Source organism: Pocillopora damicornis, chromosome 7 (assembly GCF_964200805.1).
Source record: "Pocillopora damicornis chromosome 7, jaPocDami1.2, whole genome shotgun sequence".
NCBI lineage: Eukaryota > Metazoa > Cnidaria > Anthozoa > Scleractinia > Pocilloporidae > Pocillopora > Pocillopora damicornis.
In genome coordinates, this window is record NC_142676.1 from 22,013,915 (window position 1) to 22,080,130 (window position 66,216).

General features: G+C 40.3%; 6 protein-coding genes and 4 pseudogenes across 9 annotated transcripts in view; 6 read left to right on the forward strand and 4 right to left on the reverse strand.

Moving 5' to 3' along the window:
- Window positions 1-210: 210 nt before the first annotated feature.
- On the forward strand, window positions 211-11,765 carry LOC113686215 (acetyl-coenzyme A synthetase 2-like, mitochondrial). 2 transcript variants are annotated; one of them, XM_027203812.2, is made up of 14 exons: window positions 211-1,008; window positions 2,517-2,613; window positions 3,038-3,184; window positions 3,701-3,753; window positions 4,131-4,306; window positions 4,797-4,949; window positions 5,360-5,645; window positions 6,138-6,230; window positions 6,529-6,641; window positions 7,983-8,109; window positions 8,678-8,805; window positions 9,007-9,070; window positions 9,454-9,575; window positions 10,310-11,765. In XM_027203812.2, exons 1-14 carry the CDS (start codon window positions 717-719, stop codon window positions 10,490-10,492), a joined length of 2,034 nt encoding a protein of 677 aa, XP_027059613.2. In that variant the 5' UTR covers window positions 211-716; the 3' UTR covers window positions 10,493-11,765. The 2 variants fall into 2 exon arrangements, with proteins under 2 accessions (XP_027059613.2, XP_089067477.1); XM_089211351.1 differs by lacking the exon at window positions 211-1,008 and adding an exon at window positions 1,747-1,905.
- A 134-nt stretch (window positions 11,766-11,899) lies between these two features.
- Window positions 11,900-18,766, reverse strand: LOC113686213 (mediator of RNA polymerase II transcription subunit 6). The gene is made up of 8 exons (XM_089211365.1): window positions 18,633-18,766; window positions 17,512-17,812; window positions 16,197-16,288; window positions 15,547-15,629; window positions 14,876-14,915; window positions 13,447-13,524; window positions 12,968-13,120; window positions 11,900-12,531 (listed from the first exon to the last, which is right to left on the reverse strand). The coding sequence occupies exons 2-8, from the start codon at window positions 17,688-17,690 to the stop codon at window positions 12,308-12,310; spliced, it is 849 nt and encodes a 282-aa protein (XP_089067491.1). The 5' UTR covers window positions 17,691-17,812; window positions 18,633-18,766; the 3' UTR covers window positions 11,900-12,307.
- An 87-nt stretch (window positions 18,767-18,853) lies between these two features.
- Window positions 18,854-28,561, forward strand: LOC113686212 (uncharacterized). 2 transcript variants are annotated; one of them, XM_027203806.2, is made up of 3 exons: window positions 18,854-19,200; window positions 22,155-22,322; window positions 23,659-28,561. In XM_027203806.2, exons 2-3 carry the CDS (start codon window positions 22,232-22,234, stop codon window positions 28,050-28,052), a joined length of 4,485 nt encoding a protein of 1,494 aa, XP_027059607.2. In that variant the 5' UTR covers window positions 18,854-19,200; window positions 22,155-22,231; the 3' UTR covers window positions 28,053-28,561. The 2 variants fall into 2 exon arrangements, with proteins under 2 accessions (XP_027059607.2, XP_027059608.2); XM_027203807.2 differs by having other exon boundaries at window positions 18,860-19,200; window positions 22,158-22,322.
- A 629-nt stretch (window positions 28,562-29,190) lies between these two features.
- Window positions 29,191-34,496, forward strand: LOC113686208 (uncharacterized). The gene is made up of 2 exons (XM_089211334.1): window positions 29,191-29,329; window positions 30,546-34,496. The coding sequence occupies exons 1-2, from the start codon at window positions 29,269-29,271 to the stop codon at window positions 34,421-34,423; spliced, it is 3,939 nt and encodes a 1,312-aa protein (XP_089067460.1). The 5' UTR covers window positions 29,191-29,268; the 3' UTR covers window positions 34,424-34,496.
- A 2,191-nt stretch (window positions 34,497-36,687) lies between these two features.
- LOC149043132 (uncharacterized) lies at window positions 36,688-39,192 on the reverse strand (annotated as a pseudogene).
- A 756-nt stretch (window positions 39,193-39,948) lies between these two features.
- LOC149043133 (uncharacterized) lies at window positions 39,949-45,623 on the forward strand (annotated as a pseudogene). The gene is made up of 2 exons (XR_016188153.1): window positions 39,949-40,060; window positions 41,657-45,623. The product of XR_016188153.1 is annotated as an uncharacterized LOC149043133 (transcript).
- A 5,717-nt stretch (window positions 45,624-51,340) lies between these two features.
- LOC149043134 (uncharacterized) lies at window positions 51,341-53,506 on the reverse strand (annotated as a pseudogene).
- A 147-nt stretch (window positions 53,507-53,653) lies between these two features.
- On the reverse strand, window positions 53,654-54,304 carry LOC149043135 (uncharacterized; annotated as a pseudogene).
- Window positions 54,305-54,598: 294 nt separating this feature from the next.
- Window positions 54,599-60,339, forward strand: LOC149043136 (uncharacterized). Its single transcript, XM_089211333.1, has 2 exons — window positions 54,599-54,739; window positions 56,318-60,339. The coding sequence occupies exons 1-2, from the start codon at window positions 54,673-54,675 to the stop codon at window positions 60,187-60,189; spliced, it is 3,939 nt and encodes a 1,312-aa protein (XP_089067459.1). The 5' UTR covers window positions 54,599-54,672; the 3' UTR covers window positions 60,190-60,339.
- Window positions 60,340-64,083: 3,744 nt separating this feature from the next.
- LOC113676632 (beclin 1-associated autophagy-related key regulator) overlaps window positions 64,084-66,216 on the forward strand; it is a 10,749-nt gene continuing 8,616 nt past the window's right edge. The window contains exons 1-4 of the mRNA XM_027193307.2: window positions 64,084-64,301; window positions 64,452-64,514; window positions 64,627-64,669; window positions 66,020-66,101. Coding sequence (XP_027049108.2) covers window positions 64,138-64,301; window positions 64,452-64,514; window positions 64,627-64,669; window positions 66,020-66,101 — 352 coding nt within the window. The 5' untranslated portion in view covers window positions 64,084-64,137. The remainder of the gene's footprint in view (window positions 64,302-64,451; window positions 64,515-64,626; window positions 64,670-66,019; window positions 66,102-66,216) is intronic.

Genomic DNA, 66,216 nt, shown 5'->3' on the forward strand with positions numbered 1-66,216 from the left:
AAGTATGGAATGGCGGAACGGCGGAATGACGGAATAACCTAAAACGCAGAATGCCTTGTTGTAAGAAACAAAAGTCTCACAAAAATGGAATTGCAATAAAACAAGAAAATTGTTTATAATCAAAAGTAAAAATTTAAAGAAGCATAACTCAATTACTATTGGAGCCTATAGGATAAGGGAACAGGGGGCTTTTGGGCTAGCGCTTTTTAATAATTAATTTATTGGTTGAAAGTCCATTAGTCACTACATTCTTCAATCATCTCTCTCTTGTATAACGCTGTGTTCATAAATATATGGAATATGACAGGATTTCTTTTTTGCATGAGAATACAAATCGTCATTAAGACTACCTTTTGGCGTCATTATAAAAGTGCAGAAAAGTCAAATGTGGATCAAACTGCAATAAAAATTAGGCGAAGTCGACTAATAAGTATACAAGCTGCACAAAATTGAGCGAACCTCTTTGATTTAAACTCTAAAATGTATTCATCACATGTAAAGCATGTAATAATGTTCATGTCTGGTTCAATCACGTCGCTAAACTGTTTGTAAATCGCAAATGGTGTTACTGAAATAGTCCGCCATATTGGAATTAGCCGACAATTTCCGATAATCATCCGACTCGGAAAGTCATCACTAGTGCTGCTCGGGCGTACCTCTAACAGATGTCACGCGCTAAACGCCTGAGTAACCATTCACTATTCTGCAAGTTCTAAATGATGGCGGGGTTTTCCGTCACACGAAAGCTAATCCCCTCAAGAATACCCTCTATCTTGTGCCGTCGAGTGTCTTCTTTCTTCACAGAGGACTACACTCCACCTCAGCTCGATCATGTCACTTCTGATTGGGAAAAACTTTATAAGCAGAGTATCAAAGATCCCGAAACTTTCTGGGGACGGCTTGGTGCGACGCGGTTAGATTGGATGAAACCTTTCGATTCAGTTATGGACGTAGATTTGCAAAAGGGCCAGCATAAATGGTTTTTAGGTGGCAAACTCAATGTTTCAGGTACAGAGATAGTTGATAATTTTTACCTTTCTTAATCGTACGCTAGATTCTTGGAGCGAGAGTATTGGGTGAGAAATGTCTGGGATCAGGTCCTATTAATATTTCCTTAGGGTGGAGAGGGTAATTGGGCGGTTACTTTCTAGTTAATGTTAACTTAAGTTAGATCATTCTTGTTCATAGAGACTAACATAAATAAGAGGTAGCGTAAGGGTGCATTCCTGGTTAGGGCTTTTATTCTTCTTTTTTTTTGTAAAATTAGCTATTAATTCCTTAATTCCCACAATTGACAAGTGAGTTATCATCTCCTCACTATACCCATATATATAACCAAAGATTCAACAAGAACAAACAATCTTGTCAGCCATGGCCTATTAGTTCGAAGGACAGATAGGGTTATCTCAAGGATGAATTGTTATCCAACAGACAAATGCTAGTAAAACATACTGCACTATCCACTGAGCAGATATTTATCCAGTGGATAGCATTATCCACTTTTGAACAGCTGATGCTAGGGGTCTTATTTGTTCATAATACCAAAATCTCCTCACTTATATGGAAATGTGTAGCAGTTAGGAGGGAAAATTACTGGTGAACTCTAGGAGGTTAGAGGATGAATTTGATTAAAAAAAGGATCCATTTGCAAAACAGAGCAGGGTTTGTGTGGAGTCAGTATGTTTGGTTTCTCACATAACAAATTGGATATTAAAGGGCAGAATTTTGTCCTGTATCTATTGGCAGCACTTCTCTGTTGGATTTTGATGCTTCTTCTGATATTTTTTGTTGGATTCCTCTACATTACTGGCATGAGGTTGTAAGAAGAAGGTTACTTTTGTCTCATATAACTGTCACCCTGGAGATTAAGAATACAACTCCAAAGCCTTGTGCAGTGGCCTGATGGTGAGTGCACTTGACTTAGTGTTGAGAGGTGTGGGCTTGAGACTTAACCAGGTACTGCATTGTGTTCTTGGGCAAAACTTGTTACTTTCACAGTGCCTCTCTTAACCCAGGAAGGTAAATGGAATCTGGTGCATCATCAGGGAAGCCTGATAAATGCTTGGGGTAACCCTACCTACCTACTACAAAGCTTAAAATCTTGGTTAATATTTTTTATTATTACACTTAATTTTAGTGCGAGCTTAGTTAAACTCAAGCTGTTGCTGGCTAGGATTTATATCAACCAGCAGAAGCTGGTGAGAATTTACAGTACCTCTGCTAGGGTCACTATTTATTATATCCCTGTGTCATTTCATATCATAAATGCTTGCAAAGTTTTTCATGTGCTTGCTTGCATACTCTGCCAAATCAAAGCAAGACTAATATTCATTTTCACTCTCATGAAGGGCTAATGCTTGAAACGTCAGCTTCGAAACTCCTAACTGTGGCCAATATACATTATTAACTTACTTGATAATACCAAATTACCTTGTTATACTCTCCCCCTGACACAGCACCACACACAGTTTCTTTAGAAACTTACCCCCTTTATTATTTTGAATTGTGTTTTTTAGTAAACTGTGTTGACAGACACATGGAGGAAGATCCTGATCGCTGTGCCTTGATATGGGAGAAAGATGAACCAGGGGATGTGGAAAGGATCTCCTACAGGTATTCTCCCTACTCTCTGCCTTAAAATTACAATTACAATCTGCCTTGTTAGTGTGGAGAATTTGGTATTGGACCAGCTGATAATCCCCTTTATTGATATTTTTCTTTATTCTCATTACTTGTCTCCTTGTTACTGTATTGATATTGTTAGGAGAAATTCGGTCTTGGTTGCTTGTGGGAGTTAAAGAGTTATTGTAAATTAGCCACACTGTTTTTTTGACTTGTATCTTGAAATGTTCTCAAAAAGAAATAAGCAAGAAATCAAGCAGTATCTTTCCATGGATATTTTTCTGTGCATGTGGTTACTGTATTCACCAATGAAAAAAATTGACCTCCACAGATATTTAATTGGCTGCATTTTAGCTTTTTTAAAAACACTTATTCACCTCTGATTTGTTGAACAATTGTTCTAATAAATTTTCAGAGAGTTGTATGAAATGGTCAACAAGATGGCAAATGTTTTCAAGAGCCATGGAATCAAAAAAGGAGATGTTGTATGTATCTACATGCCAGTCAGTCCATTAGCTGTTGCTGCCATGTTGGCTTGTGCAAGAATTGGTGCACCTCACAGGTAAAGACTTACTAAGGGACACTTATCTCCCTTCTTTGAAGCATGACAGGTAAAAGAAAATTTTAAACCAGAAGGGCAACCCTTTTATCTGTTGGATTTTTAAGAATTCCAAGCAATTTTAGGCAGTAATAGGGTAACTATAGCTGCAGTAATATTCATTTTTTTGCTTACTGCCTGACATCATGAAACAGATCTACTTGAAATAGGTAGAGACCTTTTATGAAGTCTTAACATGGGTTTAATGTCTTAGTGTGACAAAAGTTATAAATTAGTTATAAATTAGTGAAAATGTCTGGTTTCTGTGTTTACCTGTCTCAGACCTTCAGTTTGTTAAACAAAGTACAGTAGTGCTAGAGGATGGTGTGATAGCAGTAGTGAGGCAAAAAAAGGATTCAGGTTAAAAAAAAATAGAAATTAGACCAGCCCAACCGACAGGAAAGGAAGTGACAAAGCATATGGCTGCCTGTCTTTGGCCTGTCCTAATGCAAAGCTAATTTATGCTTTTTTTAATTGCAGTGTCGTATTTGCTGGGTTCAGCTCAGAAGCTTTAGCCAGCAGAATAAATGATGGTAAGTTGAATATCTGTGTTCTCTTTTTTAAGCCAAGTATAATCACAATTAGTGGGCAAAAACATTGCCCTACTCAACTTTGTTAGGGGTGTCCATTTTTTTTTTTTTTTAAATCACTATTTGGTCAATTTCATTTACCTGGGACATGTGCAGTTTGCTAAATTTTCCTTTGAATTCTTATTAGGTTGTTGTGATATTTTTATTTTCCCTTAGTAGCTAATGTGGCTACTTCTGTTAGTTTTGGTGTTGAAATATGTTGTATTGCAATGGCATTTGACTCGTACAAGTAATTCTAGTTAACTAGGCAATCAAGATATGACTCTCATGGAAGGTATGTTGTTTTGGGAAGTGTAATTTTTATGTATTTTGTTGCATAGCAAAGGCTGAAACTGTGATCACAGCAGATCAAGTAGTGCGAGGTGGAAAGGTTGGTGAGCTAAAACAGACGGTTGACAAGGCTGTGGCTGCCAGTCCATGTGTAAAGCGAGTGTTTGTTGCCAGCCGTACTGGAGCAAATGTTCCTATGGGAAAACTGGACATTCCTCTTGAGAAGGTAACTTTCCTATTTAATATTTTGCTGGGACTGTAATTTTATCAAGGTAAGTTTAGTTAATTCCTCAATCTCAGATTGCTTCTCAAATGGATATGGCTTGACCTGCAAATGACGTAGGTCAAATTTCTGGTTAATATAGCTGTAGATGGATTTTTTTCTCCTTTCTGATAGATTTAATGATGGTGAATACACTGTATGAGGCAGAGTAAACAAGAAATGAGACCCTAAGCTTGAATTTGACCATTTGCATTAATGAGTGTTCTTTTTTAGCTCAGTTGATAGAGCTCCTGGCCACAACATCTTCATTTTGGCTGTTTCCCTAAATACTGTAGCAACAAAATTTCCAACCTCCTCCCCCATGCTCTTTGAAAAAAAAAATAAATAAATAAAACTATTGTACGATACCTCCAACCTTGTTTGTGCTGCTTATTAAAACTGCTTCTGTTAACAGTAATCTCAAATAGTAACTGTTGTTACCTTGTTCATGTAGGAAATGAGTAAACAGTCGACAGAGTGTGAACCTGAGGAAATGGATAGTGAAGACATTTTGTTCTTATTGTACACATCTGGTAGCACAGGACAGCCAAAGGGTGTGGTCCATACACAGGCTGGGTACCTTCTCTATGCTAAATTAACACACAAGGTAAGATTTTCCAGTTGATGTTCATGATATACATCCCTTTTTGTAAATTATAAACTTCTATCCTAAAGAGTCTTTTGAGTTGCAATTTTTTGGATTGTGTGGATTGTCTGCTTTCCTACATGTCACAGCAAGTGAGTTCTTTAAAAAGGTTAAAATTACAACTAAAGAGAGTTTATTCAAGGAGCCTTATCCTTAGTTGCTGTTTTGCTGAGTTCAGTTTTGGCTGAATGTGATTTAGAGCCATATTGATGTTGCAGATATTTTTCCTTAAGCTATGGAGCATAGAATGAAACCAATTTCTAAATTAAACCCGACATGCAGCATGTGGCATCATTATTACACTATCACTCCAAGGTCATGCTGAAGCCATTATGCTAGTTGAATTTAGGCTTTTACAATGTTTTTTCTAGTATGTATTTGATTACCACCCTGGTGACATTTTTGGCTGTGTGGCTGATATTGGTTGGATCACAGGGCACACATATGTTGTATATGGCCCATTATCTAATGGGGCCACCACGGTTCTGTTTGAGAGCACCCCTACTTATCCAGACCCGGGACGCTATTGGGAAATGGTGGAGAGACTGCGGGTGAATCAGTTCTACGGCGCACCGACTGCAATAAGATTGTTACTGAAATCAAGCAATTCTTATGTCACAAAGTATGACAGATCGTCTTTGAAACTTCTGGGAACAGGTTAGTTATCTTAGCATCACTAACTGGGCTAAATTCTCGGGCACAATGAAATTTCTTAATAGTTGAGGTAGTTGGACGTGTAAATTCGAGCTCCGCAACTTGGGATTGGATCCTAAAATTCATAGGTGTGTGGCCATAAGAGCGGAACTTGGCAACGGTGCACGATTACCTATGCGGACAGCAGCTCTTAACAAAAAAATTGTTGAAAAACAATTTAAAAAGTTGCTTCTTTCAGGCGTTAAGTCAGCGAATAAACAGCGGGAACAAGATGCTTGCGGAGCGACGCCTAACAAAGCGAGGGAAAGGGGAACGATTTTTTCCAAGCAATATGAATGTGAATCGTTAAGGTCTCTTGAATCTATAGTAACATATATTTCCTGTCATTAATTAATCTTAAAATTTGAGCAACGAGTCACACCTAACACGGTGAGGAGCACCTCTTTTCTTTTGTCTTGGTTTGATCAAGTGAATTTTTTTCATTGAAAAACACAGTTGGTGAGCCAATCAATGCGGAGGCTTGGTACTGGTATCACGATGTTGTTGGGGAGAAGCGATGTGCCATCGTGGACACGTGGTGGCAGACAGGTGAGAATACACTTCATTAAGTTTACCGTGTTCTTCACTTATTTCAATTAATTGTGATCAGATTCACGTGCGAGAATTAAGAACCTACTAAAGTTATCTCTGCTCGCAGCTCAGTTGGAAGTAGCCCCTCAACTACAGTAGTATCTGGGAAGTATGTGTTTCCAGAAGGGCAATCTCTTTCTATGGCCGAGGCTTTTTATGCATAGACGAACGATAAGAAATAACTAAGAAGCTAGTTAATGCGTAATTATCAGGTAAACCATTTTTGACACGTCTTGTTTTGTTTTTTGTCTTGCAGAGACCGGTGGTATTCTCCTATCTCCCAGACCTGCACCAGATGATTCACCCCTCAAACCGGAATTTCCCACCAGACCTTTCTTTGGAGTGGAACCTGTCCTACTGGATGAGAAGGTATTGGAAGTAAATCGTCGATAGATTAGTCTGCGAAATTAGGCTACGAGTATTCCCTCCTTTTCGGCAAAGTCCGTCGTGTGAGTTAGGAAAAAAAGAATCAGCGAATTAACTTAGAGTGGTTACTACATGAATGAAAGTGATCCTCGCAGTGATGTGCACTACTTAGGCAGTAGTGAAAATAAGGCCTGAAAAAAATTTCAGGCCTGTACGGGATTTGAACCCATGACCTCTGCGATACCGGTGCAGCGCTCTACCAACTGAGCTAACAAGCCAACTGGGAGCTGGTCATGATAGTGGTTCTAAATAAACCCGTGAAGTGATGAATATGCGGTTAAGAATATATGAAAGTCATATGTTTGAACTGCGGATAAAGACATGAATGAAAGTGATCCTCGCAGTGATGTGCACTACTTAGGCAGTAGTGAAAATAAGGCCTGAAAAAATTTTCAGGCCTGTACGGGATTTGAACCCATGACCTCTGCGTTACCGGTGCAGCGCTCTACCAACTGAGCTAACAAGCCAACTGGGAGCTGGTCATGATAGTGGTTCTAAATAAACCCGTGAAGTGATGAATATGCGGTTAAGAATATATGAAAGTCAGTTTGAACTGCGGATAAAGACATGAATGAAAGTGATCCTCGCAGTGATGTGCACTACTTAGGCAGTAGTGAAAATAAGGCCTGAAAAAAATTTCAGGCCTGTACGGGATTTGAACCCATGACCTCTGCGATACCGGTGCAGCGCTCTACCAACTGAGCTAACAAGCCAACTGGGAGCTGGTCATGATAGTGGTTACTACGCCGCGCAGAACTCTGAGCCTCACTCCTAGAGTTCCGCGCAGCTCACTACTATCAATTTTTTTCTCTGATTTTTTATCTTCGCCAGAAAGGAGGGACTACTCATAGTCTCTCTGCAAAGTATATATTGTCTCTCGACACTTAAAACCTTTTGCACACAATGCAACCTAACCCTCACCCTAACCTTGGGTGCCTCTATCCTAGAAGACCTCTCACCGCCGTCTGTGTAGCCTACAAGCTTACTCTCGTGTTTAGGTTTTGCTTTACGGCCCATTTTCCTGGCATAGCCGCCTATTACATCATCAGCAGTCGCTTATGGAAAACATTATTTAAACTCCTGTCTAATCCAATCTCCGTTAATGTTAGAAACGGCTCTGGGGTAGAATAACATCATATCAAACGATGGATTGGGAGTTTCTTATACAGCAGTGAAAACTGAACGAATAAGGGATTCAGTCTTTGCTATTTCCTGTCATTGCCATCCCTGTCCTTGCTATTCTCTTAAAATTTCAATTCAATGTCTGTTCAATGACTGTCACAGGGTCGAGAGCTGACTGGAAACGACGTGAAAGGCGCCTTGTGTATACGTACATCGATTCCCAGTATGTCTCGCACCATATATGGTCATCATCAGCGGTTTCTAGACACCTATTACAATCCTTTCAAAGGTATGCTCTTTGTAATGTAAATACTGATATCAAAAAAGTATTATGTAGTTAAGTAAGGAAACGAAATCTGGTTGTTATGCTTTACTGCAGTGTTCAGATCGAACAGCTTATTCGGTTATTAAAATACGCTTATCTAATTTTCGAGCGTTTTGCATCGGCTGTTTCCGGCCCACGTCTAAGACCTGGCAGTCCATTTTCCCGCCTTACTCACCGTTCGCATGTTTTCCCGCGCTGCATACCGGTTGCAGTAACTACGTCACGGTCTGTTTCTCTTCAGAAACTTTGCTTCATTTTCAATTTACTCGTGGGTGATCTTTGTTAATCTTCTTCAGCCTCCGCCATCCTTGATCCTTTTTGGATTTTCATTGCATCTTTGCCCTTATCTGCTAAACTTAACTAAGTTTTTTAAGCCTCTTTCAATTTTAAGGTAGTTTTCATGTTTGCCTTAGAAGACACAGAGGTATAGACAGATGAAGACAAACATTTTAGGCTCGAATTTTGATTGGCCTTTGGTTTCGCTGACGGTCAGTGCAATACCTTGTTGGTCACCAATTTTACCTGTTTTCAGGATTTTACTTTACCGGTGACGGTGCTTTACGAGACAAGGACGGAGACTACAGAATTACGGGAAGGATGGATGACGTCATCAACGTCAGTGGCAAGCGCCTGGGAACAGCAGAAATCGAAGACGCCATGGTAAGCAATGATTGTTTTAAAATTGTGAGATTTGATCGATTCCAATGTTAAACCACAAAAGTCATTTCTCTAGATTTCTTATTTGATGAAAATCATCTCTGTTTAGCGCGACATTAGTCACTGCCTAAAATCTGCCTTCTTTATGCATGTTATGTTTACTATTTCTCATTACCAAATTAGTTTGATTCACTTTTTCTCCAGGATTATCACAAATCAGTCGCTGAAACTGCTGTCGTTGGATTTCCACATCCTGTGAAAGGAGAAGGTCGGTTTCTTAGTATCTCAGTGTGACATTCTTTAGAAATAGTAAACTGACCAAGGTTTTACTTTCAATTTAAGAGAATGTTAAGGTTTCAAGTTCCTACAAATGTAATGGACTGGTTGAATTTTTTTTTCCTTCACCCAGGAGAAGTCGACCTAATTCTAGTCGCATCATGTGACAGAAACTTGGGAAGGGGGGGGAGGGGGTGGGGGGGGGGAAGATCTCAATGGAAATCATAGGCCACTCAATTTCAAAGAATTAACCTCTTTCTCGGCGAACTGTTCCCGGGCAAGCTATTTATATCACCTTGTTTAGATCACTTCATTTATATCACCTTGGCTTGTTAAGAGACAAACAGCTGTATATTTGGTTGGTGTTTTTGCTAGGTATTTATGCGTATGCAACACTAAAGGATGACGCCACAATTTCCGCGGAAGATTTAAGAAAAGAACTGAAAGCCATCGTCCGAGAGAAGATAGGTTCCTTTGCTGTCCCAGAAGTCATTCAGGTAATTCTTCTCTGATTTTAATTTGTGTTTGAGACGCGACTCTTCGTCTCTGAAATTTAGAACGTGGGGGATTTATTAGTGCCGGTTGCGCCTTGAACCCTCAACATCTTTTACCTTTTTTTTAGGGGGGGAGGGGGTACCGCTTAATTTTTTTCGTGCTTAGCACACTAATTAAGAAAGTGTGTAAGTAACCGAATTTGACGAGGGTCTGATTCAGAACGCTTGGATTAGTTTAAGTGCTTTTCCACCCGTGGAAAGGGTTACGAGTTTCCGTCCTTGGCATCGTTAACGAATTTTCCATGCTTGGACTCGTTACCCATTTCACTGCTTTGTGACGCCGGTTGCGGCTTTTTTTTTTTTTTTTTCCTTTTTTCACCTTCATTAATTCTCTGGTTGGCACCTGTTCTAATCTTCATGATTTCCCGCCACTGACACTTGTTGTATATTTCCCCGCACCTGACTCCGATTGTAATTGCCGATTGGGTTTCTTAGCGAGCTGTTATGATTCTTGGAATTCGTTACGTACAAAGCATATCGGAAACGTCGGTACTCTATTTGGCGTCTTGCAGTTTGGAAATTTGAAAGGATTCAAAGGATAGTCTGTTGTCAAAACTTTCACTTCCGATTTTCTTACCGAGCTATTGTTTACCATTTCAATCTGATATTCCGGAGGGTGGCCTGGAAACTAACATCTATTACCTCTCTTTAATCGAACCCGGTTTTCTTTTCCTTAGGTTGTGTCTGGTCTTCCAAAGACCCGGTCTGGAAAGATAATGCGTCGTATTTTGAGGAAGGTAGCCCAGAATAAACCCGATGAACTGGGCGACGTTTCCACCTTAGCGGATCCTTCAGTTGTGGAGGAAATTGTTCAGCAACACACCAAGCATATGCTGGAGGTGCGAGCGAAACACGGTTGAGGTGTACCACTTGCTGGTGTGAAGGGACGGAAATGGCAAAGTCTTCTATAACCACCATCATCTTACCATCATCTTACTCTTACCTCGCCTTGCAAATTCTCAGAACTAGTTTTCAACAGAATATATAGTAGTGAGAAAGGAGAGTTAACTGATTGATAATAGGAGTGAACGAGTTCGGAGTAGGCCGTAGTACTTTGTAAGAGTTGACTATTTTTGAAAACGTGGCTTTGCTTGATTCTCAAAGGGTGTCACGCTCTCTGGAGTTGCACTCGGCCAAGGAAAAATTACCTTCAACTTGAGGAATAGTAGAACATTCGTAATTTACAGAAAATATTCCCAAAATGTGAATTGAAAGATTTGAAAAGGATTGAGGATGATTGATTTAAGATGAACAATAGGATGAATAATCATTCTTTTTCGTTTCTTTCAAAGCGACATTGTTTAGTAAATTTTAATGTAAAAAAATGAATTATCCGAATCCGTGGTTAAAAAATATTGTAGAGAAAACAAACAAAAAAGTACTAATACTTGAGGATACTCTCCACACGAAAATTGTCAGAACCGACGCGAGAGGCGCGTAAAGAGTTAACTGTTTTTCCCGCTTCTATTTTTTTGAACGCCATTCACGATTTTAGTCAGCACTGATGTTTGCTGAGATTACCAGACCAAGCTTTCATAATGTTTACTTTTTCCTCTTACTTCAATCTTACGCTCTGGTCTGCTTTTTCTGTGAACATTACTAGCTATATGTAGGCACCTTAGGAAATTAAAAATAATGAAAAATAAGTATAAACTAGAAAAAAAATTACCATCACGTACATTAAGAGCTACAAATTCACTGCGAATGGAAAAAATCTCCGACTTTGAACTTTTCTTCTTAATACTGGCTTTAGGGAAGGAAGTGAATTATTAGAGCCTAGTCCTCGCTGTTGGTGTTGGCGTAGCTCTTAACTTCCCTTTGGTCATAATCCATGGTACTTTCCTTCTGTTAACTTATATTTTTTTTTTGTCATCTGAGTTAGAGTATAAATAGGGACTGTGCGATTATGGGAATGCAGGACCAGTGTAGTAACACTACTGTGAAACACTTTTCGTTTTGTAGTGAGTGCTTCTGTAGTTTGTGAGCTCCAACTAGTACAATATATTTTTGTGCATATTGAATTAAGGAAATATACTGAAAGTATGATGAAAACATTAATCAGAAAGTAATTTTGTAGTAACAGCATTCCAGCTAAGAACGCCAATGTTAATTAAAAAACAACAACAACAACAACAACAGCACCTGTGAAATTTATACAGGACAATAAAGAATATTTGCAAAGATGCCGGAGGGGGGAGGGGCGGGGGTAGTGTGTGGGGTGTCACTATGGACTGATCCAGGTTAAAGCAAGAGAGGATCAACTGCGATCTGTTTCTGGATTCAATTTATTTTATCAACATTTATACATAACTAATTCCTAGCAGATGCGACACAACCCATTGGTATTTGGTTGCTTTTGTCTCTATTACTCCTTGTTGTGGACAAGTGCGGTTGTCCTGTTTTAGACAATGGGACCCTCTTTGGTGAAATGTGATTCCACTGCAGGGTTATCATCCCACGCTTGCGCCCAGGCCACTCTCCCAATATTCCACCTGTTTACTCCTGTGTTTAGTGTTTGCCCGAGAACGAGCCTGTCAGGTTAAGAAGGGACTGTGCTCATGGAACAACTTGCTTTCTTTTGGAGTCTGCCAGATTTTCTTTAATGTTTTCAAGATAAGTCTGCAGTTTCTTGTATCTTTTAGTAATATTCCTACTTTTCAAGTTCTCAAGTTGGTTTAAATTTTCTTTTTCTTGCCTGGGGGTGGTTTTGTGGAGGAATCAGTACTCGCTGTTCTCTTGATGGCCTGATGCGAGTTAAGAGAACCACGTGACACGTTGGTGCCTAAGCCCCCGGTCACAGTAGCACCATTTGGAAGCGGTTCTGCAGATGCTGAAGAATCTGCCTCTTTCGATTCACTGTCGTCATTAGAATTTTTGTCTCCGTTCTTCTTGACTTGGCCTGGATGAAAACAAAACAACAAATAAAAAGGTTCAAATGATATTTTCCCTTTGAAGATATCTCTTGTCGTAGTTAGCTTCACTGGAATTATTCTAAATGCAAAGCGTCTTGAAGGAAAGTAGTTTGAGTATGTAGCTTTCTACCTACACATCCCATAAGATTTAATGCCATTTTGAATTTTTGAGCCAATTTCACTGGATACCTCTGTTCTGGTATCATCAAGAGCGCTTTTCGATTGTGTCATGAGACTCCAACAGCAATAGCCAATCAAAGCAAAGGTAGGTAAATTATGGGAACTCAAAAAACACGTGACCGGCCTCAAGTTACGCAAATGGTTTCAGCTTTGCATCTGATTGGTTGAAAGGGTGAAAGAAAGAAAGGTCACATCAAATCATTTGCGTCAGCGTGTAAGCCTTAATAATTGCGTTTTGATTACCTGTGGAAGTCTGGCCTTGAAGAAACTGTGGTGGAAACTTTCTTGAAAGTTCCCCAAGCAACATGTGAACACCTTCCCGTTGAAACTGTGAACTAGGCTCTTTATCGGGAGCCCTCGCCGTCTTATTCTTGTTACTTTGGTTCCGTTTAGAAGCTACAGTAAAAAAAACAAAAAAACAGAGTAAACAAGTATTGTACAACAAGGAAGTTAGCTAATAATTTAAGCCAAGGGATACAAAGAGCAATTTTCAATTGAAAGGCAAACGTAATCTACGATTGCTTTGGTCACTCGCTTTTTCCCGCGCTTTTGAGCAAATGTCAATGAGGTGTGGAAAGTAATCTGGGATGGCATTGTTTTGCTTATTTTGCACTGTGATTGGTCCGATGCAAAACTTAAACCAAACAACGTCATTTTCTGAGTATAAACTCGTCACTTCTTATCAGAGATAATTTTTTTAGCTTGGTACTTGAAAGGCTCACCTGTCAAATGTTTCTGTTGCTTATCTTTAAACTCCCACCAGTAACCTTTCGATGGATGATACCTGGAGTACGATGACGCTGTTTATAACCAAAAAAATTTTGAACTCAGTCACTCTAAACACTTTCTTTGAACCAGCCAACACTTAATGATAACAACAAGAGCTACATCTTGTGCAAGTCTCAAACAAGCATGTTGTTTAATGCTTGCAATGGTTTAACTCAAGTTTCACCTCTCACTCCTCATACCCACTTCCCACCCCTCAATGCCCACTACCCACCCCTCAATGCCCACTACCCACCCCTCAATACCCACTACCCACCCCTCAATACCCACTACCCACCCCTCAATACCCACTACCCACCCCTCAATACCCACTACCCACCCCTCAATACCCACTACCCACCCCTCAATACCCACTACCCACCCCTCAATACCCACTACCCACCCCTCAATGCCCACTGCCCACCCCTCAATGCCCACTGCCCACCCCTCAATGCCCACTGCCCACCCCTCAATACCCACTGCCCACCCCTCAATGCCCACTGCCCACCCCTCAATGCCCACTACCCACCCCTCAATGCCCACTACCCACCCCTCAATGCCCACTACCCACCCCTCAATGCCCACTACCCACCCCTCAATACCCACTACCCACCCCTCAATGCCCACTACCCACCCCTCAATGCCCACTACCCACCCCTCAATACCCACTACCCACCCCTCAATACCCACTACCCACCCCTCAATGCCCACTACCCACCCCTCAATACCCACTACCCACCCCTCAATACCCACTACCCACCCCTCAATGCCCACTACCCACCCCTCAATGCCCACTACCCACCCCTCAATACCCACTACCCACCCCTCAATGCCCACTACCCACCCCTCAATACCCACTACCCACCCCTCAATACCCACTACCCACCCCTCAATACCCACCACCCACCCCTCAATACCCACCACCCACCCCTCAATACCCACTACCCACCCCTCAATACCCACTACCCACCCCTCAATACCCACTACCCACCCCTCAATACCCACTACCCACCCCTCAATACCCACTGCCCACCCCTCAATTCCCACTTCCCACCCCTAAAATTCCCATCCTCTCCCCTCAAATCCAACTCCCCACCCCTGAATTCCAAGTCCCCTTCCAACAATTGCCACTCCCACACCTTTAATTCTCAATTAAACCCCTCGTATCATTTCATTCCTTGCCCAGAACTCACTCCTCAAATACTGACCCCTTCCCTTTTCCATCAGCCCTGATCCCTTACATCATTGAATTGCTATTTACCTTGGACATTGCTAACTGTTAATAAAGCTGTATAAGGCAAAATAAATGACACATTGACTGTCTCTATTGACTAAGAGTCAGAAAATTCCATGTATTCTTGAATTTTTTACTCATACAACATTCACCTTCATCAAAAGCTGCTTGTATGTGGTGCAAGGTAGACAGCTGGGGAAGCATAAAACAACACTTTCAGACTGATGATTTTGCTTGGTATAAAAGCTTAAAGGCTTCAGTCAAGGCTAAAATGTGAGGAAATGGGGGGTAAAATCCCCCCCCCCTGTTCCAAGACACCCTACTCCCAAAACCATCTAAAATCAAAAACAAATGATGGTTTGTAGTTTGTATTTACAAATTGCATGTGTTTCTAGAGCTGTTGGCCAAGAATATTTCTGATATGTGAGGAGGTAAAACAAAGTAAGAACAGAACTTAATTTTCAGCCAACAGAATAAAGAATTTCTCCACACAATATCAAGCAAACAAGTGATAAGAATAAAAATAGTGAAAATTACAAATAAGGGATAATTAGTTGATCCAATACCAAATTCTTCAAACTTACATGATATAATTTGACTATAGCAGACTGTAAGGCAAATAACTAATGAAATCTTGGGAGTAAAAAGTTTTAGCAAAGAGAAAGCCTATAAAAAGTCAACAATGGCCTAATAGCTTTATAGCTTTACTCAATGTTTATTGACATTTCTTCGAGAGAAAAACATTTTCCACTCTTAGGAGGATGATATTATAAGAAAGAAAAAAGGCTTCATCAGTTAACAAGTCTAATCACTTTTTACTAACCAGTCTGGAATTTATGACTGAGCAAAGATCGGGTGCTTGGTAAACCACTCCTGCCAACATGTAGTAATCTGCAAGTGGAGTAACTGCAAACAGGCAATCAAAGAAAGGGTTAAATAACTATGAGTACTACTTCCACCAGGGTGGGATTCTGTTCCAGTACAGGTCAACACTCCCTTCACTGGTACCCATTTATACTCCTGAGCACCTCCAGAGAGGCACTGTGAGAGAACAGTGTCCATTGCACCCAAACCTCTCAACAACTACACCTTACTTGAACACTATAATTTTGGTTACTTTTATGATAAATGGCAATCGTCACACCGCAACACATGGTTAGCCTTTCATTCCCAAGATCTAATTGTGAATTCTCTCCCAAAGCCACTAAACATTTCCTTAGACAATTATTCGCCGAAAGCCAGATAAATATCGCTGAATAATCCCTAAGACAAGGTCAAGGGGATTAACCGACCTTCTCTCTCCATTTCACATGGGAACACAAACCATTTTGAAGGGAGAATCTAGCAGTGAATCAGAATTTTTAGCAGTTTTATATTTCATCATGCATGTGATAATCAGTCTACCACTAAATTGTATACATGACCAGTATATTGAAAAAGAGATCCTAACCAGTGTATTACAAATTAAGATACCTTGAGTTGGGGAAATTCTGTGTTGTTTTCTAATGACATATAGGATTGGATCTTGAACATGAAGAACTACGTATTCAATTCCTGTCATGGTACTTTAAGAAAACAAAAGTAAATTAATTTAATAACGACAATTTGACTAAGCATGCGCAAATCCACAAAGCATTCACAGTTAATACATGATTTTTAAAAGCAGTAGGATAACAGCCACAATGAACCCCACTGACAACAAGTTTAGTAAATTGGGCTAGTTCACTTCCCATGATCCCACCTCAGCACTCAGTATGTGAGTAACTATGCATGTACCCCTCCCTTAACCCTTTCACTCTCTGATCAAATATTTAATTCTCCTTATTGTCAACCACACAATTCTTATAATGTTAGTTTAGAGAATTTAGTATTGAATCAACTAATTAACCCCAAATTGATATTTTTATTTATTCTCATCACTTATCTGGTTGATATTGCATTGATATTGTAAGGAGAAACTCTGTCTTAATCACTCATGGAAGTAAAAGGGTTAACACAACAACAGTCAACTGTTGATAGGTTTGGGCTGATGTTGGGGTAGGGGAGGGGTAGGCGTGATATTGCTCACATACTGGCATTGATATTGCACTTCTTCATTTGATTTATCTTACTATTCTCATAAAATCATAATAAGAGGCAAGCTAAGAATGCAAGTATTGAATTATTGTTCTGTCAAAGAATGCAATATTTTAAAAATCATATCAGAAATTTTTAACCAAGAACATTCCAACCCAACAACCAGGGTGAACTTTGCCAGATCACACCAAGTTCATCTCAGTATGTGAACTTAATTATCCCACATCATCAGCCCTAGGTTCACTTCCTTAAAAATTTCCTCTGAAAAGTAAGCTGCTGCGGGTTGAGTATGTCCAGGCGACGTTCACACCTTACATAGTGAAATAAATTAAAAAAATATGCCTTTCTTGCATCAACAAAGAAAGAATTATCTAAATTTACACGTACATTTACGGGCCACGTGAAAGTAGAATATTACATCGCAAAGGTCGGCAGACGTAATAAAAACTGAATCTCCATTTTACAGTTTAACCATTGAAAATTGTCGTCTCTCATTCTGATAAAAATCTACGAACCTTTAATTTCAAGAATGGTACATTTGAATCCAAAAGTAGGAGGTAATTCTAAAAAGACTGCTTTTGGTAGACTGATGCTGAGGATTCGTTAGTTTATCGAAACGTCAGACATTTCCGTCAATAGCGACTCTTTTCAGATCTACCCTCCGATATGATCACACCTCTTACTTTACACGAGAAATTACTTCCATACTTACGACAAGGTTGACGGGTCGAGTCGCTGCATTTTAACGACTTCATTATTGCATGTGCGATCATAAAAGGGGTTCGTTCTTTGTGAAAAATATTCCAAAACATTATCAGGATTGAGAACCGGAATCCACGCACTATCATGCCACGAAAGACCTAATTGAGTTTCCGATGGTTCGGCCGCCATCTTGTTATTCTTCTCAAGAGAGAGGATTGGGTGCTTGTACGCTTCACTCCTTACATGACATACCAACAGCGCCACACGCCGCACCGCTTTCCGTCATGAAGAAACAAAAAGACTGAAGCAAACTAAAATAAATAAACACAGTGGCTTTATTTTATCATTTTATTCACCCATTTGCTTTCCTGTATCCCGTGCATCTCGTATATAACGTAGCGCCCATGGAACCTAGAGACAAAAAAAAACCTTGAACTACTCTTAGGGTTGAATAAGACCAGAGTAACTGTACTGTCTCAAGTGGAAGGCCAATAAGGAGTAAATGAAATGAATAACTCCTTCAAGAGTCACTTTTTGAGCAATTTTTACGAGGAACAATATTATAATTAACTCAGTACAGAGTGCAAATGGAGACTGAAACCCTTCCAAAAGGTTGATTTTTTTGAAAATGTCTTTTGTCTTATAAATTGCCCTTGGGTATTGGCCCTTACAGATTGTGCTAGCTTATTTTTTGGAATTATTTGTAAAAGCCAGCATGATCTTAGCACTTTTTATTAAAAGTAGCACTGCTAGCCTAATCAGCATATTTTAGTTTTTGAAGGGAACATAAGCACAGCCATGAATTGCTTGGTCTCAAAGATTGATCCATGGTTCAGTCTATTTTCACAGGCCACAAAATAACAGTGGTTAGTTCTGTTTTAGCAGAATAAATGTGTAACTTACGATAAAGAATCGAAAATATGGTTATGTTATTAGCAATGAATACAACATTTGGATTGCTTTGTGTTTCTTTTCTTTCTTTTCTATTAGCACAATCTCTAAGGATCTACTTGGGTGTTGGAGGCTTTTGGTTGTGTCACAATGGAATTTGCCTGATCCCCCATAATGCTCCGTAGTATTCAAATGATTCCTCCCCTCCCCCCCATTGGCAGTCAAAATATTTTAGTTCACCTTTAAACTTTTCTGGATACGACTGTTCTCCCTGAAAACCAGGTGATCCTCCAAACGCGCAACTCAAAAATAATGCGGGAAAGAAGGTAATGATGATACCGCGCTGCTCAGAACTTTGGGAGTTTCGCGCTGTGCGCTTACATGGTTTTTTTTTTTTTTTTTTTTACTCGCCAAATAAGGACAAAATACTCGTAGGCTAATTGTTATTCACCTTACTAGCTACGTCCACAACTTATCTCGGTCACGCTACGCCTTGCCATTCCCGCAGACGTCAGCTTTTATCGTAATATATAGTGGGTAAAAACCTCTCAAGCGATATAAGAAACAGGTTCCTCGCAGCGAAATTACAACCATAATTACATTCGGACTTAGCGCTGACACATCATTTATATGTTTCCTCGGTAGCGACGACTGGGTTATTGAATTCAGACTCGTTTCGTTTAAGCTCAAGCTGTGCCGGATAATAAAATTACTGAAAGAGAAAACTGATGACAGTCTAACAACACAACAACAACTTGAGTTGGAGCTACTAAAACTGTTGTCGGAGACGGAGAGAGCGAGTTAAACGGTGAGATGTATTTTGAAATATTGACGTCGGTCTTGCAGCATCTTGTCGAACCATGAGTGTTCACTTATGAAACTACCTAGGGCTCACATCATGAGCTGTAACATCGTAGAGTAATACCTTATGTAAGTAGGTATTTACGTAGCCGCTTTCTGTCTCAAAGTTTTTCATTACTTTTTGGCAGGGAAGTGCGAAGTAAGCTTTCGTATTTACTTTCGGTTTCGGTTCTCTTGTTTCGTCGCAGTTCAAATTTCGTTCTATATTCAGGTGTGCAAAGTTCTGTATATGTTGTTTGCAGTTCTGAAATTTACATCGAATTTTGTGTGATTCATATCAACCGTTACGACTGTTGACCGGAGTACGTTATTATGTTATGTCGGTCAGATCTGTAAGATAAGTAAAACGATGTTTGGTGCTCCTACATAATCTTAAAATTTAACCTAATGGTTAGTGAAGTACTTCAAGGCATTTTTATGTAATTTTGTCATGATACATTCTTGCCCAAGCTGGAAGGTTGCCGATGATCCCAGCTTGCGTGCGGTCATGATAAAACGCAGACTGCAGATCTAGACTGTGCAGACTGTGAAATTTTTTGTTGTTTTGTTTGTTTTTTTTTTTAATGTGATTTTAAACGCGATTACTCTTTTGACAACGTTGGAACTGTTTCCAATTTTTGGATACCGCATGACGAAATTTTACGAGGTCATTTGGAGCAACCTGATTTCCGCCGAATTCTATCGCAATGCATGCACAGTATGTGTGAAATGAAAAATAAAGGGACAATTTCCGAGGGACCAGCAGATGGGACTCGAGGTTTCAGTATATTTTTATTTTACCAAAAATTGAAAATGTAGAACAAAATTTGTCACTTTTGGTTTGCATTTACCGCTGTTTAGAGCTTAGAGTCTGACGGAATAATTTGGTACGGTTGAAAGGTCGACGTCGGCTACGATAAATTCCCATCAGATGGAAAATGAACAGCAAAATTTAAGTCCCCTCTTCCTTAGTTTCTCTTTAGTTCTTAAGTGTATTATTTAATCAACAAACGAGGCAAAATGCTATTCCTAGATTAAGATTGTTCACAGTATTTGAAGTTTGCATTTGATACACATCAGTGACTCTTTCACACTTGCAGATGTTGTGTGTCTTTATAATTTGTAAATATGTATACCAGACCATATTGTGAGCGGTCAGTGTAAAACACTCGCTGGGGGTGAAAGCAGACTGAAGACCGTAGACCAGGGGTAAAGTGCAGACTCGATTCTAAAAGAATCAACCGTTTATAACCGGTTGAAAAAGAATATTAAAAACTTACATATCGATCCTGCAACGCCGATGGCACGCACAACTAAAAACTGAAAAAACTAAGTGAAATCGTAGCCTAATTGTAGTGCACAGTCACTTAATTACAAAGGGCAAAATCGTAGCCCAACTGTAACGCACAGTCATGCAATTACACTGTTAGTCGATTCTGCTCAGCCAATGAAAGAATTAAATTCAACAGTCTTGTGTCTTACTTGTAACTGGTAGTTGCCGATGTGTGATGAAAGTCTATCGCTACTACTTTTAAGGCCGAACAAAGTATACATGAGCTACATGTTTCTTTAATGTTGCTCAGTAGAACTGTTTTTTCCTCAACAAGGGATATGTATTTAGTTGGCTGTGATCAACATATTCAAACACTTACGTTTCTAACCGTTTTACCTTAAAACAATATGTCAACGCCAAAACCATCTGAGGAAATAGAGTTCGAAACACCACTCGCCATGACGATTGTTGTCAGCTTCTCACGACTTACGCGGCCTAAAGCCCAGCTCACTCTTGAAGTTTTTCCGGGGAAGCGGGTTGTTTTAGAACTGAGTCTGCATTTTACCCCTGGTCTGCAGTCTTCAGTCTGTATTTAACCCACAGTCTGCATTTTACTCCCGGTCCGACCGGACTGCAGACCGCGGACTACAGACGGTCTGTAGTCCGCGGTCTGCAGTCCGCAGTCTTCGTTTTACACTGACCGCTTTAGATAGGCCTTTAAAGTTGAATTTCATTAAACCTTCGCCAAAAAGACAGAAAGTACGCTATTTCAACAGTTCACCATGAAGACTTAGTCGTAACTTGATATGACAAGAAATTTACATTTTCAAAAGGATAAAAGACCGTCTGCTGGCATAAATAATTTTTAAGTGGGAATGCTTCGCGTTATTCTTGTTTGATTCTTGGAGACCCATCTGCAGTGGAAAATAATCAAGCGAGGGTAGAAGCGATTTCGATAGAACGGGAAGTTTACCTGACGGATGAGAGCTAAAGAAAATAAATTTTTGCGTCCACCTGCCTGAATGCTAATTTCCTCTGACGCGATTATTTTGACTGAACATTCCTGACAGTTGTCAATGGCAACGAAACTCTCTTTGTGATAAAACTGACATGTTGTTTTATTACTTGCAATATTTACTGAAAGGATGGTTTGCCGTTGTAAAAAATTAATTTTATAGTAAAGTGTTGTACGCCATCGAATTGACGCATTTTAATGGAACAGAACGATATTTGGCGAATTTTTTTGCTCTTACTGATTGCCTTGCCTTATAGGGTCTTTGAATTTTCACACAATTAATATTTAGCCTTCTTGGAAAGAGAGGGGATTCCCAGAAAGAAAAAAGATTTCTCGGAAATAACTGTCAAGGCTAATTTTAATTATTTCTTTCTGACACAAGGACCTCTATTTTCAGTTTCTTGGAAAATTGTTTCCAAATAAGTAGAATCTGAAATTCAAGTTCACGTTAGTTTTACAAAATAAAAATTCAGAAAGTTTCCAAGTCGCGAGGGTTTTGTCGAATTTCGCTAATGTCAAGAGGCGAAGAGACCAGTCTTTTACAAATTTCCAGGTACCAGTAGTTTAAATTCTGTTAGATTTATTTCATTTTCCTGCACAAGAGAACCAACAGATATACCCTTTCGTTTTCCAGCAGATAACTTCATAAAAGACGGCGTCACATGAAATTTTCCCATTCAGCAAAGGACGGCATTTTGGATCCTGACTGAAATGTGGCTAAGTCTGTCGGCTTCGTCCATGGCGTTCATTCCGCTGTTATCTTGTTTATTTCAACTCTTTGTCCTTCCTAGCATCTGTGCAGGTTAGTTGAAGTTTCCTCGATTTTAAGGGAACAAATAAGATAAGTTTTTGGTTTTTGGTTTTTTTGGTGTCTGGAACTTGGAAGAACATAGTTATTTATCAGATATACCGTATTTACATTTTTTCGAATTTTTTGAAATCTCTGATCAATCGCGTTTTAAAATAAAAGAAGCGTTCAAGGTGTTATATTTGGGTAATTTCGTTGAGAAACCGAGCGTGGAGAGAACTTATGGCGGGTATTTCGAAAACCCCTGCTTAAATTATATAACTGGGGGAAGGGGGGCTTCATGTATGACCCGAGAGGCCTAAAATCATTCTATGATTATCTGTTAAGGTGTCGACGAACAATTTTTTAAAACGAGTCATTTATCTATGAAAATATTACAGCGATTGTAAACAACCTTTTAGACACAATAGAAACAGTCCTCGATCAGATATTGGCAATCGGCCCTTGAGAAAAAAAACATTTCAGGAGATACGACAAAAACACATCTGTGCTCCTCATTAAAATAAATTATCTAAGTTTCTATAGTAAATAAATACACCCTATTTGATGGTTCAACATATAATTCACTTTTTACTTGGAATTCTATTTTAAATGCATTTTGTTTGGGAAATGTATTTATAAAATTTTTGTGAATTTTTAAATCTGTACAAATACATACAAAATCGGTATACATATATAAAAGCTCGTCAGTAAATGCGACCACATTACAGCATCAAGCAATAATGGAAAGTTTCAAATCTTCATTCCGCTTGAGTAATTTATTCCAGAAACCGCAAACCTCCTCATTTGGAAAGCCCGCTCTCTGGCTTTCTCAACTAAAGTTCTTTCTTTGTCAAGATTCTTCAAAATTTCCGAGAATTGTCCGGTTCTTCCCTGGAATTTAAAACTTAAGGGGGTGGAGGAGGCGAAAATTCAAATTCGTGCTTTGATAGATACGAATGAATATAAGCACAGGTGAAAACCTCAATCAAAATAAATTGATCATTCAACCAATTTATAATATGTTTTCACGGTCGAAAATGAAATGAGTCATTCGACCAAATAAAATAAAGAAACTTGGCATTTTTCACGAGTGTGGGTTAAGTGTTTACCATCTTCTTTTATTTGAAGGACTGAGATCGAAATTTGCCATCTTTCATATCCAATCATGACACATAAAGATAAACTTGCTTTTCGCTTCTTTTACTGTGAAATGGCTTATAGTGAACCGACCACGTGACGAAGTGGCTGAATACTTTTGTATACTTTGCAATTGCATTACAACGAAAACATCCCTCAAAATAGTTAATGTCTCCTAGCCATGGATACTAAACAGTTGTTAAACTTTCAGATACCCAAGGCCAAGCATCCAGAAATATCTATGTCTCGCTTTCAGGACGAGATACAGAAAACTGCGGCTCTATCGATGAACCTTGTCAGTCAATATCGCAAGCATTCTCCCTCATAGCCCCGGGCGGATTTATACACCTGAATGGGACAGGAACCGATGAAAAACCATTTAACTGTACCAATCGGATGGCGCGTAATTATCTTCCGGGACTTTATCTCAAAAGGAGTGTAACAATGAAAGGTTTTCAATCCACCCCACATGTGTCGTGCGCGGAAGGAATCCACTTTGAAGGTGAACCTACGGAGAATCGCTCGAAATTCAAAATGATGGTGACTTTGTCTGGAATTGTATTCAAGGGAACTCCTATAAATTTTCAAGACTGTGGTCGAATTCATCTCATAAACTGTTCTCATCGAGAATCTAAAACCGCTGTTAGTGTTCGTGCACTAAACGCCTCTAGCGTCACTTTCGATATCCAGGGTCCTTCTCTATTTACAAACAATTATAATTGTGTGGAAATCTTATTGCACAATTCCAGCGTTCTCTATGCGAGTATCAGCCAAACAAAATTTATAGCAAACGGCATTGATGGACAACAATTAGCGACGGGTATAATTTCCATGACGAAAGTTGCAGGGAAAAGCGCAAGTCTGTCAGCAGCTGTTAAACTTTCATGCTTCAAAATCAGCTGTGTTGGTAACTGGGTTCCATTTGTTGTTTTGGACCTTGGAGCAGCAGTGACCAAGGAGACATACAGCCACATTGAACTGGTGGACAACAACTTGAAAACGCCCTTTAGTAAGAAGAGCAGACGCTTTAAAGATAGCATGTATATATCTCGAACAAGGAAAGTCGACGTAACGTTCACACACGTACACTGTGCTAACAACAAGAACGACCAAGCTCTAAGATGTATAAAGATTTATTCAGACGAGGCAAAAGTTTCCATAGATAATTCCGCTTTTGTCGGGCAAAATGCGAGCAAAGGCAATGGTGGTGCTATCTCCCTTGAATCAAAAAAGCATGCATCTTTAGTTGTGACTAATACCGTGTTTAAAAGAAACAAAGCTAACGCCGGTGGAGCTGTTTACCTCAACGTTGATCGCCGTGCGACATTGGGAAACATAAGGCTGAGTTTTACCAATGTTAACTTCACTGATTGCGTTGCTACCACGGACGGTTCTGCTATTCTGATCGGGAAAACGCACAAGCCGCAGTCAAAACCATTGACATACGCTTTCTATGCCTCACTTAAAAAAGTCAATGTGGAAAACTGCGTCAGTCATAAACTGAAGTATCGATTTGGAAGCTTTTGCCTCACGCTCCATAGCGGACTGATCATTTTGGACGAGTTCAATTGGACCAACACACGACAAAATGCGGAGAGTGCTGTTTACATCGGAACAACGGGAGGCAACACGAATGTAACGATCGTTCGATCTTCATTTGTTGGTGGAAAATCCAATCAGAGTGCTTTTGTTGGGGTCCAGATATTTGGAAAACAGAGAGGAATCGTCACGGTCAAAGATACTACCATGACTAACAATACGGAAGGCGCTCTAGATATCACGCCTAAATGCAAAATCAGACTTGAAAACGTCACAGTAGCCTCGTGTAAGTACGGACTGCAGTTGTCCAAAAGATGGCTGAGTCAGGAAACAGATCCATTCCGTGTCAACATTTCCATCGCCAGTTGCAGATTCAAGCATAATGTCTACGACTTATCATTAAATATTAGCAATCCGCGATCAGTTTTTTTAAAAGTTATTGACTCGATCATGACAGGTCGGCCAAATCACGGTGATAAAAAAGGCTACGCAATTGGCCTCTTTGTTCCACCTTTGAAGAACACGAATTCCTCCAGCGTTGCTGCCATTGAACTAGACAGAATAACTTTTCACTCTCGGCCGTCCAGTATCTTTGTGCTATATTTTAAGGGAAATAAAACGCTAACAATACGTCGAACAGTATTTCGATACTGCACTGCTCTTAGTAGACAGCACTTGAACTTTGGCAAAAACACTTACATCTACGAGACATCAACAGGAGCTGTCTCGATCCTCTCCATTCCTGATAAACCCTGGAAACTAGGATGCGTGCAACAAGACGATATTAACAACACCCACCCTCTGTGGCGATACGAAAGCCAAGTGTCCATCGAAGATACATTATTCCAAGAGAATGCTGGATTTTTCGCAGGCGCTGTGTATATCAGTAACGGAAACACAACATTTAGAAACTGTTCTTTTCAAAATAATTTTTCGATTCGGAAAAGAGGGCAGGTGTATTCTGCCTATGGAACAGGCAGAGTAGAATTCAAACATTGTTCTTTCTCAAGCAGACAGAACAATAAAGTTATCGACAACAACAACTTAAAAAATGCTGCGTTCTTCTATTCCGAAAGTGAAGGGCCTATTGTCTTTCGAAACACGACAATGATCTCGACTATTCCAGAAAGGAAGTCGCACTATGTTCTTGAAATCTTTAGCGGAGGTTATGTGGACATCGATTACAATACAACAATACAGTGCAGCAAGGGGAGTATGCTGACATTTGAAAATGCGTCACACTTTGCTTACACAGAGAAGAGGAAACGATTCTGCAGAGTCAACGTTACAGTTATTAGGTATGCCTGTAAACTGTGTTCCTCCGGTTACTACAGTCTTGAAACCGGGAAGGCAAACGGTTTTTCTGTGAATACCTCGTTTGAGTGCCACCCTTGTCCGTTAGGCGCAACTTGCATGAGAAATGATATCAACATCGCAGCCAAAGCAAACTTCTGGGGATACGAAATGAGAAACTCACATCCTTCACCATCGTTGAAGTTTATTCCATGTCCTAACAACTATTGTCAATCCCCTAGCAGGAAATCCGCTGACTATAACAGTTGCCGTGGAAACAGGACTGGATATCTCTGTGGCAAATGCGCTTCGGGATATACAGAGTCGCTATTTACCACGAGCTGTCGTAAAATGAGTCAATGCAGTGACTATTTCCTATGGTTGGTGGTCATTCTGTTCTCGGCTGGAATGGCACTATATCTACTGACTAAGCCACCATTCTTGCAATTCTTAAGTTTGCGGCAGATCTTCTGGTTTATGAAAAACAGAGAGCACAATGAGGCCAGGGAGCAAAGAGGTCAAGTGAATGATGAAGAGACAGACAGTGGATACTTAAAAATCGTATTCTATTATTACCAGGTTGCTGACTTGTTCGTGAATGACTCACTCGCGGAAAAGCTACACGAACTCCCATTCGTGAACATTGTCTCATCTGCATACAACTTTCAAGTTGACTCTATTTACAAAGGTATTGGCTGTCCTTTTGTCGGATTGACTGCAGTGACAAAACAGCTCTTTCTTTCTTTGGCTGTTTTTACTACAATGGGGAATGTTGTCCTTATCTACTGCGTCCATTTTGTTGTTAACATGGTGCGAAAAAAGAGGATTCCATCAGTGCATCATTACATGGCTGCTATCTTGGAGATTTTGTTGCTAGGCTACGACAGGCTCGCCGAAACCTCCCTGAACTTGATGCATTGTGTTCCCATAGGATCTGAGCACCGGTTATTCATCGATGGAAACACTGTTTGTTGGCGATCATGGCAATATGTTCTTCTTGGCTATAGCGTGATCTTTGTGGTGCCCTTTATCGCAGTTCTCTACTATGGCTCTAAAAAGCTTCATAAGTCGTCCATTTCTGCAAGAACCTTTCTGGCGGCTTGTGTAGTACCTTTGCCATTCCTTGCTTACTGGTTATACATGCACTTTTGCAAGAAGAGAAGAGAGGATTCTGCAATGAGGCCAAACGATGACGATGGAGCAGGGGAAATCATTAAAGTTTTGCAAGGGCCATTTCGTCCTCCTAATGAAGAAGATCAAGGGACGCTGCACTGGGAGAGTGTTTTAATTGGTCGTCGTCTAATCCTTCTTTCAATTCACTCTTTCATCCCAAACGCCATGTTGCGTGTTCTCTTCTTGGCTGTAGCTTGCGAGCTCATGGCGATCCATCATTTTGTCAGAAAACCTTTCCAACATACCTCAGCCAACAGAGTGGAATCGGTGTCCTTGGTTGTGCTGTCCATCATGGCAATCATAAACCTCACACAGGCCACTCTTTTGTCCTCTGGGACCGCTGCTGTGGGAGAAAACAGGCTTTACATCGAGTGCATGCAATGGTTCCAAATTGGCGTCTTGGGTTTTGTCCCGGCCTTGTTGGCTCTGCTTGCTATCTTTGCAGCACTGTCGCTGCTAGTGCGTCTGGCCGTTAAACTCGTCAAAAAAGTCATTCGGTTCTTTAGCCCTAATAATGTTCTTGTAACAGACCCTCTTCTGGACTACCAGAGACAAAACATTCAAGATGATTTTAGCTTCGATGAAAGAGGCGATTATTGACACAATCTATCAAGTAATGAGTTCTTCATGCAACTGTTTGCACTCGGCAACTCGAGAAAAAATTTTTACTCATCTAAAGAAACTTCAGCTTTTTCAGAATTATTTGTTATTGTTGCTGTCGATGAAGTCAAATTGAAGAATGTGAATATTTTATGACAACTATTTCTATAATTTGGGGCTTCTAGTCGAGTTCAAGTGCCCCAACGAGGAGGATGGCCAATGGAAACCATGTTATCGAAAAACTGACTACGAAGCTGTAAAAGTAAGATTACCTAAGTAACCTTAGTTCAAAATGCTCTTAGGAAAATTTCCTTGCGTTGAACACTTCTTGTAAGTTTTTTATGTGTTTAAGTTGGACGTATTTGATAGGCAAATTCATCTTTAGATGCCCGCGAAAGTAAAACTTTACAGTGCTTTTGCAAGTTTTCAAACCCGTGAGATGAAACTTGTTAGTAGAGGTAAAATTAGGGAACAATAAATGATGATTAAACTTTGAAAAGTTTAAGCAACTTGTTCCCCGCCTTTTTAAATTTTTATTTTTTCTGATGTGTATCTTAAGTAAAGCCGAAAATAGTAGTAAATGCATTTAAATGAATACACGAACAGCTAAATGGCCCTATAAAATAGAGATGTAAGCGGGGAACGCGGGAATGCTGAGGAAAATGAATTTATATTTTCAGTTAGTCATCACTTTTTAGCATTTGTTCCAAAGAGTCATGCGCGAACGTTAAAAAAAACAACAACAAATAAATGCTCTCACGGGGCCATGATGAAAATCTAGGTTTGTGGTAGGAAATTAATAGCGAAAAAACGGAGAAATTGATTAGAATTCTCTAGTGCGGAAACAAAACAACGGAGCCTGGGAATTAAATTATGCGAAGATGCGTATCTTACTTTGACCATAAGTTATAAAAAACATCATAACTTTAACCATAACCGCTGCTCACTAGTCACTAAATTGGTGCCGCAAACATGTTCTACCTCCAAAATTTTAATAGTTTCCATATAATATAATACGGTCGCGGCTTAGAAAAAAAACATCATCCAGGGGTCACTTTTTCTTGTCCCATGGGTGTCCCTTGAATGAAGGCCCACATTATTTCATTTTCTAACGGAATTGAAATATTTTGACACTGAAAATTTCCTTGTTAGTACTGCTTAAGCAGGGCTGTGGAAAATAAGTGACTGTTGCAGTTCAGATATAGTTGATTTCTCGATGGCAAGCCTTTGGCTGTTATCGTATCGTCTTCCCCTGGTCATGATCTTCCTTTGTGCAGGTAAGTTTTTATGTGCATGCCCTCATGTATTAAAAATGACTTACGATAGAAATGTTATGATGGTAAACGTCTGCGGTGTGGAAGAGCGGTGTGGTTGCAAAATTCCATTTCAAATTTCGGTACAATATTTTGTGATTTGTTGTAAGGGTTTTTTTTTTTTCATCTGAGCGGATCTTCCACGAATCCGTTGATCGAACATTATGGAATTAATAAATTAACCACAAGTAACTTGACTTAACTCAACTTGTTGTAATTCACCTTCCTTGGATTTCTAAAGTTCACACATTTTAAGGAAACCATCAGGTTAATTGTCTAAATGAGGCCATTTCAACATAAAACGGGACCATTTTCTAACAGTGATCTCGAAACCTTTCCGTAGACATCCTCAGAGTTTAATTATTATGCGGATTTAGAAGAAGTTCACTCTATGATAAACACAAAAAAAATTGCCTTGAGTTTTAATTTTGATGGTTGGTTTACGCTCACTGAAGTTTTGAACCTGTATAGGAAACGGAAATTTCATCACACAGATCTTAAGTATTACTGAAAAAAATTAAACCTATTCCTTCAGTCTTACAGACTAGCCGTAAATGGACGGTTGCGGTCAAATCTAGGGAGCTTAGAGATTTTATTTTTCGCGGAACAAAGAAAAAATACAAATTGAAGTTAGAGAACCGTGTACACGTAGCGAAGCAGTAAATTCAAACTGTAAATGGAAACCAGTGATCGTATCTCGTACCCAGTCTTCTCGAGAGGCCCCCGTTTTCGCTGTGGCAATCCGAGTAATTTTATAGAAATTGAGCCGTTGCGACGGTTTCTGTTTGTGTCCTCGAATAAGCCGCAAAGAATTCAGCGCGAATCAGCGAACGAACCTAACACATTGTATTCACTCCAACTGTTTTCCTCGCAATAGAAACTGAAAATTGAAAAGGAAATTATTTACTCAGCAGCCTACGCTAGTGCTATTTCGAACTTCTGCTTATTTCAGGGACTTCGGACTTGAAATTCTAAAAATATATATGTTTTTCAACTCAACTCAAATTTCACTTCGACTGCTTTTCTCGCGATAGAAACTGAAAATCGGAAAGGAAATTTACTCAGCACTAGAACTCCTTACAGGGATTGATATGAAATCGACCATTTAAAAGTCTATTTCCGTGCTTACTCTCTAGGCGATGACTTTTTATAAATATATCTTACCCACCTGTGTTTGCAGATTGTTTTGTGTCACACCGACAAATTGTCCACGTTTCATTATTTGGAAATGACACGGAGGCATGCGGGGCCATGGAAGCACCATGCCGAACAATAGCAGTGGCAGCATTGCGAGTTGCGTCAGGTGGAACCATTGTCCTTAATGGGAACGGGACAGACCAGCAACCGTTCGGCTGTAAGAAACTACTTACGTTGCATTATCGTGGCATTCCGCAAATTACAAGGAACGTAACGATAACTAGTTTAGACTTTACTCGAGCCCATATACAATGCCTGACAGGGTTTTGTTTTAATCGGTCAGACCAAGATCTACGAGTCACTTTAACTGGAATAACATTCTTTGAAACACCCCTGAGATTTATAGACTGTTTTGAAATCACGCTTATCAACTGCACCCATCAGAACGCCACTGAAGCTGTCATTATTAACACTACAGCTAGCTCAATAGCAAATGTCACCATTCGAGGTTCTCTCTTTCAAAACAACTCTCTTTGCGCGAAAATACAATTTTTTGGAGGCTCTGAGACAAACTTGAAATTCTCTTTAGATATCGAGGACACTAAATTCCTGAACAATGGGATTTTAGATTACTTCAAAGCCTTTTACAGGGGTGCTCTTGTATTAAAAAGTAATATTTCTCGCAAGATTGATCTGTCTATCACTGTTGCAAAGGTAAAGGTCACTGACAGCGGCGGCCATTTTCTAGCGATCGACCTCCCCACAGCTAGTACGTCAGAGAAGTACGATGACGTCGTCCTCGAGCGGAACAGCTTCGCTTTCTCTCAGAGGAAGTCTCGTAGCCTTTACTATTCAATAGTGCAGAAAGCCAAAGTAACATTTCATCGTTTACAGTGTAAGGATAATGATCAGGTTACATGTTTAACAATCTTTGGAAGGATAAATGGAACAGTTTTAGTCAGAGTTCACGAATCCAGTTTTCACAATAACAGTGCATACCAATCAGGGAATAAAGTATTGTATGCGGCAATCTTTAGAGTTGCGGGAAGCGAAAGTCATTTTGGAACTGTTACAATTTCTAATACATCTTTTGTCAAAAACAATCGAACGGCTCTAAGCTTAACTCCTAATTTTTATTTAGCTTTAGTCAACGTAACCGTGTCTTCTTCGCTGAATGGTTTGAGAATCTTCCCCTGGGACCCGCAAAATAAAAACAATTTTCATCTAAATGTTACTATTGAAGGCTGCAAATTCCAGAATAACACTTACGACATATCTGGAGTATTTAACAACACCATTAATATCGACTTTCGGGTGAGAAACACACTGTTTGACGGTAAAGAAGTACAGAGGTACGAGAACACCTCTTTTGGTATCCGTCTTATTATACCTCGTTTGGAGAGGGCAAATTTTTCTCAAGCAGCAATTGAAATAGAAGATGTGACCTTCAAAAGCAGGCCTAGCAATTCGTTTGCGTTCTTCTCCAAGGGTAACCACACGATCAAGATTCGCCGTTGCTTGTTTCGAGAAGGGTTTGGTCTTGAAATAGACGAATGGACGAGAACATATTACAAACACATGCCCACTTATATGAACAGCCAAGGGGCACTCATGTTCCTTTTCGATACGGATGAAATAGAGAATAGAGGATGTGTCGATATTGGTGTGACAAACGATACCCATCGCACGTGGAAATACTCCAGTCACGTCTTGCTCGAGGATACCTTGTTTCAAAATAACCTTGGACACATGGCAGGGGCTGTTCAGATCATCAATGGCTATGTTAAATTTCGAAAATGCAAGTTCATTAACAACTTTTCCTCGGGAAAGACAGGACAGATTTATATTGGATTGGGAAGCGCCAAAGTTGAGTTTAACAGCTGCGTGTTTAAACGGACGAAACAAAAAGAGGAGTTCCGAGGGATTACGTTTACTTTCAGCAGATTTTTGTATTCAGAGAGTGGAGGTCCGTTAAAAATACTCAACACCTCTTTTCACTCCGGTATGGGCAACAGATCTCTGGACGGGCATGTTCTATATATATCATCTGGAGGCTACTTCGAGATGGACTCCAGCTCAACAATCCAATGTGAAGTTGGCAGCGAACTCGTCTTCTACAATTTCTCTCATTTTATTTACTACGGAGGAGATGATAGACAGTTTTGTCCAATCAATTTAACAACTGAGTTATTTAACTGCAGAATGTGTCCCTATAAAATGTACAGTCTTCAACGTGGTTTCTCTAAAGGACTAGAAGTCAGCAAAGGCTTCAGATGTCAAAGCTGTCCATTTGGTGCCCACTGCCATGGACCCAACAACATTCTGGCAAAGCCCAACTTCTGGGGTTACAAAATCACCAACGCTAGTAACATTTCGTCATTGAAGTTCGTACCTTGTCCATGGGAATATTGTCGTCCTCAAAGCAAATATTTATATCACGGTAATGATTACAACAGTTGCCGTGACTTTAGGTCCGGTATCCTGTGTGGAAGATGTGCCACAGGATACTCAGAAACGCTTTTCTCGTCAGAATGTCGACAATCCCACAAATGCAGATGGAATTATCTTTGGATTCTCATGGGACTTTACACCGTATTGTTTACCATTTATCTATTGAAGAAGCCTCCGCTCGTTCTGTATTTGAAACGTCAAATTTTGTGGTTTAAAACAGATCGACAGACCCCTTACGAGATGGAGGAACGTTCATCTCTGCACGGAGCTGAAGAACCGGAGTATGGTTATATAAGGATCTTCTTTTATTTTTACCAAGTTGCAGAGTTACTTCTCACTGAATCATTGGAGAACACATTGGCCAATGTTCCCTATATTTCCACCTTAGTTGCTGCGTTTAACTTTCAAGTCCACGTTTTGGACGAAAACCTCGGCTGCCCATTTGCCGGCCTCACAGCAGTGACCAAAGAGCTGTTCTTATCTTCCCTCGTTTTTGCTGCTATTGCGCAAGTTTTCATCGTTTACTGTCTTCACAGGTCGCTGAATCTGGTAATGGGAAAGGGAAGACCATCATTCACTCATTACATCGCGGTTGCTGTAGAGATTTTGTTGCTGGGCTACGAGCGCCTAGCAGAAACATCTCTTAAACTCATGCAGTGTGTTCCCATCGGCTCCGAATGGCGCCTTAACATCGATGGCAACATCGTTTGCTGGCAATGGTGGCAGCATGGTCTCTTGGCATATATTGTTATATTTGTGGTCCCGTTTGTCGGCGTTCTGTATTGGGGTTCTGGTCTGCTCTACGCCAAAGCCATTGCATGGAAAGAGTTTGTTGGTGCTTGCATTGTTCCCCTTCCGTTTCTCGTTCGCTGGCTCCTCAAAAGTGTATGCAATAGACAGTACCGCAGACAAACTCAAGTACGCCATGAATGCACCAATGAAATATCAAAGATATTGCACGGTCCCTACCGCCCGCCACGTGAAAATGATAACGGCACTCTCTACTGGGAAAGTGTTTTGATAGGCAGCCGGCTCGTTCTTCTGACATTCCGCGCCTTCATTCCAAATTCCATGATCTGCTTCGTCTGCTTGTCCGTGGCCTGTAATCTGATGTTAGTCCATCATCTCGTCATGAAACCCTTCCGTCACCCAACTGCAGACAAACTCGGAGCGTTGTCTTTGATCACGTTGGTCTGTGTAGCTGTAATCAACCTTACAGCGGCCACTCTTTCCTCTTCTGCCACCGAGCCTGAGGGACCCGACAAGCATGTTATGGTGGTGCTTCGGTGGATCCTGATCACTTTACTTTGCTTATTTCCTGCGATAGTTGCTGTCCTTTTCCTTTTCGCACTTCTGTCACAACTGGCCCGTCTTGTGCTGTTCCTCAAAAGGAAGATATGCGCATTTTTTTGCCTGAGAAAATCTAATTACGAGTTTCTAGACGAGAGAACCGCTTTGCTGACTGACTGATAAGGAGTGTCAATTTGTGGGAAACTCCTCACCCACCCCTCCCCTAACCCAAGAACAGTCAACCGATAACAACTTGAAATAAAAGTTAGGTTAGGGGAGGGGCTGGTGCGTAGTTGTTCAGATACTGCTATTGATCTGACAAGGACAAAGAAAGGAAGGGGGAGGTTACTGGAGCCTTTAGTGAACGTTTTATAATGCGTCTCATTTCAGACTCCACTGAGAACAACGCTGCATTTTGTAATCGTAGGAAGTATTTTATTACAAGGTAATGTAGTATTATTAACTCGGTTGATAACCTAAACTGGCCACCGTTGGGAGTTTCAAAGCTGACGATTCGAGCGTTGACCCTTCGTCAAAGCAAATGACAATTTACATCATCAACTCAGTTGATAATACCAAATTACCGCATTATACTCTCACACCGACGCAGCATCACATTCACGAGAATAAATGAAACAATCATCAAATGACGCTCTTGATTGTCAAACAAATTCTTCTTGTCAGAATCTTTTAAATTGTACAGAATAGAGAATATGTGTTCTGATATTAGGGTGTAAAGTAGGCATGGGTTACAAAGAAAGTAAGTAAACGCCATTTACTATTCCTGTAAAAATTGGGCTTAAAATTCCTTAACCCCTAATATCCTAACATCAGTATGTATATTCTCCATACAGCTCTCCATACATTTTGAAATTGGTGATCATTTCCTTGATTCTCATGAACTTAATGTTTGATTCACCAGTGACATGGTAAAGAGACATAAGATGTTTAACCCTTTAACTCCCAGATCAAATTTTTAACTCTCCTTACTGTCAACCATACAATTCTCATGATGTTAGTGCAGAGAATTTAGTATTGGATCCACTAATTATCCCTAAATTGATATTTTTCTTAGTTCTCATCACTGGTTGATATTGTAAGGAGAAAATCTGTCTTGGTCACTCATGGGAGTTAAAGGGTTAAGGATTTACGGGCTAACCCTTTAGAACCTTGCATAATCTCCACGTTTCTTTGTACATTTCCAATAGTGTTGACAGGAAAAACTGTTACCCCTAACCCTAAGCTTCTGAAGTTAGTGATCATTTCCTTTCTTCTCTTGACCTTTGTTTGATCCAAGGGGAAAACAGTAAGGAGAGATGAGATGTTATTTACTTTTTGGGTTCAAGGTTAGCGTAAAAATTAGCTTTTAAATTATATCAACAAAACATCTTTTGGCCTTTACGGTCGCCGTGGATTGGTAAGTTGTTGCGCACGTTACATTTAAGGTTCTTTCACCCTCACCATGACACACATTTTTTGGAACTGGGAACAGGTGTATTACAAAACAGCACTTAAAGTTAGCAATAAATAAAAAAAATTTACATGGTACAGTGTACTAAAGAACACCTGTAATGAACTGACTCCAAAAACACAGAGGCAGCTAGTATCAAAGAGTGAGAATAACTTTGAATAACAGTTATCAATAAGCTTAAGGAAATTCAGTAATTGAGTTAGTAAACCACCTGTTTAAAATGCAGATTTTTAGCTTAAAAATAAAATTCATATCTTCCCAATACTGTGAATTTTCTCTTCATTATAACTGAGGGAGTAAAGAAATAAATTGCCACCATAAAATGTTTAAACAACAGTCTTCTTTAGTAGAGGAATTAACCCCCGAAACAGATATGACCCCCGCTTTGACTTTTATACCATATCACCAGAGAGCATATTCTCCATACTGTTCTCTATACATTTCCTGTAGTACAGACAAGGAGAATTTGGGTATCAGTCATAGACTCCTTCGATAAGAGGTCAATTTTATTATCCTTATAACCTTTAGCGATACTGAAAGAAGAAATAAGCTGCTAACTCCTCTTAAGGGTTAAAGAGTTAAAAATGTTCAACGCCAGTTAATGAAGTAGCAGTAAATCGATGACACGATCCGTAACACAACTGAGGCTTTAATGAAACTGGTATGACGATAACAGAACGAGCGGGCTAGACACTAAAGGATTAGAACGAAGCGCGCGGCCACGCATGCCTATAACTAGCGTACCACTGTCCCGTACTGGCGTGGTTTCCTTTTCATTTACCCTCGAACTTTATAAACTAGTAGACGAGCTCCATGGGCACATGACAAATACCAAGTTAGATGCAGATAGCTAACAATAATGGATATAGGAATTATATAGAAAATTAATCGAGTTCTATTAAGTAGGGGGTTACATAGTTGGAGTCAATAACTCGGAGTCGAAATCTTAGTTAGAGTTCATGGTGTTCATAACTCAGTTACACTTCATAACAAAGTCATCATATCGTGCAGGACGGCGTTGCACGCGTGTGGATCTGCGATGCGAGGGACAGGTATCAGAGTCATTGCCTGTGGTGGGGGAGTTTAAAACTGGATCCGGGTGGGTGTCTTCGCAGGGCTCATATCGTTCAGTAGGCAGGTTGACATCAGGAATCTCTTGAGTAGCAGGTGTCGAGATGGGGGCCTTCGCCTTCTCGCCGTGGGTGTGGTCGGCCATACGATGTTCGTTCTGCTTAACGATGATTTTTTGGTCATGCAGAGGTATTTGCTGGTTTGAGAATTGATCTGGCTGGGTCCACATCTCTCTAGAGGAAGGGCTACATGAGGGGATGCGCGCGTTGAGGTTGGCTGTGGGTAGTGCGAGTTTCACAAAGACACAGGGCCTTTCAGAGGGTCGGGTCGGAGAAACTCGTTTTCGGTCTCTTGAACCACCCTCTCCAATAGAGAATTCTGAGCATTTCCGACCTCTGTGGTGATTCTGTGATGCTTTAGTTATTGATCTTCAGCTAGCGCCCTGAATCCTGGGGCAAGATCAGTACGTACGACGGCTGACGGTCCATCTAGTGGACGCAGTTGGGCACATAGGCGGATAATAGCGTCTCGTTGGATGTGGTGTCGCTCATCCTCTAACAGAGTCGTGGCCGTGAAAGAAGTTAAGCATTCACGTAGCACTAGTACGAGCTGTCTCGATGGTTTGATAACGTCTGCGGCGAACGAAACGCCAACGGCATCCAGTGGAAGGGAGGTTGACCGCTCCTCCCGCACTTTCGGAGTTTTACGCAAGGCAGCACACTGGTGGCAAGCTTTAGTCACTTGGTCGATGGCCTTGTTTATATCCAGGGCATAGATAGCGCTTTGTGACAGCCTTGAGTTGATTACTGAATGGGTGACTGAGCTGAATGGGTAACGCGGTTAAGAGTCCCTCTAGTACCTGCCGGGGGACAACAGTGCATTCGCGGGTGGGAGCGAGAGGCTCGTATCCCTTAACAACGAGTAAGCCAATCTTTGCGATGGTTACAACATTGAGGTACCTTTTGACATCTCTCATGTTGGTGAGCTTTTTCGAAGGACGCGTTCCCTGTTGTAGATGCATATGCATGCGTCGTAAATCGGGACTTACCGCCTGTGTGGCCAACCAGGCAGTGCGACTAGTGAACGGAAGATGCTTATTGCTACTGAGTATGTCTTGGATTAACGTGCGTCTGATAGCAGAATCCGTGAGCCTTGTTAATACACAGACCTGGCAGGCTTCATCCTTACACGGAGGAGAAATCTGACGGTAGTATTGCAGAGCCAGATACGTATCTTACAGAAGCCTGATAACGGCTCACGGTAGACAGTGCAAAGTTTTTCATAAGCCTGTACGCAAGGTTTGCTGTCGGTCAATATGCAGGCCTTATAATGGACTGTATCAGGTAAAGGCTGAAGTGTTTAGTGGCAATGGCGATTACTAGAACCTCCATCTCACATGGTAACCACGTTAATTGTGAGCCTCGCAGTTTGGCGCTAAAAAATCTGCCAGGCGTAACTTGTCATTACGGCAGTTTAAGTCATTACGGGTGACGTAAAGCATGGCGCCTATTCTGGGTTTGCGGAGTGCTCTGTCTGTAACAATCCACAGGTAATCACTCGGAATGGGGAACGAGATGGTTTAAGCGGTGGAAAGGGCTACCTGAGCCTTGTGGAATGACGCATGGAGGTCACCTGTCCACTGAATCGTCTGTTTAGATTCACGGCCAGCGATAGTGTCGTCAAGGTTTGCGAATAGTGTAAAGCATCCAGGGATGACGCAGGAGAGCACCTTGAAAGCTCTGATGAATGACCTCATTCGGGCTACAGTGCCAGGTTCAGGGCACGAGGCAAGAGTAGCGATGTGATGTGGGCTGGCGCTTAAACTGCCAGAGTTCGATATCCAGATTAGTATCGTTGTGGACTGAGGGCTGACGATCGTTTTGGATGCGGAAAGGCGAAGATCTTATTTGCGCAGGACTTTTTCTTTTCAAGTTCAGCAGTAGTTCATCTGGGGAGTTCCTGCCGCAATACAGGTCGTTTGCGATTTTGGCCACGATGTCTTCCTTCATTAGACCATTGAGCACTCAGCTCATGAGTTCTTCGAGGGCCGTCTCAGAGCCTGGTATGCCCATGGCAGACCACACATATACCTCACTGAGTGTGTTGCTACCACGGACGATTCTGCTATTCTGCTTGGGAAAACGCACAAGCCGCAGTCGAGTCCATTAAAATAAGCTCTCTATGCTTCACTTAAAAAAGTCAATGTGGAAAACTGCGTCAGTCTTAAATCGAAGTATCGGCTCCGTTGTCCATGTTTATGTTGTTTAAGTTAAGTCTTATGTGAACTGCCTCTTCCGCTTTCCTTCTGCACCATTGGTTGTCTCGGTCAATAAACTTTACTGCGTTCCACAGCTGCTTGTGTCCGGTTCCGTTTGCATGTTCTGAAACCGTGGAATTCTGAGTGCATGGTATCTTGTAGACTGCGCCATCTGGCTTGTTTGGGAGCGAGATCTTTTGGTCTGATCAGCCGAGATCTTAGTGTGCTGTCGGACTTGAAGACCACTCCTTTGATGTATGGCAGCACTGCGGTGGACTTGAATTCTGCTGTTTTCCTCTCTAGTGCTGGATTCCTGGTTTCAGTCACCTTCTGTAACAAAGGCGAAGGGTGCCGTTGGCGACGAGAACTGTGGATAGATGTTTCTTCTCCTGGGCTGTTCCTGATGGCTTGGTGATGATGCGTTTAGCCCGGTCATGTAAACATTTGACAATACCGCTTTTACTGATTGTGGATGGTGTGAATCACACGCAAGGTACTGGTCAGTGTGTGTGAGCTTCCTATATACACTTGTGTGTAGTTTACCGTCTGGTACCCTTGTTACGAGCGTGTCGAGAAAGGCGATCTTGTTGTCATTCTTAGTTTGCGGGGAATTAAATTATGCGAAGACGCGTATCTTAGTTTGATCACAAGTTAAAAAAACATTACAACGTTCAACATAACTGCTGCTCACCAGTAACTAAATTAGTGCTGCAAACTTGTTGAACCACCAAAATTTTAACCAATACGGTCGCAGCTTAGAAAAAAAAACATCATCCAGGGGTCACTTTTTCTCGTTCCGTGGATGTCCCTTGAATGAAGGTTCCACATTATTTCATTTTCTAATGGAAATGAAATATTTTGGCGCTGAAAATTAATTTCGTTGTTAGCACTGCTTAAGCTGGGCTGTGGAAAATAAGTGACTGTTGCAGTTCAGATATAGTTGATTTCTGGATGGCAAGCCTTTGGCCATTATCATATCGTCTTCTCTCAATCGTGATCTTCCTTTGTGCTTTAACAGGTAAGTTTTTATGTGCATGACCTCATTTGTATTGAAAATGACTTACGACGGAAATGCTATGATCGTTAACGTTTGCAGTGTGGAAGAGCGATGTGGTTGCAAAATTTCATTTCAAATTTCGTTGCAATATTTTGTGATATGTAGTAAGGGTTTTTCCTTTCATCTGAGTGGATCTTCCACGAATCCGTTGATCGAACATTATGGTAATTAAATTAATTTACCACAATTAAGTTAATTTAACTCAATTTGTTTTAATTCACCTTCCTTGAATCTCTAAAGTTCACATATTTTAGGGAAACCATCAGTTCGTCAAAATGAGGCAATTTCAACATAAAACGGAACCATTTTCTAACAGTGATCTCGAAACCTTTCCGCTGACATCCTCAGAGTTTATTATGCGAATTTAGAAAAAGTTAACTCTATAATGCACTTTAAAAAGATCCCTTTGAATTTCAATTTCGATGGTTGGTATAGGCTCACTGAAGTTTTGAACCTGTATAGGAAACGGAAATTTCATCGCACAGATCTTTAGTATTACAGAAAAAAACTCAACCCATTCCTTCAGTCTTACAGACTAGCCGTAAATGAACGGTTGCAGTCGAATCTAGGGAGCCTAGATATTTTATTTTTCGTGGATCCAAGGGAAAAAGACAAATTGAAGCTAGAGAACCGTGTACACGTAGCGAAAGCAGTAAGTTCAAACTGTCTATGGAAATTAGCGATCGTAACTTGTACCCAGTTTTTTCGAGAGACCCTCGTTTTCGCTGTGGTAATCCGAGTTGTTTTACAGAAATTGAGCCGTTGGGACGGTATCTGTTCGTGTTCTCGAGTTAGCCGCAAAGAATTCAGCGCGAATTAGCCAACGACCTTAACATGGAAGCAACTATAGGAACTCAAATTTCACTTCCACTGTTTTCCTCGCAATAGAAACTGAAAATCGAAAAGAAAATTTACTCAGCAGCTGGTGGTATTTCGGGCTTCTGCTTGTTTCAGGGAATTCCGCTGAAGCACTCTTGAAATTCTAAAAAACATATATAATTTTTATCAGTTAGAATTCCCATACATGTCAATCGTCTTAACCAAGAGTTCTAGTAACAAAGCAAAAGAGTTGTTAATTTCGTGTTTTACAAGCACCTTGCAATGGGTATCTCGATAAACACAACAGGTTGTTTGTTGGAAGCACAGGACATCCGCTCATTCTTCTCAGAATGTTCTTTTCATATATTAATCGGTCAATCATAGAGTCAGATCAAGTGAGATCAAGTCTCCTTTTCTCCTATCCATTTTGGTTCTTCTCCGCTTTTTTATGCCGAGTTGGGGAAGAAAAATGCAAAACAGTTCAAACATGTTCAGCGGTTATTCAGGGTAGCTTAAAGTTTTGGTTACTCTCAGGTTATCCTATAGCCAGCTGATGTCCAACGTATTTACAGAACTCAAATAATGTCGATTGAAATTTAGTCTAGTTTTTTAATTCTCACCCATAAGAACTCCTTACCGTGGGATGGATGTCAAATCGACTATTTAAAAGTCTAATTCAGTGCTTACTCTCTATGTGATGACTTTTTATAAATATATATTACCAACCTTTGTTTGTAGATAGTTTCGTACCACACCGACAAATTGTCCAGGTTTCATTATTTGGAAATGACACGGAAGCATGCGGAGCCATGGAAGCACCATGCCGAACAATAGCAGTGGCAGCATTGCGAGTTGTGTCAGGTGGAACCATTGTCCTTAATGGGAACGGGACAGACCAGCAACCGTTCGACTGTCAGAAACTACTTACGTTGCATTATCGTGGCATTCCGCAAATTACAAGGAACGTAACGATAACAAGTTTAAATTTTACTCGAGCCCATATACAATGCCTGACAGGGTTTTGTTTTAATCGGTCAGACCAAGATCTACGAGTCACTTTAACTGGAATAACATTCTTTGAAACACCCTTGAGATTTATAGACTGTTCTGAAATCACGCTTATCAACTGCACCCATCAGAACGCCACTGAAGCTGTCATTATTAACACTACAGCTAGCTCAATAACAAATGTCACCATTCGAGGTTCTCTCTTTTAAAACAACTCTCTTTGTGTGAAAATACAATTTCTTGGAGGCTCTGACACAGACTTGAAATTCTCTTTAGATATCAAGGACACTAAATTCCTGAACAATGGGATTTTAGATTATTTCGAATCCTTTTACAGGGGTGCTCTTGTATTAACAAGTAATATTTCTCGCACGATTGATCTGTCTATCGTTGTTGAAAAGGTAAAGATAGCTGACAGCGGCGGCCAATTTCTAGCGATCGACCTCCCCACAGCTAGTACGTCAGAGAAGTACAGTGACGTCGTCCTTGAGCGGAACAGCTTCGTTATCTCCCAGAGGAAGTCTCGTAGCCTTTATTATTCAATAGTGAAGAAAGCCAAAGTAACATTTCATCGTCTACAGTGCAAGGATAATGATCAGGTTAGATGTGTAGCAATCTTTGCAAGGAAAAATGCAACACTTTTAGTCAGAGTCCACGAATCCAGTTTTCACAATAATACCGCATACCAATTAGGGAATGGGACATTGTTTGCGGCAATCTTTCGAGTTGTGGGAAGCGAAAGTCATTCTGGAACTGTCATAATTTCCAATACGTCTTTTGTCAAAAATAATCAAACGGCCCTAAGCACAACTCCTAATTTCGACTTGGCTTTAGTCAACGTAACCATGTCTTCTTCACTGAACGGTTTGGGCATCTTCTCCTGGGACCTGTATAATAAAAACAATTTTCATCTAAATGTTACTATCGAAGGCTGCAAATTCCAGAATAACACTCACGACATATATGGTTTATTTAACAACACCATTAACATCGCCTTTCGGGTGAGAAACACACTGTTTGATGGTAAAGAAGTACAGAGGCATGTGAAGACCACTTATGGTATTCGTCTTATTATGCCTCGTTTAGAGAGGACAAATGTTTCTCAAGCAGCAATTGAAATAGAAGACGTGACGTTCAAAAGCAGACCTAGCAATTCGTTTGCGTTCTTCTCCAAGGGTAACAACACGATCAAGATTCGCCGTTGCTTGTTTCAAGAAGGGTTTGGTCTTGAAATAGACGAATGGACGAGAACATATTACAAACACAAGGTCACTGATAGGACCAGCCAAGGGGCACTCATGTTCTTTTTCGATACGGATGAAATAGAGAACAGAGGATGTGTCGATAATGGTGTGACAAACGATACCCATCGCACATGGAAATACTCCAGTCACGTCTTGCTCGAGGACACTACGTTTCAAAATAACCTTGGACACATGGCAGGAGCTGTTCAGATCATCAATAGCTATGTTAAATTTCGAAGATGCAAGTTCATTAACAACTTTGCTGCGAGTGACAGAGGACAGATTTATGTTGGACACGGAAGCGCCAAAGTTGAGTTGAACAGTTGCGTGTTCAAACGTACGAAGCTAGGAGAGGAATTCCAAGGGATTGCGTTTCGTTACAGAAGATTTTTGTTTTCAGAGAGTGGAGGCCCGATAAAATACTCAACACCTCTTTTCACTCCGATATGGGACACAGGTCCGAGCGGGGATCTGTTATACAAATAACATCCGGAGGCTACTTCGAGATGGATTCTAGCTCAACAATCCAATGTGCAGTTGGCAGCCAACTCTACTTCTCCAATTTCTCTCATTTTATTTACGACGAAGGAAATGACAGACACTTTTGTCGAGTAAATTTAACAACTGAGATATTAAGTTGCAGAATGTGTTCCTCTAAAATGTACAGTCTTCAACGTGGCTTCTCTAAAGGACTAAAAGTCAATAAAGGCTTCAGATGTCAAAACTGTCCATTTGGTGCCCACTGCAGTGGACCCAACAACATTGTGGCAAAGCCCAATTTCTGGGGCTACAAAATCACCAATGCTAGTAACATTTCATCCTTAAAATTCGTACCTTGTCCATGGGAGTATTGTCATCCTCAACGCAAAGATTTATATCACGGTAATGATTACAACAGTTGCCATGGCTTTAGGTCTGGTATCCTGTGTGGAAGATGTGCCACAGGATACTCAGAAACGCTTTTCTCGTCAGAATGTCGACAATCCCACAAATGCAGATGGAATTATCTTTGGATTCTTATGGGACTTTACATCGTACTGTTTACCATTTATCTATTGAAGAAGCCTCCGCTCGTTCTGTATTTGAAACGTCAAATTCTGTGGTTCAAAACAGATCGACAGTCCCCTTTCGAGATGGAGGGACGTTCATCTCTGCACGAAGCTGAAGAACCGGAGTATGGTTATATGAGGATCGTCTTTTATTTTTACCAAGTTGCAGAGTTGCTTCTCACTGAATCATTGGAGAACACATTGGCCAATGTTCCCTATATTTCCACCTTAGTTGCTGCGTTTAACTTTCAAGTCCACGTTTTGGACGAAAACCTCGGCTGCCCATTTGCCGGCCTCACAGCAGTGACCAAAGAGCTGTTCTTATCTTCCCTCGTTTTTGCTGCTATTGCGCAAGTTTTCATCGTTTACTGTCTTCACAGGTCGCTGAATCTGGTAATGGGAAAGGGAAGACCATCATTTACTCATTACGTCGCGGTTGCAGTAGAGATTTTGTTGCTAGGCTACGAGCGTCTGGCAGAAACATCTCTTACGCTCATGCATTGTGTTCCCATCGGCTCCAAATGGCGCCTCAACATCGATGGCAACATCGTTTGCTGGCAATGGTGGCAGTATGGTCTCTTGGCATATACTGTTATATTTGTGGTCCCGTTTGTCGGCGTTCTGTATTGTATAGAGTTTGTTGGCGCTTGCATTGTTCCCCTTCCGTTTCTCGTTCGCTGGCTCCTCAAAAGTGTATGCAGCAGACAGAACCGCAGAAAAGCTCAAGTGCGCCATGAATGCAGCGACGAAATATCAGAGATATTGCACGGTCCCTTCCGCCCGCCACGTGAAAATGATAACGGCACTCTCTACTGGGAAAGTGTTTTGATAGGTAGCCGGCTCGTTCTTCTGACATTCCGCGCCTTCATTCCAAATTCCATGATCTGCTTCGTCTGCTTGTCCGTGGCCTGTAATCTGATGTTAGTCCATCATCTCGTCATGAAGCCCTTCCGTCACCCAACTGCAGACAAACTCGGAGCGTTGTCCTTGATCTCGTTAACCTGTATAGCTGTAATCAACCTTACAGCGGCCACTCTTTCTTCTTCTGCCACCAAGCACGAGGGACCCAACAAGCATGCTATGGTGGTGCTTCGATGGATCTTGGTCGCCTTCCTCTGCTCATTTCCTGCGGTGGCTGCTTTCCTTGTCCTTTTTGCACTTCTGTCACAACTGGCCCGTCTTGCGTTATTCCTCAAAAGAAAGATAAGCTCATTTTTTTACCTGATAAAATTTCATTACAAGTTTATAGACGAGAACACCGCTTTGCTGACTGACTGATTAGGAAGATCAATGTAAGTTTCTGAGAATCTCCGCACCTACCCCTACCTTAACCCAAAAACAGTCAACTGATTACAAGTTAGAGTTGATGCTGGGTCGCGGGGGGGAGGGATGGTGCGTAGCCGCTCAGATACTGCTATGGATCCGATAAGGACAGAGGAACGAAGCAGGAGGTTCATGGAGCTTTTTGTGAACATTTTATAATGCGTCTCATTACGGATTCCAGAACAACGCTACATTTTATAATTGTAAAAGTTAACGAGAGTTAGATAACCGTTTAAGTTAATCGTTAAAAAGTATGTCATTTCAAGGAACGTCTGGTTAAAGGATGTATATCACTCACTAACCCTTTAACTCCCATGAGTGACCAAGAAAGAATTTCTCCTTACAATATTAATGCAATATCAACCAGATAAGTGATGAGAATAAAGAAAAATATCAATTTGGGAATAATTAGGTGCTCCAATACTAAATTCTCTGAACCAACATTATTAAAAATGTATGATTGACAGTAAGGAGAATTACAAATTCGATCTGGGAGTTAAGGAGTTAATTAACTCTTTTACCTCCCAGAGGTGATTAATAAGAAACAGAATATCCAGACAGGTAATGAGAAAATGTAAACTTATCAGGTAAAAGTTGTTTTCTTGACTTAAAACCAAATTATCAAAAGCAATTTACAAACTGTTTCCCTTCAATGATTTTAGGTAATGATGGAGCACTTTTCGACCGAGTGTCATGAAACCAAAACTAAAGTAATCACACAAGCAATTCAATAGAAAGGAAAGTATCACTTTTAGCTCACAAGGAACTAAAAGAAAAGAGATGCAAACTGATTGAAGTGCAGGGAAATGTGAGTGACCAAGTCATGAGTGGTTTAAGCTTTAAATCTGATTGGTGAACTAAATTGAATTGAACCTATCACTGTATGACATAAAGCTAAACTAAAGCATCAAGATCACTTTCAAAACTTTTAAGTTTAAAAGAGAACATTGTTCTCATGGAAATTGAATGCTAGTAGAATGAAAATCATATCAGTGCACAATACTCATAACATCACCATCATAAAAAAACAAAATAATACATAACGAAGTATTTTATTTCATGGTAATTTCATAATATTAATTCAGTTAAAAACCTAAATTGGCCACCGTAAAGAATTTAAAAGCTGATGATTTGAGTGTTGGCCCTTCATCATAGCAAATAATGAAGGTCTAACACTCAAAAATATCAGCTTTGACACTCTTTATGGTGGCCAATTTATATAATCAACCCAGTCAATAACACCAAATTACCCTATTATACTCTCCCACTCATGCAACACCACAGTTTCTTTCTACATTTACCCAATTTTTTTTTTAGTTCAAGCTTGTTGACCCCCTAACCCCTAGCAGAAACTTTTATCTATTTTATCTTTACAGTAATATTGCTAAATAAAACTTCAAAGTCATGGGAATAAATGAAAATTTAATGATCACCAACAGACACTCTTGATTATTGAGAACAAGTCTGTAAGAATCAAACATCTTGGGAAATGAAAATTTTCAACCCCCCTTCAAATTTTGCATGTAGTTAGGCACTCAGGGGGGATGCACAAAAATGCCCTTTTTAGAAGTTGCAGCACTCTTGTTGCCATGGTAATAACGGTTGCTTGTTCGAGGCATGGGGCCTCATTTTCATACAAAAACGTCACAAAAAAAAGTGAAATGTTTATTTCTCTATCTCAAGCTAAATACAACATTACAAATTGGCACTTCTACCATACATAGTAACATCATTCATCTTCAATTTGATACATTCAATTTTCCCTGGGAATGAATGTGAATACACTAATAGATTATTTATCTCGGTAAAGTTTCAGTCATTTTTGTTGTCGGGTAAAACAGGGAAAACGTTTATCTGAATTTCTCCAAAAGTACGCCGATTCTGGAACTGAAATTACCCACCTAGCTGGTTATAATATTCTAGTTTTTAAATCTGTAAAAATCTCTGCGGGCCTGCCTCTACTTTTTATAGGGGCAATCCGCGAAAAAAGCTCAAAATCAGATATTGCATAATTTGGCGATGTTTACATCTAATGTTCTCAACAACAAACGTTTCAGACAGATGAAACGTGCGAGGCTTTGAAAGAATGTTATCTTATGAGCAATATCCCGAAGAGAAATCTCGCCTCTGGTTGTCATCTTTTAAAAAAAATTGATCAACCTTCATGGAGGACTACTCGACGTAACTACAAATATATACCTCAAATCGTGTGCATATCATCCAAGATTCCGAGTGCTGCTACTTCTTTCATGGGAATTTAAGCAATCCGAAATCCTGTGATGATACACTGTTATACTTGTATGTCATTTGAAACATGTTGAAGTCGGCTGACCTACATGAAACTATCCTCACACCGGTCAGTTGTCATAAACATGTGCGTTATCACGATGGCGTGACGCTGTATTTCTCCGTGAAGTTTCCATCGGTCGCTCCAAAGAAGACGAGAAATGGATATTTTTCATATATGTCAACAGATTTCCGCTTTCTGAAGTAAAAACAACCAAAAAAAAAGAGGAAAACTTCGATTGAACGCTCGTAGACACCGAGAATCTGAGAGTATAAATCGTAACTTGTCAGCGGCAGTACTACATGTAAAACCCAGTTGCAACAGTAGCAATTTGAACGACATAGGCATCTCCTTACAAAGAGCAGATTAATCCATGGTTAATATGTAATCTGGATTGCTTTATGTCCTTCAGGAAAAAGAACAGCGATTTCATAACCTTAATTTTCCATACTTTTCTCCCGGATATCTTTTACAGGCTTAAAGAAAGATGAATATAACGCAATCTCCCGGTGATTTACACGAGAGGAAGTCAAAGATCCCTTTAATTTTCCCCTGAGGTGGCCGGCTTACCAGGAAGAAAAAGGAGATCGTTCGGTCCAATAACGTTAGTCTGTAGAGATTATCAAGCTAATAACTGAGAAGATTGTGCCCTTTGGTTCATCAGTGACAGCATTAATTATTTCAAATCCGTATTTCTCGGTCCAAGCGACACCAAAAATAGTTCCTTTGTAATTTTGTAAGCACTTTCTATAGCATTTTATTGTCAGGGGAAATAAATCTCAAAGTTCAAAGTCAATATAACGTTCGAGCACGTGAAAGGCTCCCTGGAAAAAGCTAAATTTTTGGAACTTGATTGGGATGAAATCCCTGTTCCGTTTGCTGTACAGCAGGGATACTGAGTAGTTCAAAATCTCCACTTTGTGATGATTTTCGCGCGAGTCGTACAAATTGCTATTGTGGCGACTGGGTTTTACATGATGTACTACCGCTGACAAGTTACGATTTCTGCTCTCAGATTCTCAGGGTGAACGAGCGTTCAATCGAGGTTGTCTTCTTTTTTTTTGGTTATTTTTATTTAGAATGCGCGGAAATCTGCTGATATATCGAAAAATGTCCATTTCTCGTCTTCTTTGGGGCGACCGATGGAAACTTCATGGAGAAATACAGCGTCACGCCATCGTGACAACATACATGTTTATGACAAATGACCGGTGTGAGGATAGTTTTGTATAAATCAGCCGACTTCAACATGTTGTAAATGACATACAAGTATTACAGTGTATCTTCAGAGGACTTCGGATCGCTGGAATTCCCATGAAAAAGGGTGCAGAACTCGGAATCTGGATGATATGCACACGATTTGAAGTATATGTTTGTAGTTACGTCGAGTAGTCCTCCATGAAGGTTGATGACAACCAGAGGCGAGATTTCTCTTCGGGATATTGCTCATTAGATAACATTCTTTCAAATCCTTGCATATTTCATTTTTCTGAACCATTTGTTGTTGAGAACATTAGATGTAAACATCGCCAAATTATGCAATATCTGATTTTTGAGCTTCGTTCGCGAACTGCCCCCTATAAAAAGTAGAGGCAGGCCCGCAGAGATTTTTACAGATTTAAAAACTAGAATATTATAACCAGCTAGATGGGTAGTTTTAGTTCCAGAATCGGTGTACTTTTGGAGAAATTCAGATAAACGTTTTCCCTGTTTTACCCGACAACAAAAATGACCGAAACTGTACCAAGATAATTAATCTATTGGTGTGTTCACATTCACTCCCAGGGAAAATTGAATGTATCAAATTGAAGATGAATGATGTTACTATGTATGGTAGAAGTGCCAATTTGTAATGTCGTATTTAGCTTGAGATAGAGAAATAAACATTTCACTCTTTTTTTGCGACGTTTTTGTATGAAAGTAAGGCTCCAGGCCTCGAACAAGCAACCGTTGTTACCATGGCAACAAAAGTGCTGCGACCTTTAAAAAGGGTTTTTTGCGCATCCCCCCTGAACGCCTAACTACATGCAAAATTTGAAGGGGGGTTGAAAATTTTCATTTCCCAAGATGTTTGATTCTTATAGAGACTTGTTCTTAAACAAATTCTTCTAGTCAGCATCTTATAAATTGTATAGCATGGAGAAGACACATTCCGATATTAAGGTGTAAAGTGGGTAGGGCTGGAAAGTAAGTAAACGGCATGCACTGTTCCTGTGCAAGTCATGCTTAACCCTTAGTTACTTTTTTGGGTTCAAGGTTAATGTAAAAATTAGATTTTACATTACAACATCAAAACATCTTTTGGCCTTTACGGTTGCCGTAGATTGGTAAATTGTTGCGCACGTTACATTGAAGATTCTTTAACCCTCACCATGACACATATTTTTTGGAACTGGGAACAGGTGTATTACAAAAAAAACAGCACTTAAAGCTAGCAATAAATAAAAAAGTTTACATGCTACAGTGTGCTAAAGAACACCTGTAATGGACTGACTTCAAGTACACAGAGGCTGCTAGTTTGAAAGAGTGAGAATGACTTTGAATAACAGTTATCAAATGAGCTTAAGGATATTCAGTAATTGAGTTAGTAAACCACCTGTTTAAAATGCAGATTTTTAGCTTAAAATTAAAATTCATATCTCCCCAATACTGTGAATTTTCTCTATATTATAACTGAGGGAGTTAAGAGATAAATTGCCACCATAAAAATTTTAAACAACAGTTTTCTTTAGTAGAGGAATTAACCCCCGAAACAGATATGACCCCCTCTTTGACCTTTTATACCATATCACCAGAGAGCATATTCTCCATACTGTTCTCTATACATTTCCTGTAGTACAGACAAGGAGAATTTGGGTATCAGTCATAAACTCCTTCGATAAGAGGTCAATTTTATTATCCCTATAACCTTTAGCGATACTGAAAGAAGAAATAAGCTGCTAACTCCTCTTAAGGGTTAAAGAGTTAAAAATGTTCAACGCCAGTTAATGAAGTAGCAGTAAATCGATGACACGATCCGTAACACAACTGAGGCTTTAATAAAACTGGTATGACGATAACAGAACGAGCGGGCTGCAGACACTAAAGGATTAGAACGAAGCGCGCGGCCACGCATGCCTATAACTAGCGTACCACTGTCCCGTACTGGCGTGGTTTCCTTTTCATTTACCCTCGAACTCTGTAAACTAGTAGACGAGCTCCATGGGCACATGACAAATACCAAGTTAGATGCAGATAGCTAACAGTAATGGATATAGGAATTATATAGAAAATTAATCGAGTTCTATTAAGTAGGGGGTTACATAGTTGGAGTCGATAACTCGGAGTCGAAATCTTAGTTAGAGTTCATGGTGTCTATAACTCAGTTACACTTCATAACAAAGTCATCATATCGTGCGGGACGGCGTTGCATGCGTGTGGATCTGCGGTGCGAGGGACAGGTATCAGAGTCATTGCCTGTGGTGGGGGAGTTTAAAACTGGATCCGGGTGGGTGTCTTCGCAGGGCTCATATCATTCAGTAGGAAGGTTGACATCAGGAACCTCTTGAGTAGCAGATGTCGAGATGGGGGCCTTCGCCTTTTCGCCGTGGGTGTGGTTGGCGATACGATGTTCGTTCTGCTTAACGATGATGCTTTGGTCATGCAGAGGTATTTGCTGGTTTGAGAATTGATCTGGCTGTGTCCACATCTCTCTAGAGGAAAGGCCACGTCAGCGGATGCGTGCGTTGAGGTTGGCTGTGGCTACTGCGAGTCTCACAAAGACACGGGCCCTCCTAGGAGGTCGGATCGAAGAAACTCGTTTTCGATCTCTTGAACCACCCTCTCCAATACAGGATTCTTAGCATTCCCGACCTCTATGGTGATTCTGTGATGCTTTAGTTGTTGATCTTCAGCTAGCGCCTTGAATCCTGAGGCAAGATCAGTACGTACGACGGCTGGCGGTCCATCTAGTGGACTCAGTTGGGCACATAGGCGGATAATAGCGTCGCATAGTGCGTGGTGTCGCTCATCCTCTAACAGAGTCGTGGCAGTGAAAGAAGTTACGCATTCACGTAGCACTAGTACGAGGTGTCTCGATGGTTTGATAACGTCTGCGGCGAACGAAACGCCAACGGCATCCGGTGGAAGGGAGGTTGACTGCTCCTCCCGCACTTTCGGAGTTTTACGCAAGGCAGCACACTGTTGGCAAGCTTTAGACACTTGGTCGATGGCCTAATTTATATCCAGGGCATACAGATAGTGCTTTGTGACAGACTTGAGTTGATTACTGGATGAGTGACTGAACTTAATGTATAACCCGGTAAAGAGTCCCTCTAGTACATGCCGAAGGAAAACAATGCATTCGCAGGTGGAAGCGAGAGTCTCGTTTCGCCTAACAACGAGTAAGCCAACCTTTGCGATGGTTGCAACATTGAGGTACCTTTTGAAATCTCTCATGTTGGTGAGCTTTTTCGAAGGACGCGTTCCCTGTTGTAGATGCATATGCATGCGTCGTAAATCGAGACTTTCCGCCTGTGTGGCCAACCAGGCAGTGCGACTGGTGAACGGAAGATGCTCATTGCCACTGAGTACGTCTTAGATTAACGTGAGTCCGATAACAGCATCCTTGGTGATCCTTGTTAAGACAAAGACCTGGCAGGCTTCATCCTCACACGTAGGAGAAATCTGACGGTAGTATTGCAGAGCCAGATAAGTATCTTACAGAAGCCTGTTAACGGCTCACGGTAGACAGAAAGGTAGATACCCGGGGGCTCGCTGAGAATTCTCCTCTGCAAAGCTTTTTCATAAGCCTGCACGCAAGATTTGCTGTCGGTCAATATGCAGGCATTATAATGGGACTGTATCAGGTATAGGCTGAAGTGTTTAGTGGCGATGGCGATTGTTAGAACTTCCATCTCACATGGTAACCACGTTAATTGTGAGCCTCGCAGTTTGGCGCTAAAAAATCTGCCAGGCGTAACTTGTCATTACGGCAGTTTAAGTCATTACGGGTGACGTAAAGCATGGCGCCTATTCCAGGTTTGCGGAGTGCTCTGTCTGTTACAATCCACAGGTAATCACTCGGAATGGGGAGCGAGATGGTTTAAGCGGTGGAAAGGGCTACCTGAGCCTTGTGGAATGACGCATGGAGGTCACCTGTCCACTGCAGCGTCTATTTAGATTCACGGCCAGCGATAGTGTCGTCAAGGTTTGCGAGTAATATAAAGCATCCAGGGATGACGCAGGAGAGCACCTTGAAAGCTCTGATGAATGACCTCATTCTCGGGCTACAGTGCCAGGTTCAGGGCACGAGGCAAGAGTAGCGATGTGATGTGGGCTGGCACGTAAACTGCCAGAGTTCGATATCCAGCTTGGTATCATTGTGGACTGAGGGTTGACGATCGTTTTGGATGCGGAAAGGCGAAGATCTTATTTGCGCAGGGCTTGTAAGACTTTCTTCAAGTTCAGCAGGAGTTCATCTGTGGAGTTTCTGCCGCAATACAGGTCGTCTACGATTTTGGTTACGATGCCTTCCTTCAATAGGTCACCAAGCACTCGGCTCATGAGTTCTTCGAGGGCCGCCTTAGAGCCTGGCATGCCCATGGCAGACCGCACATATACCTCACTGAGTGTGTTGCTACCGCGGAAGGTTCTGCCAACCTGCTTGGGACGACGCACAAGCCGCAGTCGACCCCATTAAAATACGCTCTCTATGCTTCACTTAAAGAAGTCACTGTGGAAAACTGCGTCAGTCTTAAATCAAAGTATCGATTTTGAAGTTTCCGGTATTTCGGCTCCGTTGTCCCTGTTTATGTTGTTCGGGTTAAGTCTTATGTGAACTGCTTCTTTCGCTTTCTTTGTGTACCAATGGTTGTCTCAGTCAATAAACTTTATTTCGTTCCACAGCGGCTTGTGTCCGGTTCCGTTAACATGTTCTGAAACCGCGGAATTCTGAGTGCGTGCGAGTCGTATATCCCTGTCGTGTTCTTTCGTTCTTTTTTGCATGAGTCGTCCCGTTTCTCCGGTGTAGACTTTGCCGCATGCGCATGGTATCTTGTAGACTACGCCATCTGGCTTGTTTGGGAGCGAGATCTTTTGGTCTAACTAGTCGAGATCTTAGTCTGCTGTCGGACTCGAAGACCACTCCTTTGATGTATGGCAGCACTGCGGTGGACTTGAATTCTGCTGTTTTCCTCCCTAGTGCTGAATTCCTGGTTTCAGTCACCTTCTGTAACAAAGGCGAAGGGTAGCCGTTGGCGACGAGAACTGTGGATAGATGTTTCTTCTCCTGGGCTGTTCCTGATGGCTTGGTGATGATGCGTTTAGCCCGGTCATGTAAACATTTGACAATACCGCGTTTTACTGATTGTGGATGGTGTGAATCATACGCGAGGTACTGGTCAGTGTGTGTGGGCTTTCTATATACACTTGTGTGTAGTTTACCGTCTGGTTCCCTCGTTACGAGGGTGTCGAGAAAGGCGATATTTGTTGTCATTCTTAGTTTGCGGGGAATTAAATTATGCGAAGATGCCTATCTTAGTTTGACCATAAGTTAGAAAAACATTACAACGTTCAACATAACTGCTGCTTACCAGTAACTAAATTAGTGCTGCAAACTTGTTGAACCACCAAAATTTTAGTAGTTTCCATACCGACCAATACGGTCACAGCTTAGAAAAAAAAACATCATTCAGGGGTCAATTTTTCTTGTCCCGTGGGTGTCCCTTGAATGAAGGTTCCACATTATTTCATTTTCTAAGGGAATTGAAATATTTTGACACTGAAAACGTCCTTGTTAGTACTACTTGAGCAGGGCTGTGGAAAATAAGTGACTGTTGCAGTTCAGATAAAGTTGATTTCTCGATGGCAGGCCTTTGGCCGTTATCGTATCTTCTCCTGTTAGTCATGATCATCCTTTGTGCTTTAACAGGTAAGTTTTTATGTGCATGACCTCATTTGTATTAAAAATGACTTACGACGGAAATGCTATGATCGTTAACGTCTGCGGTGTGGAAGAGCGATGTGGTTGCAAAATTTTATTTCAAATTTCGGTGTAATATTTTGTGATATGTTGTAAGGGTTTTTCCTTTCATCTGAGTGGATCTTCTACAAATCTGTTGATCGAACATTATGGTAATTAAATAAATTTACCACAAGTAACTTAACTTAACTTGTTTTAAATTCACCTTTCTCTGGATTTTTAAAGATGACACATTTTAAGGAAACCATCAGTTTGTCAAAATTAGGCAATTTCAACATAAAACGGAACCATTTTCTAACAGTGATCTCGAAACCTTTCCGCTTACATCCTCAGAGTTTATTATGCGAATTTAGAAAAAGTTAACTCTATAATGCACTTTAAAAAGATCACTTTGAATTTCAATTTCGATGGTTGGTATAGGCTCACTGAAGTTTTGAACCTGTATAGGAAACGGAAATTTCATCGCACAGATCTTTAGTATTACTGAAAAAAACTCAACCCATTCCTTCAGTCTTAAAGACGAGCCGTAAATGAACGATTGCGGTCGAATCTAGTGAGCCTAGATATTTTAGTTTTCGTGGATCCAAGGGAAAAAGACAAATTGAAGCTAGAGAACCGTGTACACGTAGCGAAAGCAGTAAGTTCAAACTGTCTATGGAAATTAGCGATCGTAACTCGTACCCAGTTTTTCCGAGAGGCCCTCGTTTTCGCTGTGGTAATCTGAGTTATTTTATAGAAATTGAGCCGTTGCGACGGTATCTGTTTGTGTTCTCGAGTTAGCCGCAAAGAATTCAGCGCGAATTAACCAACGACCGTAACTTGGAAGCAACTATAGGAACTTAAATTTCACTTCGACTGTTTTCCTCGCAATAGAAACTGAAAATCGAAAAGGAAATTTACTCAGCAGCGGGTGGTGTTTCAGGGACTTCCGCTGAAGCACCCTTGGAATTCTAAAAAACATATGTATTTTTTTATCAGTTAGAATTCCCATACATGTCAATCGTCTTGACCAAGAGTTCTAGCAACAAAGCAATAGAGTTGTCTCGTAATTTACAAGCACCTCTTAAAGGGTATCTCGGTAAACATAACAGTTTGTTTGTTGGAAACACAGGACATCCGCTCATTCTTCTCAGAATGTACTCTTTTATGTTTTAATCGGTCAGTCATAGAGTCAGATCAAGTGAGATCAAGTCTCCTTTTCTCCTATCCATTTTGGTTCTTCTCCGCTTTTTCTCTTTGCCGAGTTGCGGAAGAAAAATGCAAAACAGTTCAAACGTGTTCAGCGGTTATTCAAGGTAGAGCTTAGAGTTTTGGTTACCCTTTGGTTACACTATAGCCAGCTGATTTCCAAAGTATTACCGAACTCAAATAATGTCGATTGAAATTAGTCTTAGTTTTTTAATTCTCACTCATTAGAACTCCTTACTGTGGGATGGATGCCAAATCGACTTTTTAAAAGTCTAATTAAGTGCTTACTCTCTTTGTGATGACTTTTTATAAATGTGTATCACCAACCTTTGTTTGTAGATAGTTTCGCAACACACCGACAAATTGTCCAAGTTTCATTATTTGGAAATGACACGGAGGCATGCGGTGCCATGGAAGCACCATGCCGAACAATAGCAGTGGCAGCATTGCGAGTTGCGTCAGGTGGAACTATTGTCCTTAATGGGAACGGAACAGACCAGCAACCGTTCGACTGTAAAAAAATACTTACGTTGCATTATCGTGGCATCCTGCAAATTACAAGGAACGTAACAATAACTAGTTTAAACTTTACTCGAGCCCACATACGATGCCTGACAGGGTTTTGTTTCAATCGGTCAGACCAAGATCTACGAGTCACTTTAGCTGGAATAACATTCTTTGAAACACCCCTGAGATTTATAGACTGTTCTGAAATCACGCTTATCAACTGCACCCATCAGAACGCCACTGAAGCTGTCATTATTAACACTACAGCTAGCTCAATAGCAAATGTCACCATTCGAGGTTCTCTCTTTCAAAACAACTCTCGCCATTGTGTGAACATACAATTTTCTGGAGGCTCTGAGAAAGTCTTGAAATTCTCTTTAGATATCAAGGACACTAACTTCCTGAACAATGGGATTTTAGATTATTTCAAAAGGGAAGCTCTTGTATTAACAAGTAATATTTCTCGCAAGATTGATCTGTCTGTAGCTGTTGAAAAGGTAAAAGTAGCTGACAGCAGCGGCCAATTTCTAGCGATCAACCTCCCCACAGCTAGTACGTCAGAGAAGTACGATGACTTCGTCCTTGAGCGGAACAACTTCGTTAACTCTCAGAGGAAGTCTCGTAGCCTTTACTTTTCAACAGTGCAGAAAGCCAAAGTAACATTTCATCGTCTACAGTGCAAGGATAATGATCAGGTTAGGTGTGTAACAATCTTTGCAAGGAAAAATGCAACACTTTTAGTCAGAGTCCATGAATCCAGTTTTCACAATAACAGTGCATACCAATTAGGGAATGCGACATTGTTTGCGGCAATCTTTCGAGTTGTGGGAAGCGAAGGTCATTCGGGAACTGTCATAATTTCTAATACGTCTTTTGTCAAAAATAATAAAACGGCCCTAAGCACAACTCCTAATTTTTACTTGGCTTTAGTCAACGTAACCATTTCTTCTTCACTGAACGGTTTGGGCATCTTCTCCTGGGACCCGCAAAATAAAAACAATTTTCATCTAAATGTTATTATCGAAGGCTGCAAATTCCAGAATAACACCCACGACATATATGGTTTATTTAACAACACCATCAATGTCTCCTTTCGGGTGAGCAACACACTGTTTGACGGTAAAGAAGTACAGAGGCACGTGAACACCACTTTTGGTATTCGTCTTATCATACCTCGTTTAAAGAGGACAAATGTTTCTCAAGCAGCAATTGAAATAGAAGATGTGACCTTCAAAAGTAGACCTAGCAATTCGTTTGCGTTCTTCTCCAAGGGTAACAATACGATCAAGATTCGCCGTTGCTTGTTTCGAGACGGGTTTGGTCTTGAAATAGACGAATGGACGAGAACATATTACAAACACATTGTCACTGATAGGACCAGCCAAGGGGCACTCATGTTCCTTTTCGATACGGATGAAATAGAGAACAGAGGATGTGTCGATATTGGTGTGACAAACAATACCCATCGCACGTGGAAATACTTCAGTCACGTCTTGCTCGAGGACACCTCGTTTCAAAATAACCTTGGACACAAGGCAGGGGCTGTTCAGATCATCAATAGCTATGTCAAATTTCGAAGATGCGAGTTCATTAACAACTTTGCCGCGCGTGACACAGGACAGATTTATGTTGGACACGGAAGCGCCAAAGTTGAGTTGAACAGCTGCGTGTTCAAACGGACGAAGCTAGGAGAGGAATTCCGAGGGATTGCGTTTCGTCAAAGAAGATTTTTGTATTCAGAGAGTGGAGGCCCGATAAAAATACTCAACACCTCTTTCCACTCCGATATTGGCCATAGGTCCAAACGGGGACCTGTTATACAAATAACATCCGGAGGCTACTTCGAGATGGACTCTAGCTCAACAGTCCAATGTGCAGTTGGCAGCGGACTCTACTTCTCCAATTTCTCTCATTTTATTTACGAAGAAGGAGATAACAGACACTTTTGTCGAATAAATTTAACATCTGAGATACTCAGTTGCATAATGTGTGCCCCTAAAATGTACAGTCTTCAACGTGGCTTTTCCAGAGGACTAGAAGTCAGCAAAGGCTTCAGATGTCAAAACTGTCCATTTGGTGCCCACTGCAGTGGACCCAACAACATTCTGGCAAAGCCCAATTTCTGGGGCTACAAAATCACCAATGCTAGTAACATTTCATCCTTAAAATTCGTACCTTGTCCATGGGAGTATTGTCGTCCTCAACGCCAAGATTTATATCAGGGTAATGATTACAATAGTTGCCATGGCTTTAGGTCTGGTATCCTGTGTGGTAGATGTGCTACAGGATACTCAGAAACGCTTTTCTCGTCAGAATGTCGACAATCCCACAAATGCAGATGGAATTATCTTTGGATTCTTATGGGACTTTACACCGTATTGTTTACCATTTATCTATTGAAGAAGCCTCCGCTGGTTCTGTATTTGAAACGTCAAATTCTGTGGTTCAAAACAGATGGACAGACCCCTTTCGAGATGGAGGGACGTTCATCTCTGCACAAAGCTGAAGAACCGGAGTATGGTTATATAAGGATCTTCTTTTATTTTTACCAAGTTGCAGAGTTGCTTCTCACTGAATCATTGGAGAACACATTGGCCAATGTTCCCTATATTTCCACCTTAGTTGCCGCGTTTAACTTTCAAGTCCACGTTTTGGACGAAAACCTCGGCTGCCCATTTGCCGGCCTCACAGCAGTGACCAAAGAGCTGTTCTTATCTTCCCTCGTTTTCGCTGCTATTGCGCAAGTTTTCATCATTTACTTCCTTCACAGGTCGCTGAATCTGGTAATGGGAAAGGGAAGACCATCATTCACTCATTACGTCGCGGTTGCAGTAGAGATTTTGTTACTGGGCTACGAGCGTTTGGCAGAAACATCTCTTAAACTCATGCAGTGTGTTCCCATCGGCTCCAAATGGCGCCTCAACATCGATGGCAACATCGTTTGCTGGCAATGGTGGCAGCATGGTCTCTTGGCATATATTGTAATATTTGTGGTCCCGTTTGTCGGCGTTCTGTATTGGGGTTCTGGTCAGCTCTACGCCAAGACAATTACATGGAAAGAGTTTGTTGGCGCTTGCATTGTTCCCCTTCCGTTTCTCGTTCGCTGGCTCCTCAAAAGTGTATGCAGCAGACAGAACCGCAGAAAAGCTCAAGTGCGCCATGAATGCAGCGACGAAATATCAGAGATATTGCTCGGTCCCTTCCGCCCGCCACGCGAAAATGATCGCGGCACTCTCTACTGGGAAAGTGTTTTGATAGGCAGCCGGCTCGTTCTTCTGACATTCCGCGCCTTCATTCCAAATTCCATGATCTGCTTCCTCTGCTTGTCCGCGGCCTGTATTCTGATGTTAGTCCATCATCTCGTCATGAAACCCTTCCGTCACCCAACTGCAGACAAACTCGGAGCGTTGTCTTTGATCACGTTGGCCTTCATAGCTGTGATCAACCTTACAGCGGCTACTTTTTCCTCTTCTGCCACCAAACCTGAGGGACCTGACAAGCATGTTATGGTGGTGCTTCGATGGATCTTGGTCGCCTTCCTCTGCTCATTTCCTGCGCTGGCTGTTCTCCTTGTCCTTTTTGCACTTCTGTCACAACTGGCCCGTCTTGCGTTGTTCCTCAAAAGGAAGATATGCTCATTTTTTTGCCTGATAAAATTTCATTACGAGTTTCTAGACGAGAGCACCGCTTTGCTTACTGACTGATAAGGAGGATCAATGTCAGTTTCTGAGAAACTCCGCACCTACCCCTCCCTTAACCCAAAAACAGTCAACCGATTACAAGTTAGAGTTGATGCTGGGTTAGGGGAGAGGCTGATGCGTAGTCGCTCAGATACTGCTATTGATCCGATAGGGACAGAGGAAGGAAGCGGGAGGTTCTTGGAGCCTTTAGTGAACGTTTTAAAATGCGTCTCACTACGGATTCCAGAACAACACTACATTTTATAATCGTAAAAGTTAAACAAGAGTTAGATAACCGTTTAAGTTAAACGTTTAAAAGTATGTCATTTTAAGGAACGTGTGGTTAAAGGATGTATTTCACTCGTTAACCCTTTAACTACCATGAGTGACCAAGACAGAAATTCTCCTTACATTATCAATGCAATAACAACCAGATAAGTGATGAAAATAAAAAGTATCAATTTGGGGATAATTTGTTGGTCTAATACTAAATTCTCTGAACCAACATTATAAGAATTGTATGGTTGATAGTAAGGAGAATTACAAATTTGATCTGGGAGTTGAAGGGTTAATTAACTCTCTTACCTCCCAGAGGTGATTAGTAAGTGACAAAATATCCAGACAGGTAATGAGAAAACTTAAACTTATCAGGTAAAAGTTGTTTTCTTGATCTAGAACCAAATTGTCGTAAGCAATTTACAAACTGTTTCCCCTTGATGATTTTAGGTAATGGTGGAGCGCTTTTTGACTAAGTGTTGTGAAACCCAAAGTAATCACAAAAGCCAGTGAACAGAAAGGAGAATTTCATAGTTAGCTCTCAAGGAACTAACAGAAAAAACAAGCAAACTGATTGAAGCACAAGAAAATGCGAGTGACCAAGTCACGACTGGCTTAAGCTTTAAATCTGATTGGTTGAAAAAGTTGTGCAAGTATTCTGGACCTATCACTGTATGACATAAAGTTAAATTAAAGCACGAAGATCACTTTCAAAACTTTTAAGTGTAAAAGAGAATATCGTTCTCATTGTCAACTACAAGTAATTGACGGAAATTGAATGCTGGTAGAATGAAAATAATATCAGTGCACAATACTCATAACATCACCATTGTAAAAAACAAAAGAACACATAAGGAAGTATTTTATTTCATGGTAATTTAGCAATATTAATTCAGTTAATAACCTAAATTGGCCACTATAAAGAGTTTAAAAGCTGATGATTCGAGTGTTGGCCCTTTGTCAGAGCAAATGATGAAGGGCTAACACTAAAAAATATCAGCCTTGACACTCTTTATGGTGGCCAATTTACATTATCAACCCAGTTGATAACACCAAATTACCCTATAATACTCTCCCACTGATGCAGCACCACAGTTTCTTTCTAAATTTACCCAACAAATCTGATTTTAAATTATAACAACAAAACATCTTTTGGCCTTTACAGTTGCAGTGGATTGGTAAATTGTTCCATGCACATTACATTTAAGATTTTTTAACTCCATGTTTGAAACAATCATCTGCAATTGATTCTTTGATACATCCTCTTTTTGCATTGACTTCTTAAGTTTCTTTTATGGTTGCATAGTATATTGTTGTGTTCATCTTGATGTAAAACTAGCAATGAATCTTAGTCTCTTCTTGAGCATAAATTTTTATAATCCTTTGAACAGTCTTGCTGCTATCATAGTGAAGCCAAGAGCCAAGAGATTAGGAATCTTCAACATAACCAAAGTATGCAAGGACATTGTAAATATAAGCTGGTAAATAAGCATATGTAGAATATACAGACATCCCTAGGATTGTCACCAGTGTTGCATCTGTGTTATTTACATTAAGGAATAATCTAACATTGCTTGCAAGGTTAGGAATGATAGGATTGCAAACTCTCACTACCACACACATCTGTGGAACTGAGAGCAAGGCCCAGTTGTTCAAAGGGTGTTTAGCGCAAACCCAGGGTTAAATATAAATCCAGGTTTCTTTATTTCTTTGTTCAAAGGCCTCTCAGTGAAAAGTTTTCCCTAGTCTTTTTAGAACATCCAATGATCAAATTGCACGCAAAAAGATTTGAACTGAATTTCCTTTCAAAGCTTTCAGACCTGAAATCAAATTCCACACTAACCCTGGGTTATCTTAACCCAGCTTTGAACAACCCAGGCCAGGTGTATTACAAATCAGCACTTTGGGTTAGCAGTATAATTATAAATAGATCTACATGTTAGAGTGTACTGAAGAACTCCTGTAATGGACTGACTGAAGTACATAGAGGCTGCTAGTGTGAAGGAGTGAGAAAGACTACTTTGAATAACTGTTATCATATTTGAACTTTAGGAAATTTATTAATTGAGCCAGTAAACCACTTATTTTAAATGCAGATTTTTAGCTTTTAAATAAAATTTATATGTCCACAATACTGTGAATTTTCTCTTCATAGAAGCTGAGAGTCAAGACATAAATTGCCACCATAAAAATGTTTAACAAACAGTTTTCTTTACCAAAGAAATTAACCCCTGAAACAGATATCACTCCCACTTTAAGCTTTTACACCCCATCACAAGAGAGCATTTCTCCATACTGTTCTCTATACATGGATATCAGTCACAATCTCCTTTGAGCAATTTTATCATTCTCGTGACCTTTAGTGATTCTGTAAGGAGAAATGAGCTGCTAGCCACTCTTAGGGGTCAAAGGGTTAATAGTATTCAAACAATTATGACATTTTGCCCATTTTCAGACACTCTTCAACAATTTAAAAGAGTTACAAAAATCTATGCAAAAAGCTTGGAAATGCCATTTTTAAGCAAATGTGAATTTCTTTCCTGAAGAAACAAATGGAATTGTTAAAAATTGCAATTTTAAGTTTTCAGAAGTTGACAGTTCCTTGAACTGACAATCTCTCTTTCTATATATATATATATATATATATATATATATATATATATATATATATATAGAGAGAGAGAGAGAGAGAGAGAGAGAGAGAGAGTTAAGTTAACTCTCTACGTTCATGCTTGCTGTGAGGCAGTGCACCTTTGTTGAACTGAAAGTTCTAGTAACAATTATATATATATATATATATATATATATATATATATATATATATATATATATATATATATATATATATATATATATATAGAGTTATTTACATCTACCTGCCACGAGACACCAGAAGGAAAAGACTGTGATTGTTTTCAGTATATTGGAGCACCTACTGAACAAAGGGGTAAGATATCTTGGAAACCCCACACTTCATATTTCATACAGTTCTTGGGTAGAGGAAAAAATGAAAAAAATAGATTGCCTTTACGACTATTAAAATCTCATCAAAAGGAGCGCTAGGGAATAATAGAACACGGAAATAAGACACAAGATGAGATATGAATGGGTGGCCCCGTTTCTTTCGCCCCACTTTCATTGTTCCAGTACAGCTTAGAGTATGTGGGTATGCCTCACTTTAAAAAAAAATGCCACCAAAATTGCCCAGGTTACATGATCACGGCCGAATCACTATAGAAAACTGACTTCTAGGGATCGTGCTTGAAAAATGGGCCAAAAGTTGTCCAAAAAATCGAAATTTTCGCCAACTATATGCATTGCTGCACATGTAGCAACACGTTCTAGCTGCAATGGTGTGTGAGATGTAAATATTTGACGCGTAGGTGATTCAAGACACAGGAGTTACTCAAACCGGTATGAAGAAATTCACGTAGCAAAGGATACTAAAAATCGTCCTCTCCCAAGGCTCCAGCATGTAGATGCCAGTAGTTACTTGATATTGGTAATTTTTCAGTGACAACCATTCTCGAATCCTTTGGAACATGGCGTCTTTGTTTCCTCCGCTCGCTTCGTTTCTCCTTTTAATGCAATTCCGCTGACCTGTATACCCAATTATATGAGTACACAATATGTCAGCGGTTTAACGTCTACACGAAAATTCATCTCGGCTAGCTCAGCAAAACAAAGATGTAGTGGATGACCATGGCGGAATATTTTGAGGAAAAAACCGACTCAAACCTCACGATTACCCCGTCACTTCAGACCTGTCCGCTATGTAGTATCAAAAGAAAGGGTTTTACGTGTTATTCGTGCGTTCTAAGTGGAGACTTTCTTCATTCTAATGAAAGTTGCCCCGAAAGGTAATCGTCGTTTAATTATTTCATAACTGAACCGGAATTTACGCATTTTCAGACAATCTGGTGTGAAATTTCAAAACAAATCAAGGAGGAGAACTTCCTTGTCACCGGTTATTTACACGAATCAATATTTCAATTTTTTTACACCCACAGATATGCAGAGAAATTTAGGAAATTCGAGATTTTAAAGAGGCTAAAAAGTGAATACGAGAAACGGTAGGGTAAATTCGTTTCTTGTAAAAACTAATAGAAATATATTATGATTTCACGAAAGCTTTCAAATTTGCTGTTGCGAAAGGGTCACGTTATGATTTCACTGTTATTTCAGAGCGTTAGATGTAATTAGAAAACAAGAGAAGACGGACAAATTGGTACGTAATTATTACTGTGTGTATCTATTAAATTAAATTCGCACCAGAGCACAAATGTACTTGTTGTAGTTCAAACTGAGTTTCAAACTTTCTTGATTCATTTTCCTTCTTTGCTTTTGTCTGTAGTCCATAAGCAAAAGAAAATTTGAATCAATCTAGTTTAAATAATTTTAACCTGAAAATGTAATTAACCCTTTAAACCCTAAGAGTAACTACAGTGTAGCATCAAATTTCCCCCTGCAATATCACCCCTGAATCACATGTTAAGGTCATGAGAATGAAGGAAATGATCACTGATAAAAGAAGCTTTTGATTGGTAAGCAAAATTTCCTTGTCAGCCCCTTGGGAAATGTATAAAGAGCTGTGTGGAGAATGATTTTAGGATGTAAAGGGTTTTAAAGGAGTTATTAAGGTATTTGAACATTAGATTACACTGAAAATTTTTACTTTGGTGGAGAGAAGGTTGCTGAGGTGTGGGACAGGGTAAGGGCAAAAAATGTGGAAAAGCCTAGACCCTTTAACTCCCAAGATCTCATTATTAATTCTCCTTAATATCTGTGATATAGTTCTTCTCATGTTAGTTTGGAGAATTTGGTATTGGATCAACTTATAATCCCCTAATTAAGATTTTTCTCTATTCTCATCACTTGTCTGCTTGGTCTTGTATTGATATTGTAAGGAGAAATTCTATCTTGGTCACTCATGTGAGTTAAAGGGTTAAGCCAGTTGGAGGGGTACTGTTGATGGGAAAGTAAAAGAGAACTTCCAGGCATTCCTAAAGTATTAGGGGCTGAATAATTCTCTGGCTATTATGCAGAATTCTCACAACTCTTGGCCTGAGCCATTTTATGCCTCATGGTGTCATTTCAGTCATACTATGAGGTTTTGGAAAGGAAGGAAAATTCACTCAATCACTGACTCAATTTTGATTATTCAGATGTGGTGAACTTTCTCTTGTTAATTCACACTATTCTTTTACTTCTGTACTTTTTATAAAGACCCTTTAAAACTCTCTCTCATTGGTAAGTTTCTGTTTCAGCAATAAAGTTTGAAGGGCTGAAATAAAATAATTTGTCAGTTTTACTGTAATTACCAAATGAATGTGATCCCATTGATACTGTATGAGTTTATGATGTTCCAAAGGAAAAAGGAGGTCAATAATCTGAAAAAAATAAACCAGCTCCAATCAGTAATCATCTTGTAAATGTTAATGTAGTCATAGAATGTTACAAGTAATATATCTGACATGTACAGATATATTACTGTACTCACTGTAAATGTTTACTGTTCTGGACGAATCAAATTGCACCTTGATATTTGATATAAAGAGTCAAATGATTATAATTGCAGAATTGTGAACTTATCAGCTGCAGACAGAGAGTTCTACTTTTAAAGTTGGTGATCAAGGAAGCAACTCTTGATATAGAGTCAGGTGAGTCGATTTTCTAATGTAATATGTATCAGTAATACCTTTTAATCCTTTAATTAAATTATTAACATGTAACTTCTCCTTGTGATATTTATAAATTATCTAGCAACCAGGTAAT

Excerpts from the sequence above, each read along its gene's own strand:
- LOC113686215 (XM_027203812.2), top strand. The coding sequence starts at position 717 with ATGATGGCGGGGTTTTCCGTCACACGAAAGCTAATCCCCTCAAGAATA. Across the intron at positions 1,009-2,516 it reads TGGCAAACTCAATGTTTCAG|TAAACTGTGTTGACAGACAC; the intron begins GTACAGAGATAG and ends TGTGTTTTTTAG. Across the intron at positions 2,614-3,037 it reads GTGGAAAGGATCTCCTACAG|AGAGTTGTATGAAATGGTCA; the intron begins GTATTCTCCCTA and ends ATAAATTTTCAG.
- LOC113686213 (XM_089211365.1), bottom strand. The coding sequence starts at position 17,690 with ATGGCGGCCGAACCATCGGAAACTCAATTAGGTCTTTCGTGGCATGAT. Across the intron at positions 14,916-15,546 it reads CAGTCATAAATTCCAGACTG|CTGTCTACCTTGCACCACAT; the intron begins GTTAGTAAAAAG and ends ATGCTTCCCCAG. Across the intron at positions 13,121-13,446 it reads GCAACAGAAACATTTGACAG|CTTCTAAACGGAACCAAAGT; the intron begins GTGAGCCTTTCA and ends TTTTTACTGTAG.
- LOC113686212 (XM_027203806.2), top strand. The coding sequence starts at position 22,232 with ATGTGGCTAAGTCTGTCGGCTTCGTCCATGGCGTTCATTCCGCTGTTA. Across the intron at positions 22,323-23,658 it reads CCTTCCTAGCATCTGTGCAG|ATACCCAAGGCCAAGCATCC; the intron begins GTTAGTTGAAGT and ends TTAAACTTTCAG.
- LOC113686208 (XM_089211334.1), top strand. The coding sequence starts at position 29,269 with ATGGCAAGCCTTTGGCTGTTATCGTATCGTCTTCCCCTGGTCATGATC. Across the intron at positions 29,330-30,545 it reads CATGATCTTCCTTTGTGCAG|ATTGTTTTGTGTCACACCGA; the intron begins GTAAGTTTTTAT and ends CTGTGTTTGCAG.
- LOC149043136 (XM_089211333.1), top strand. The coding sequence starts at position 54,673 with ATGGCAGGCCTTTGGCCGTTATCGTATCTTCTCCTGTTAGTCATGATC. Across the intron at positions 54,740-56,317 it reads CATCCTTTGTGCTTTAACAG|ATAGTTTCGCAACACACCGA; the intron begins GTAAGTTTTTAT and ends CTTTGTTTGTAG.